We start from the raw sequence: 72,089 nt of genomic DNA, 5'->3' as shown, positions 1-72,089 counted from the left end.
TGTTATCATTTTTCAATATATATCAAATAATTACGTTCTACACCTGAAACCAAAATAACATTATATTCAATATTATCTATGTATAATGATACCTGAAACTGAAATAGCATATTTGTCAATATGACCTATGTATAATGATCATATAATCATTATGTTATATACATAACACATATGCATATCTTCAGTTAAGTTCAGTCACTCAGTCATATCCAACTTTTTGAGACCCCATGGAATGCAGCACATCAGGCTCCTCTGTCATCCACTATCTCCTAGAGCTTGCTCAAACTCATGTCCATCGACTTGGTGATGCCATCCAACCATCTCATCCTCTGCTATCTCCTTCTCCTCCTGCCTTCAATCTTTCCCAGCATCAGGGTATTTTCCAATGAGTTAGTACTTTGCATCAGGTGGAAAACTATTGGAGCTTTAGCTTCAGTATCAGTCCTTTCAATGAATATTCAGGGCTGATTTCCTTTAGTATTGACCAGTTTGATCTCCTTGCAGTCCAAGGGACTCTCAAGAGTCTTCTCCAATACCGCAGTTCAAAAGCATCATTTCTTAGTGCTCAATTTCCTTATGGTCCGGTTCTCACATCCATACATAACTACTGGAAAAACCACACCTTTGACTAGATTGAATTTTATTTATATATATAAACATATATGTACACACATCTATGTAAGGAAAAGTTTTTGAAACGGAATATGATTACATTTTGGAAAAGAAAACAAATTGAATATAACTTTGTTTTCCAAATGTGCATTTTAGCTATCCTGTTTGGTCTAAACCATATCTTCAAATGTTATTTGTGTTTATGCTGATAAAAGAAAGAGAAGCGTGTCTTAGCCTTGTAACATTAACTGAAGAACAGCTAATAGAAACCACAACATTTTGAAACTTATTGGCCTGCCCAGTACTCTGCTATTGGCCATTTAACCAATTGATCATTGACTTAATTCTTCCCTGACTCAGAAATTCTTACAGGTGCTTCAGTTCAGTTCAGTTGCTCAGTTGTGTCCGACTTTTTGCGACCCCATGAATCGCAGCACCCCAGGCCTCCCTGTCCATCACCAACTCCTGGAGTTCACCCAGAATCACGTCCATCGAGTCAGTGATGCCATCCAGCCATCTCATCCTCTGTCATCCCCTTCTCCTCCTGCCCCCAATCCTTCCCAGCATCAGAGTCTTTTCCAATGAGTCAACTCTTCGCATGAGGTGGCCAAAGTACTGGAGTTTCAGCTTTAGCATCATTCCTTCCAAAGAAATCCCAGGGCTGATCTCCTTCAGAATGGACTGGTTGGATTTCCTTGCAGTCCAAGGGACTCTCAAGAGTCTTCTCCAACACTACAGTTCAAAAGCGTCAATTCTTCAGCGCTCAAGCCTTCTTCACAGTCCAACTCTCACATCCATACATGACCACAGGAAAAACCATAGCCTTGACTAGACAAACCTTTGTTGGCAAAGTAATGTCTCTGCTTTCGAATATGCTATCTAGGTTGGTCATAACTTTCCTTCCAATGAGTAAACGTCTTTTAATTTCATGGCTGCAGTCACCATCTTCAGTGATTTTGGAGCCCCCCAAAATAAAGTGTGACACTGTTTCCACTGTTTCCCCATCTACTTCCCATGAAGTTATGGGACCAGATGTCATGATCTTCGTTTTCTGAATGTTGAGCTTGAAGCCAATATTTTTACTCTCCATTTTCACTTTCATCAAGAGGCTTTTTAGTTCCCATTCACTTTCTGCCATGAGGGTAGTGTCATCTGCATATCTGAGGTTATTGATATTTCTCCCTGAAATCTTGATTCCAGCTTGTGTTTCTTCCAACCCAGCATTTCTCATGATGTACTCTGCATATAAGTTAAATGAGCAGGGTGCCAATATACAGCCTTGACGTCCTCCTTTTCCTATTTGGAACCAGTCTGTTGTTCCATGTCCAGTTCTAACTGGTGCTTCCTGATCTGCATATAGGTTTCTCAAGAGGCAGGTCAGGTGGTCTTGTATTCCCATCTCTTTCAGAATTTTCCACAGTTTATTGTGATCCACACAGTCAAAGGCTTTGGATAAGTCAATAAAGCAGAAATAGATGTTTTTCTGGAAGTCTCTTGCTTTTTCGATGATCCAGCAGATGTTGGCAATTTGATCTCTGGTTCCTCTGCCCTTTCTAAAACCAGCTTGAACATCTGGAAGTTCACAGTTCACGTATTGCTGAAGCCTGGCTTGGAGAATTTTGAGCATTACTTCACTAGCATGTGAGATGAGTGCAATTGTGCAGTAGTTTGAGCATTCTTTGGCATTGCCTTTCTTTGGGATTGGAATGAAAACTGACCTTTTCCAGTCCTGTGGCCACTGCTGAGATTTCCAAATTTGCTGGCATATTGAGTGCAGCACTTTCAAAGCATCATCTTTCAGGATTTGAAATAGCTCAACTGGAATTCCATACCTCCACTAGCTTTGTTCATAGTGATGCTTTCTAAGGCCCACTTGACTTCATATTCCAGGATGTCTGGCTCTAGGTCAGTGATCACACCATCGTGATTATCTTGGTCGTGAAGATCTTTTTTGTACAGTTCTACTGTGTATTCTTGCCACCTCTTCTTAATATCTTCTGCTTCTGTTAGGTCCATACCATTTCTGTCCTTTATCGAGCCCATCTTAGCATTAGTTTACATCAATAAACAAAGCAGGCAGACACTTATTCTCATGTGACTGATATTCCAGCTGGGGGAAGACAGATTATCTGCAATAAACATGAATCCAAGTACATTTTATGGTATGTTAACAGGTGATCTGTACTTTGGGAAAAGAAATAATAATCGGAGGATGGCGTTTAGGGAATAAAGGTGAAGAAAGAGAGGTGATTTAGAGAAAAACAACTTAGAATAAACTGAGGGGAGCAAACATGCTGTCCTGCATTCAAGATTCAAGTTTTCCCCTGTCCAGGCAGGTCTCTTGGTCTTCTATCCAACTTCAAAAATGTTTCTGTCTCTGAGGCTCTATGCAAACTCATGCAAACATGGATGTTCTGAACATTCTGCCTCTCTTCAGTTGAAAAGGTTTCATAAAAAATTGTTGGTAAACTACCCCAAAGTAAGCAACATTTATGCAGCAAATTTTGATAATTTTCTGTTTTCTGAAGAACTAATCTCCAACTTATTTTCCCTTTTTCAACACACTGTCAGTGACCTAATTATATTATGTAAAAATATTATATATTCATTGCTATTTTAATATATTATGACATTTAAAAAAATATACACAAAATATACTAAATGACAGTGAGATAATAACAAATAGAAAAGGAAATGCTAACATTTTCTTCCCCGGGTGATGAAGACACTCATTTTTTTGGCCACTGGACTAACGGATTCTGAATGTACACACATAATTATACCAGTTATTTAACTATAATAATAAAGTAATTTCTTTAACATATAGCTTCAATCAAAGTTCTCAGAATATCACAAGGGGCCAAGAATAAATTATATGTGAAAAACTCTCTTCATATGCATATATAAATTTTGTGAGCTCAACTAAGTAATCATCTTTAGTTCTTTTGTTATTCCATCAATTCATCTACTGGTAAATAATCCAAAATCTACAATAGATTTCTTTTTTTTTCAAGGGTTTAAACCTCAAGTTAGAATAAAAGTGGAGCAATGGCCTAGAAGAATAAATAAAATGTCATATGGATATCATTATATATATGCATTTGTAAAGAAAATTAAAGAAATAATACAGAAGACTTACAGTTTGCTGAAACAGAAAGTGTACTCACTCAGAGATGAATATACATATCACCTAGAAAAAATACTTTCTCAGCTTTGATGACTTCTAAAGAAAGGGACCCCATGACTTTCATCTCCAGCCTACTGTGGACTCCCTTCCACTTTCCTCCTCAACTTCCCTCCATGAAATCTCTTCCCTAGGTTATAAAACACACCTTGGGCTTCTGGTTCAGACAAGATGACATTGATCTCTTTGTGCCCACTCCTCTGTGTGTTCTGGAAAAAAGAAGAGACCACTAAAGGAGACCTTGTGTATTTGGCAAGAAGACGGTGAACTAGATTAGGGCCTGAAGAATGGAAGAGCAACACAGCAGCACCTAAGAGAGGACAAGCCAGGCCCGGCATTCCTACCTCCAGCCTAGTGTCAGAAGGCAGCCTGAGTAGGGCTGTTCTTCCAAGGAATAAATGTGAGGGAACAGCAGGTGGTGGTTTAGTTGCTAAGCTGTGCCTGACTCTGTGTGACCCCATGGACAGTAGCCCATCAGGTTGGACTGTCCACTGAATTCTCCAGGCAAGAATACAGATTCCCATGTCCTCCTCCAGGGAATCTTCCCAACCCAAGGATTGAATCCAGGTCTTCACAAGGCAAGTGGATTCCTTACATGCTGAGCCACCAGGAAAGTCCAAGAAACTCAATAATGGCATGGATACTTGGAAAATAAAAGGATAAAAACATATATTAATAATAAAGTGGATTTTAGAGCAAAGAAAATTTTGAAAGACAAAGGAAGACAAGCACATTATTACATAAGGAAAAAACAGTCAATCCAGCAGGAACACATAATAATCCTAAATATGTATACATCAAACAACATAATCTCAAAATACTTGAAGCAAAAATATATACATCATCTAAATACTCCTATAAACTTTAATGAGATTGAAACTGTGACATAAAACTTTTGAAAAAGAAATCATCAATCCAAGATAGCTTGACCAGAGAATTCTAATAAATATTTAAAAAATTAAGATCAATTTGACATAATCTCTTCAAGAAAATGAAAGAGTAGGAAACCATTCCCAACTAATTAGATGGGCCCAGTATTGCTCTATATAAATATCAGACAAAGGCAGTACAAAAGGAAATTTCAGACTAACCTCTCTCACAAATTTGGAATTAAAAATTTTCACTCTCACACATACAAATCAACCAAATGAATTCCACAATGTATAAGAACATCTCTTGATAGTTTCTGGTCCTTCCTAAGTCTAGTCCCATTACCTATCTCTTCAAAGGGTTTAAGTGAATCAAGGATACAGTCTGTTAGGGTCCCAGTAATAATATTTTGATACCAGAAATACAGTGACAAATACTCAAGTCTAGGTCAAATCAGAAACTGACTTCTCCCATTAAAGTTAATCCTACCAGTCATCCTAAATGCCTAGCAAAAATAACTGCAACTAGATTCATAAGATAAAGAAAACATATCTACTACATAGAAATGGTGTGTTTGATATTCTTTATAGAAATGGTGGGTGTGTTTGATATTCTTTATATGCCCCTCAGGAACCCTGTTGATCATTTTCTATTATGTTTTGAACCTTTGGAGGCTGAGAAGAACATACTTTATACCTCCAGCTCTTCTGGCCTCTGACTTCTACTTGAGTTTGGCCAGGTATGGCCAAAAGAGCTTGGTGAGTCAGTGGAGAAAGAGATTATTGGATTGATTATTTCCTCTGGCTCCTTTCTTGCTGGGAAGTAGCCAAGCTTCTCCACTGAAGCCCAGAGCTCTGGTCAGAGGCCCTCACTTTTAGCTGTAGCTATGTACAAGACTCTTTTAGGCTGCAATATCCATTCTCTTCTTTGCCCTGTGGGCCTAAAAGTGCTCATGTACCCCTCCTCTAGCCTGTCTCAAAGAGTTTTGCTTTTCCTTTTAAGCTATCCTTAGCTCTGACACGGCTTCCAAATCCTTAAGTTCATTGTGTGTTAGTCACTCAGGCATGTCTGACTTTTTGTGAATCCCATGGACTGTAGCCTACAAGGCTTCTCTGTTCAAAGAATTCTTCAGACAAAAATACTGGAGTGGGTAACGATTTCCTTCTGCATGGGTCTTCCCTAACCCAAGGGTGCAACCAGGTCTCCCACTTTGCAGGCAAATTCTCTACCATCTGAGCCACAAGGGAAACCACTTTTCTTTATTATCCTTATCTGTGTAAATAATCTTGATTTCTGACAATGATAGGTGGCTATGGAGCTGCTAGATAAAGATGGTCCCTCAAAGATCTAATGCTAAACTCCTTACAACAGGAGGGGGACTTCTTTTTTCCTGACTCCAAAACCATAAATACAAGAACATGTCACAGGTCATGTAAAAATAAGTGCTGAGAAATCAATGATTTAGGAATGAATTTTTAAAGTGCACAAACTTTAAGCTGTAAGATGATGCATAAGGTCTGAGGATCTAATGTGTAACATGGTGACTATGGTTTGTAAAGTGTTACTGACATTTGTGGGGCTTCCCAGGTGGTGTTCGTGGTAAAGACCACTCCTGCCAGTGCAGGAGGCATAAGAGACATGGGTTGAATCCCTGGGTCAGGAAGATCCCCTGGAGGAGGGCGTGGCAACCCACTCTAGTGTTCTTTCCTGGAGAATCCCCATGGACAGAGGAGCCTGGCAGGCTATATAGTCCCTGGGGTCACAAAGAGTTGGACATGACTGACGTCACTTAGCAGATATGTAAGAGAGAAAACTTAAAAGTTCTCACCAAAAAGATCTTGGAAGATACATATGTGAGGTGATATTAATAGATATGTTAATTAAATCAGTGAGGGAATCCATTAATCATGTTTACCTATTTATTTATTTAAAATATAAATTTATTTATTTTAATTGGAGGCTAATTACTTTACAATATTGTATTGGTTTTGCCATACATCAACATGAATCCACCATGGGTGTACACATGTTCCCCATCCTGAACCCCCCTCCCAACTCCCTCCCCATCCCATCCCTCTGGGTCATCCCAGTGCCTCAGCCCCAAGCATCCTGTATCCTGCATCAAACCTGGACTGGTGATTCATTTCATATATGATATTATACATGTTTCAATGACATTCTCCAAAATCATCCCACCCTCACCCTCTCCCACAGAGTCCAAAAGACTGTTCTATACATCTGTGTCTCTTTTTCTGTCTCACATACAGGGTTATCATTATCATCTTTCTAAATTCTGTATATATACGTTAGTATACTGTATTGGTATTTTTCTTTCTGGCTTACTTCACTCTGTATAATAGGCTCCAGTTTCATCCACCTCATTAGAACTGATTCAAATGTATTCTTTTTAATGGCTGAGTAACACTCCATTGTGTATATGTACCACAGCTTTCTTATCCATTTATCTGTTGATGGGCATCTAGGTTGCTTTAAATATGCTTTAAATATGTGTCTGTTTAAATATATTTAATACATATATTAAATGTATAATTTAAATATCTTGCCATTTTATCTGGAAATTATATTTTAAAAAACTGAAAAAAGAAATAAAAGAATTTCAATGCTTTTTATATAATATTGTAGATATTTCAGCCATTTACACTTGGTATGTAAAAGGGTTTTTTTAATTCCAGATAATCATCAGTGGGATTTACTGGGTATTCAGAAAAGGAAGAAACTTTGGAAATTACCTAGGCAATTATATAAGTAATATATAAGTAAATATAATTATTAAGAATATATAAGTAAATCCAAGAATGATTAAGTCACTTATCTAAACTTATAAAACTCATTGCAAAAGTAGCAATAGAAACCAGGTTTCCTAGGTTTAAGTGGTTTAAGTTTTAAGTTTAAGGTTTAAGGTTTAAGTTTAAATTACCCGGCAAATGGAAATATCTCCTATGCTCTGCAAAACTTGATTCTTATCTCTTTCACAGAACTGAACATATTCCACCTTGTATTCATTGTCCAGTTAGCCTAAGTTTTATCAAGTAAATTGAGTTCCTTCAAGGTTCAATCCTGGCATGTCTGTTCTTCTCACTCTATATTCTCACATATGGCTGCTGCTGCTGCTGCTAAGTCACTTCAGTCGTGTCCGACTCTGCACGACCCCATAGACGGCAGCCCACCAGGCTCCCCCATCCCTGGGATTCTCCAGGCAAGAACACTGGAGTGGGTTGCCATTTCCTTCTCCGATGCATGAAAGTGAAAAGTGAAAGAAAGTCACTCAGTCGTGTCTGACTCCTAGCGACCCCACGGACTGCAGCCTACCAGGCTCCTCCATCCATGGGATTTGCCAGGCAAGAGTACTGGACTGGGTTGCCATTGCCTTCTCTGCACATATGGCTAACTTTTTATAAATGCCATTCCTTCTCCCTGGAAGACCCTCTCTCTTTTACCTCCTGACTTCTCCAACGTCTTTCATATCTCAGTAAAAACCAATTCCCCAAAGCAACTGTTCCTGATTCACAGAGCTCAGGTCTCCTTGTTATGTGCACATATGGCATTCTGTGCTTTTCCCTCTCGACACGTTCCCCAATTGTGGTGCAACATTTAACTTTGAAATCCACCTCTTTCTGTTTTTCTATTAAAATTTAAGTCCTAATTCACAAAGTCCACATGTGTGCTCTTCACTGCTGTCCATTCTTTGCATCCAGCAGGCCTTCATTGTGTGTTTGTTCAATCAAACATTTTTATTCGTGCCGAATAAAATTTCAATGAATTTTTGATGCTGCTATCATGGCATACAGTGAACTAAAACCATTGAGGTCTTTTCTTCCCACCCAAAACCTCATACCCTGATCATTTGGACGTAATTACAGAACTAGAAATGTGGGGGTTCCCTTTTGGCTCAGCTGGTGAAATATCTGCCTGAAATGTGGGAGGCCTGGATTTGATCCCTGGGTTGGGAGAGTCCCTGGAGAAGGGAAAATCTGCCCACTCCAGTATTCTGGTCTGGAGAATTCCAAGAACCGTATCGTCCATGGGGTTACAAAGAGTGAGACATGACTGAGTGACTTTCACTTTCACAGAACTGTGGATGCATTTGCTTTTAATTGTTAACCTATTAGATGGAAAACACTGGATGTTCAGTCTTTTATTCTGCATACACTGGCCCATGCAGTTCATGTCCTAAGATAATGTGATAATCCACTCACAGACTAAAAGGCTGAATAGGACATGCTGGGAGAAATATCAATAACCTCAGATATGCAGATGACACCACCCTTATGGCAGAAAGTGAAGAGGAACTAAAAAGCCTCTTGATGAAAGTGAAAGTGGAGAGTGAAAAAGTGGGCTTAAAGCTCAACATTCAGAAAACGAAGATCATGGCATCCGGTCCCATCACTTCATGGGAAACAGATGGGGAAACAGTGGAAACAGTGTCAAACCTTATTTTTTGGGGGGGCTCCCAAATCACTGCAGACGGTGACTGCAGCCATGAAATTAAAAGACGCTTACTCCTTGAAAGGAAAGTTATGACCAACCTAGATAGCATATTCAAAAGCAAATACATTACTTTGCCAAAAAAGGTCCATCTAGTCAAGGCTATGGTTTTTCCTGTGGTCATGTATGGATGTGAGAGTTGGACTGTGAAGAAGGCTGAGTGCTGAAGAATTGATGCTTTTGAACTGTGGTGTTGGAGAAGACTCTTGAGAGTCCTTTGGACTGCAAGGAGATCCAACCAGTCCATTCTGAAGGAGATCAGCCCTGGGATTTCTTTGGAAGGAATGATGCTAAAGCTGAAACTCCAGTACTTTGGCCACCACATGTGAAGAGTTGACACATTGGAAAAGACTCTGATGCTGGAAGGGATTGGGGGCAAGAGGAGAAGGGGACGACAGAGGATGAGATGGCTGGATGGCATCACTGACTCCATGGACGTGAGTCTGGGTGAACTCTGGGAGTTGGTGATGGACAGGGAGGCCTGGCATGCTGCGATTCATGGGGTCTCAAAGGGTAAGACATGACTGAGTGACTGAACTGAACTGAACTGAGAGACAGTGCTCTGAACCTGCCACTTGAGTCTACTTTTTACCATAGGATTCTCAGCTTCACTAGAGGAGTTCAGTTTCTTAGCTGTACTCTCTGATCATGACAGATAAAAATACTTTAAGCAGAGCCTACAAATGAAATATTCTTACATTGTACACAAACACCTAATCTCTCTTTGAAGGTTCAAAAGAAATTCACCTCCTTGATGAATTGTTACCTACTTTTCCTAGATGAAAGTGCCATCTTCCTCCTTATGGCTTCCTAATGTCATTCTCACCATTTATTCTCATTGACCATTTTCTGACTTACAGTAATTATCTGAACAACACCAACTCCCACTTCTTTAATTCAGTTCCATTGGGGCTACAAGGGTACGCCAACTGCCTTGAAGTTGCTATTTATTGAGTATCAAACATGGCAGAAACTGGCCAGCCATTTGTTCTTTCTGAGGTAAATATTGTCAGATCAGATCAGATCAGGCACTCAGTCATGTCCGACTCTTTGCGACCCCATGAATCACAGCGCGCCAGGCCTCCCTGTCCATCATCAACTCCCAGAGTTCACTCAGACTCACGTCCATCGAGTCAGTGATGCCATCCAGCCATCTCATCCTCTGTCGTCCCCTTCTCTTGCCCCCAATCCCTTCTAGCATCAGAGTCTTTTCCAATGAGTCAACTCTTCGCACGAGGTGGCCAAAATACTGGAGTTTCAGCTTTAGCATCTTTCCTTCCAAAGAAATCCCAGGGCTGATCTCCTTCAGAATGGACTGGTTGGATCTCCTTACAGTCCAAGGGACTCACAAGAGTCTTCTCCAACACCACAGTTCAAAAGCATCAATTCTTCAGCACTCAGCCTTCTTCACAGTCCAACTCTCACATCCATACATGACCACAGGAAAAACCATAGCCTTGACTAGACATACCTTTGTTGGCTAAGTAATGTCTCTGCTTTTGAATATGCTATCTAGGTTGGTCATAACTTTCCTTCCAAAGAGTAAGCATCTTTTAATTTCATGGCTGCAGTCACCGTCTGCAGTGATTTGGGAGCCCCCCCAAAAAATAAAGTTTGACACTGTTTCCACTGTTTCCCCATCTGTTTCCCATGAAGTGATGGGACCGGATGCCATGATCTTCGTTTTCTGAATGTTGAGCTTTAAGCCCACTTTTTCACTCTCCACTTTCACTTTCATCAAGAGGCTTTTTAGTTCCTCTTCACTTTCTGCCATAAGGGTGGTGTCATCTGCATATCTGAGGTTATTGATATTTCTCCCGGCAATCTTGATTCCAGCTTTTGTCTTCCAGTCCAGCGTTTCTCATGATGTACTCTGCATATAAGTTAAATAAACAGGGTGACAATATACAACCTTGACGAACTATTGTAATTAAAAGCAAATACCCAGCCTTTGGTATTTTGGATAAACTGACAACTGGACAAAACTTAACTGCTATTCCAGATAAAAGTTCCTTTGGTTTTAACTTTTTTTCTTTTAGAGAGAGCTCATTCTACATAACGTTTAGGTAAATACAAACGGGACTGATAAGTTAATTAGAAAAAAAATACACACTGTTGCAGGATACAAAAGTAGACAAATCATGCATCTTCTGTATACTTCAAGACCCATTTTACTAGGAGTTGGCAGCTCAGACAGTAAAGAGTCTGCCTGCATACAGGAGACCTGGGTTCCATCCCTGGTCGGGAAGATCCCTGGAAGAGGGCATTTCAAACCATTCTAGTATTCTCACCTAGAGAATCCCCATGGACAGAGGAGCCTGGCGGGTTGCAGTTTAAGGGGTAGTCAGTCCTTGGGGTTGTAAAGTGTTGGACACGACTGAGCAATTATGCACAGCAAACTTCTCTAGGTGACAATCTGACATTTAGAAACAGTTTCTCTCACTAGTGTGCTTAACTGCAACTCATGCTTTTCAGTGGAAGATCAAAGATAAAAGTAATATTCCATAACAGTCAAGTAATTATTTCTATCAAGGATTTTTTCTTAAAGCTAAGCTAGAGAAATACATTGTGAGATAGAGTAGATAATGAGAAGTATAAGAGATCCAAACAGGGAAGCTGCACAACCAATTGATAATTGTCTTTAGGGGAAAAAGAATAAAACCTCAGTTTGGAGTCATGTTTTATACAGAGATTTGCATAATGTTTGGAAATGTAAAGGATTTTCTACTCTAATTTTCCTTTTCCAGTTGAGAAAACCAGGCCTAGAGAAGTGAAGATAAGTTTTCCAAGTCAAAGAGCAGTTATGTTAGGATTCTGATGAGAGCCCAGTGACAAGCCTTAGGATCCAATTGCTTCTTTAGGCTGATAGGCTGGAAATTGGGGTACCAGTAATGGTGCTGTCTTCAGGCTGAATTGTTTTGATTTTTGGGAAACCTCTCTCTTTGCTCTTAAGGCCCTCAACTGATAGCATAAAATCCACAGTCTATTGGTTTAAATGTTAATTAGCTCTAAGAAAATATCTTCCTGGGTGGGCATGTCAAAGAACTACAATTAGAAAGAGATGTACAGTTCTATGGAGTATGTTACCATGGGCCTCAGGAATTGAATATCTATGCTACCTGTTCCACATTCATGACGTAGGAAGGGAAAACAAGGGTGACAGTATTTTCCCATTTAATCGTGTCCAGTGTTTTAGTGCACGCAGGCTGCTGTTACACAATGCCAGAGGCTGGGTGGTCTATAAACCACATTATTTCTCACAGTTCTGGAGGCTAGAAGTCTAAGATCAGGGTGCCAGCATGGTTGAGTGAGTGAGGGCCTCTTCCAGGACATATCCCTAAATAGAAGGGATGAGAAAGTATTTCAGGCCTCTTTCACAAGAGCCCTAATCCCATTCATGTGGGCTCTGCCCTCATGACCTAATCATTTTCCAATGGTCCCCTCTCCTAAAATCGTTACTTTGGGAATTAGGTTTTCAACATATGAATATTGGGAGAACACAAGCATTTAGATCATCGCACCCATCGGGGAGACTGACTTTTCTAAGCTAACCCAATGTCTCATCCATACTGAATGCTCTGTGGTGCTGATAGGAAGCCAAGGACTAAGGAAGCTGGATAAGGACCAGCATCCCCTGGTGGAGGGTCTGAGATGGTAAACTCCTTGATGGATTTCACAATAATATATGAGTGTCTCCAGGGTCTTCCTTGGTTACCAGTCATTGAGAAATCCCCTGTAATATACATGTTCCTATTTGAAATATGAGTTAATTACTGATTTCTTAGACAAAGTACCAGTTGACCAATATGGAAACATCACGGCTATGCATATGAAGAAAAGGGCCTTAGACAGACGCAAATTTCATAGTGGAAAGTCCTCAAGACTTTATTCACTTCAGATAGCAATTACAAGTTTGGGGATCTCTCAAGACCTTTCTTGGTTTCCATAATCAGCTAGGACTGCAAGAGCTCACTGAAAGCTGTTATACATGTGGTTATGGTTTATTCCAGATCTTTGATTTATTTTTAATTAATTTTTAATTTTAGTGTAGTGTAATTGATTTACAATGCTATAAATGTCAGTTTTTTTTGAACAGTGAATAAGTTATACACATACATATATCCACTCTTATTTACATTCTTTCCTCATGGAGCAACAGATGGGCTCCAAATAGGAAAAGGAGTATGTCAATGTTGTATATGGTCACCCTGCTTATTTAACTTATATGCAGAATACATCATGAGAAATGATGGGCTGCATGAAGCACAAGCTGTAATCAAGATTGCTGGGAGAAATATCAATAACCTCAGATATGCAGATGAAACCACTATTATGGCAGAAAGTGAAGAAGACCTAAAGAGCCTCTTGATGAAAGTGAAAGAGAAGAGCGAAAAAGTTGGCTTAAAGTTCAACATTCAGAAAACGAAGATCATGGCATCGGTCCCATCACTTCATGGCAAATAGATGGGGAAACTGGAAACAGTGGCTGACTTTATTTTTTTTGAGCTCCAAAATCACTGCAGATGGTGATTGCAGCCATGAAATTAAAAGATGCTTACTCCTTGGAAGGAAAGTTATGACCAACCTAGACAGTATATTAAAAAGCAGTGACATTACTTTGTCAACAAATGTCCGTCTAGTCAAGGCTATGATTTTTCCAGTAGTCATGTATGGATGTGAGACTTGGACTATAAAGAAAGCTGAGGGCCGAAGAATTGATGCTTTTGAACTGTGGTGTTAGAGAAGACTTTTGAGAGTCCCTTGGATTGCAAGGTGATCCAACCAGTCCATCCTAAAGGAGATCAGTTCTGGGTGTTCATTGGAAGGACTGATGTTGAAGCTGAAACTCCAATATTTTGGACACCTGATGTGAAGTGCTGACTCATTTGAAAAGACCCTGATGTTGGGAAAGATTGAGGGCAAGAGAAGAAAGGGACAACAGAGGATGGGATGGTTAGGTGGCATCACTGACTCAATGGACATGTGTTTGTGTAGACTCGGGAGTTGGTGATGAACAGGGAGGCCTGGCATGCTTCGGTTCATGGGGTCACAAAGAGTCGGACATGACTGTGCGACTGAACTGAACTGAACTCACGTAGGTCATTACAGAGAGTTGAGTAGAATTTCCCTTTCTATACAGTAGGTCCTTATTAGTTATCTATCTTATATATATATATTAGTGTGTACATGTCAATCCCAATGTCATAATTCATCCCTCCCTTCTTCCCTGTGGAACCGTAAGATTATATTCTACACTGTGACTTTCTTCCTGTTTGTAAATAAGTTCATTTATACCATTTTTTAATATTTCACATATCACTGATATCATATGAATTTGTCTTTCTCTGACTTACTTCACTTGGTATGACAATATTCAGGTCCATCCATATTGCTTCTGATAGCATTATTTTGTTCCTTCTTATGGCTGAGTAACATTACATTGTATATCTGCATTACATCTTCTTTGTCCCTTTCTCTGTTGATGGACATTTAGGTTGCTTCCATGTTCTGGCTATTGTAAACAGTGCTGCAATGAACACTTCTGTGCTTAGTCGATCAGTCATGTCTGACTCTTTGCGACCCCATGGTTTGTAACCTGCCAGGCACCTCTGTCCATGGGGATTGTCCCTGTGGAAAATAATAGGCAAGAAGATTGGAGTGGGTTGCCATCCCCTCCTCCAGGGGATCTTCCCAACCCAGGGATCAAATCCAAGTTTCCTGCATTGCAGGCAGATGCTTTACCATCTGAGCCACAAGGGAAGCCCTGATGAAGAAGGAACACTGAGGTGCACGTATCTTTACAAAGTATGATTTTCTCCTGGTATATATCTAGGGGATTGCAGCTTTTTAAAAGATACAGATAAAAAACTGCCCAGGAAAAGGCATATACGGCAGACTCAAAGAAAGTGTGAAACATGGAACTTTGCTTTTCTCTTCCCAGGGTGTCATGGGTAGCTTTGTGCTCCCAGCACTGATGTGCTGGCATTGAGCACTTGCAGACATGGGAGCTCACTCCAGGGTCCATGTCCAGAGCTTTTACTGGGGCTCCATCTTGTAAGCATGATTGATGGTCCATACAGCTGATCTCAGGCTCAAACCTCTCTAAAGGTGCAGCTGATACTGCATGATCAAAACCCCTATCCTGAATCACATCATTCTTGTGGCCAAAAGTTTTTGCTCTAAACCACGCTGTTTACATCCCTATCAGTCTGGCCAAAGACCCTCACATAAACAATAGCACTTTTCTCAGTGTCAGCCTTTGACACCTTTAGTCACCCTTCCCCAGAGGAAACAACCTAAGGCTTTAGAAAGGAGCTCCCAGGAAACAAGGGCAAAGTCCAGACTTCCCTTTGGATGAGGCTGCATCCTTCACTACCTAGCCCTGTGGCTGGATTTGCTTGACAAGGCTCCCTCGTTGTAACTTCACACTAAGAAAATGTGAAGGGACAAACATTGGTCAAGCATTTATCTTCTTCTGGTCTTTCTCTGAAATGTTTTTCTTGCATATCTTCATTAATTCTTATGCAACTCCATGAGGTGGACACTAGTTTGAATGGCATTATGGAGAGAAGTAAATTAAGGCTGGCCTTAAGATTCAGAGCTAGTGAGTGGTGGAGTGGGAGAATGTACAAGGGCTACAGGACTCCAAGGTTCACACTTAAAGCCACTATGTGGCGAAGATCCCAACATTTCTTTTTTTAGCATTTTTATTTACTTGGTTGTGTTGTGTTTTAATTGTAGCATATCTGGATCTTCCAACTCTCTTGTGGCATGTGGGATCTAGATCTGCGAGCAGGGATTGAACCCCAGGCCCCCTGCATTAGGAGCATGGATCCTTAAGCACTGGACAATGGGGAAAGTTCCAACACCATTTCCATTTGGAGGAAATGTTCACATGCAAGTGCACATCCAAAGAGGACTGTTGAATCAATATTGTCCAGTCCTGTCATTCTGTTCCACAACATATATGAATTAAGAAGGATACAACACTAACTCTTCTTGCTATCCATTTAACAGAAATAAATAAAAGAAAGACATGAAGACTTACCATAAGCTCATGATGCCATGATCAAAGAAGGCTTAGGCGACAGAAGCATTTCAAATGGTCTTTTTGTTTGGCATCCCAGAAATCAGTACCCCGTGGGGCATAATAGTCCAATAAGATTCCAGATAGTGAAAGGCATGCCTTTCTCTATCAAAGAGGGCCAGGGCAATTCTGAAACGGGGGGTGGGAAAGAAGACCGGTATTTATGCCTTCAGATACAAATGCTTTCTCAGAGAGATAAATTTAGAAAAAAAATTCATATGAGTGTTGAGAGTGTGAAAATTGTTAACCGTAAATCTCTCCCCACGAGCATATGACATGGAAAACTTCATGTACCCCAGAATACCCTGCTTTGGTAACACAGTCTGAATGATCCAATATTCTAATGATTTTCTTAATTTTGGGTGAAGCTTTCATGAACTTCCCATGTGACCAATGGTGTTGATAACTGATAAATCAATTGGAATGGGGTTCCTGAAAATGGAGTGGACAGATGAGAAATGTAATCTGAAGTCTAAGTGAAGGGAGTTCGATACACAGTGGGAGAAAGGATTTTAACTTCTCTGAGGAATGGTTGGTGAGATGTGGTCCTCAAGGTTCTATGTGAAGGAGCCCACTTCCTGCATCAACTGAGGATGGGGAAAGGATGGAGTCTAAGCTCTGGTGGCAAGACAGAAGTGTTTCAGCCCACAGCCCCTCATTATAGACAGAGCGAGCTCTCTGTAGGCAACGGTATCCAAAATAGGATACCAGTAAGAGCGATACAAATGACCAAGCGATGGAGGAGCAACACAGACCTGTTATAAGCAACCCAAGATGTGCCTAGAGGGAAAATATTGATGCCCTCCCTACCCTTTACTTCTTAGTTCTACTTTTGTCTGAGAGAAAAGTTCCTCCAAGAAGGATAGGAATTCACACTCCTTCCAGGAAGCCAACTGGGGACTCTAAGCCGTGGAATTACCATTTGTATCTAGAGTCACTTTTATAACAATACTGTGTCTCCTACCCCTCAAGTGGGTGGCCTTGGAAATAGCTGTTACAATCGTGATTTAAAAAAATATTAAATACAGATGTTCTTCTCTTGTACTGCCTGTAAAGTTTAGAAACAGGTAATTGTGAAATTGTTTTTCAAAGAAGGGACAGCTGCCTGCATTTTAATTACCTTGATTACTCTAGAATATGCTTTGAGGTTAAAATGTCTTTTGCTGAGAAAAGTGACCTTCTCCCTACCACACCCAATCTTCTTCACTAAATTTCTTATAGCAATGTAAGTTTTAATTTTTAATTTCTTAATACCCACCCCACTCCAGTACTCTTGCCTGGAAAATCCCATGGACAGAGGAGCCTGGTGGGCTGCAGTCCATGGGGTTGCTAAGAGTCGGACATGACTGAGCGACTTCACTTTCCCTTTTCACTTTCATGCATTGGAGAAGGAAATGGCAACCCACTCAGTGTTCTTGCCTGGAGAATCCCAGGGATGGGGAAGCCTGGTGGGCTTCCATCTATGGGGGTTGCACAGAGCCGGACATGACTGAAGTGACTTAGCAGTGTCCCCAGTAAGAGTTGCAAAGAGTTGGAGATGACTAAGTGACTAAACTGAACTGAACTGAATACCCACTGTCCCCAGGAAGTAGAGCTTTATGGAAAATTGAGTATCCTCTTTCAATATAAAGTGTCCTCATGTGGCTACTGTTCTTAAAGACCCAAATAGCACTCTTTCCTACCACCCAGAACTTTATTCAGTGCACATTTTTACATTTATTTATGGTTCTTTTCTTTTTCTCCAATGTCAGCATTAACCATCTAGTTTTTTGTTTTACTTTTGTTCCCCTATTATGTCATTAGCCACAGGATTTCTTAGCAAACAAAACATAGTAGATTCAGTGTAAATCTGAGTCATTCTCTATGATAAAGAATACAACTTTGAGATATAAATCAGAATCATTAAAGAAACATTTTAATTGGTTAAAAAAAAGTCAAAATGTGGTTATCCTAAGACTATATAATGCTTTAACCACATTTATCTTGATGAAAAGTTTGAGTTAGGTATTTGATAGGCCTCACATGTTTTATTTTCTTGGGCTCCAGAATCAGTGCAGATGATGACTGCAGCCATGAAATTAACAGTTGCTTTCTCCTTGAAAGAAAAGCTATTAAAAAACTAGACAGCGTACTAAAAAGCAGAGTCATCACTTTGCCAAAGAATGACTGTATATTCAAAGGTATGGTTTTTCCAGTAGTCATGTATGGATATGAGTGTTGTACCATAAAGAAGTCTGAGCATTGAAAAACTAATGTTTTCAAACAGTGGTGCTGGAAGTACTGTTGAGAGTCCCTTGGATTAAAGGAGATGAAGTCAGTCAATTCTAAAAGAAATCAAACTTGAATATTCAAAGGAAGTCTAATGCCGAAGCTCCAGTATTTTGCCCACCCGATTCGAAAAGCTGACTCTTTGTAAAAGACCCTAATGCTGGGTAAGATTGAGGGCAGGAGGAGAAGGGGGCGACAGAGGATGAGATGGTTGGAAGGTATCACTGATCTGATGGATATGAGTTTGAGCAAACTCCAGGAGATAGTGAAGGTCAGGGAAGTCTGGTGTGCTGCAGTCTATGGGGTCACAAATGTCAGATATGACTTAGTGCCTGAACAACAAGAAGAACAAGGCCTCACGTGTGGATATGAAGTTTAATATTTATGAAATATAAGCAGTCTTACATTACACATATAGAGTAACTTCAGTAATCTGAGTTGTAATAAAGGCTAATCATAGCGCAATTAAAAGACATAATGTAATCACAATTCTTTGATTTGTTGTTACTACCAGTTTCTAATTGTTGCTGTTCAGTTGCTAAGTGTGTCTGAAACTTTTGGGACCTCCTGGGCTGTAGCCCACCAGGCTCCTCTGTCCATGGGATTTTCCAGGAAAAAATATTGGGTTAGGTTGCCATTTCCTTCTGCAGGGGATCTTACCTATAGAACCCAGTGCTTTCTCCCAAGGTCATGCAAGGAGGCTTGTCTCCAGGACAGACAGGAGTGGAGGTTTCAATCCTAGGCTCATGAGTCCATGTGTCTGCCTGGAAGTCCACTCATAGGAAGGACACAGCTACAGGGAGCAAGTGAGACATGTGAGTCACAGGCTAGGGATCTTTTGCTGTTTTTGCCTGGCCCTCCCAAAGATAGGGGAGAGTCGATAGAATTCACCATCTTTCCCCAAACCTGAGGTGGTCTTTGGATTTTAAATGTGTTTCTTTTTATAAGCTCTTTTCCAACCTGGAGTCCCATCCCCTTCTACTCCTGGGGAGCTCCTCCAGATCCTATTTCACTTCCTTTTTGAAAATTCTTGTAGCTTTTCCAGACAAATCAGCTCTTCTCTCCTTTGGGTTGCTATGTTAAGTTTTACTTACATTCACCAAAAAGATGAATACAACTGGACTAATTATTTATTCACACATTTATCTCTTTCTCATGAAAAATTTGGGACCAGCAAGATTAAATTAAAACACTAACCCTTTATAATATTTAATAAATATAAGTTGAACAAATGCTCAAAATACATTATTTATTTATAGATTGGTTATTTATGAATTTCTATGGTCATTTCTCATGCCAAAATGCCTTAGGCTATGTTTCAGGGTAGTATTACATTTTTATTAATGTAAAGGAGTAAAGTAGTAAACACAAAATCAGTTAAATATTTTGCAAATGTGAATAATTTAAAAAACTCATCTATAAATACAAATTCTTAACATAAAGAGATCCTTGAAAATATTGAGTTTTTATATTTAAAATTCAAGGTAACTTTTTACTTTTGGTCCCAAGTGTGGCAAAAAGCAGAGGGTTTATCAGGAAAGTCTGGGGAATCAAATGCCTGTTGAATAAGTATTACAAGCTAGACTCTCTTTCTTTCTCCTCCTATGTCAGGTAAATTTCACAAGTCATCAAGTTATTCAGGGCTATATCCTTCTAGATTCTTTTGTCAGTTAATAAAGGTGAAATAGGAATATGAAGGACCATAGAAAAACATATGGTCAAAGTTCTCCTCTACTTTTTTTTTCCAAGATGTAGGTTATCTTTTAATTGACATATAACACCATACACATTTTAGATATGCAACACAATGGTTTGATATTTGTATATATTGCAAAATTATCACCACAGTTATTCTAGTGTTAATTTACTAGTGTGATCCATCATCACACACTGCTTCAAATTTTTTAATTTTCCTGTGGTGAGTACTTCAAGATCTACTCTCTTAGCAACTTTCAGGTATACAATACACTATTATTAACTATAGTTACCACGCTGGGTATTATATCCCCATGACTTATTTGTAATGGGAAATCTGTATCCACTTCTCCCATTCTAGCTCCCCCACCCAAACCCTGACTCTGGAAACCACCTAACTGTTGTCTATTTATATTTTGTTCTTTGTGATTATTGGTTTTTGATTCTTCACTTAAGTGAGCTCATATAGCATTTGTCTTTATCTGACTTATTTTGCATAGCATAATGCCCTCAAGGTTCATTCATGCTATCACAGAGAGCAAGACTTCTTCATGGTAAGTCCATAACTAATACATTAAGAGTACTTGCATAATCCTGAGGATAATGTTGGTTAGCTCCACACCCTACTCACCCCTCATGGTGAACAAACTGTTGATAGTGGTATAATTCGTGTAATTTACTCTTTCATTGTTCCCTGTCTGTTTGCTTGACACCATTTTGCTACCTGCTCTGCTGGACTTGAGTCCCAGTGTCCAGTGCAATAGCAAGCATCATTTGCACCTGGCCTGCGAGGTGGGACACGGAACAGTTGCTATACTTTGGCAAAAACCATTACTATTATATAAAAATAAAACTGGAGTAAAGCAAATACAATTTTTACTAGAGAAACTGTATAATATATCGGTTTTTAAAACATAAAAGCAATGCAGTGACTAAATTTTGTGGATTTTAATGCTTCATAATTGCTTACTATTTCTTTCCTTGGCCATTTCAGTTTATGTGAAAAAAATATTTTAAGAAATGAATATATACACTGTTTATAAAAATACAATGCAAATATATCCAAAATGCTGTCCAACATGGAAAAAAAAAAAGATGAGACACCAATAAAACTTAATTAAATCATACAACATTTAAAATGAATTTCTAACTCTAGCTTATTTAATGGTTCCCTTTTATGTAGTTGAAGCCCTATTATGAAGTCTATACATAAAGAAAATTCAAAAGTAAAATCAATGTGTTTAATTATTCCTCTCCATCAAAAATTCCATTTCCTTTATCCTTCCTAAATTTAAATCACCTCAGAACACGACATCTCTATTTATATTTTGCTCATATCAGAAAACACATAATAAAATAGGGTTACAAATGCATCAATTGTACAGTAGTTGCATCTTTAAATATAACTCATTCATTTCACATGTTTCATTTCATTTCACTAATAATGTATAATAATATTGTCCAATTTAGAATGAATGTCAAATATGTGGTAGATGAGATAATGGATATTTACGCACTGTATTTTAACATCACTCTTGACCAACTATATAGATATATATGTCTACAATGTCCTTCAGAAATTATTTCTTACAGTGAGACATAGGAATTTTACTTTGTATAAAAGACAGAATTAGAACAAAATTATCTTCTTTGGTAAAAATGCAATATATTACCATATTACTACAAGGAATTGTACACATCTATAAGGTAACCACATCTGTTATACCACGTATATTAAAATGCAAAAAAATTGATAAATAACATAAGTAATGAAACACATCACAGAATACACAAGCATATTCCTGGGTTGCTTTACCCTGACTAAAGAAGAGCAGAAAACTGAGCATTTCCTCATTTCTTGGCATATTCCCTTGTGGCTCAGCTGGTAAAGAATCCACCAGCAATAGGGGGGACCTGGGTTAGATCCCTGGCTGCAGAAGATTCCCTGGAGAAGGGAACAGCTACCCACTCTAGTATTCTGGCCTGGAGAACATAGTCCATGGGGCCAAAAGGACTCAGAGATGACTGAGCGGCTTTCACTTTCATTCTTCACCACTGGGACAAAGGGCAGAGGGTTTATCAATAAAACCTGGGGAGTCTTATTTTCTGCTTTCTAAGGTCAAATGCCTGTTGCATGAATATTAAAACTTAGACTCTCTTCCTTTTCTCTCTTCTTGTCAGTAAAATTTCTCAAGTCATCATGTTATTCAGGGTTATGTGGGCATAGATTCTTAGGTCAATTAATATAGGTGAAATAAGACCATAAGAAACATAGAAATACATATGATCAAAGTCTCTCTCTCCATTTTTTTCATGGTGTATTTTTTAGATTGAGATATTAATATAATTGACATATAGCATCATACAAGTTTTAGATGTACAACACAATGATTTGGTATTTGTATATACTGCAAATAGAAGATTCCCTGGTGGCTCAGATGGAAAGTAATCACCAGAGTAAATCTAGTTAACATCCATCATCACATTATGATTTCTTTCTTGTGGTGAGAACTTTTAAGATCTACTCTCTTTGCAACTTTCAAGTGTGCGATACACTATTATTAACTAGAGTCACCACACTCTGTGTTATGTCCCCATGACGTATATGTAACTGTACATTTGTAGCTTTTAACCCACTTCACCCATGTTGGCTGCCCACCCAAACCCCACATCTGGAAACTACCAATCTGTTCTCTGTATTTATGCTTCGTTCCTCGTGGTTGTTGTTTGATTCTACATTTAAGTGTGATCATGCAGCATTTGCCTTTCTCGGATTTATGTCATATAGCATAATGCCCTCAAAATTCATTCATGTTATCGCAAACAGCAAGATTTCTTTATGGTTAGTCCATAACCAATACATTAAAAGTATCTGCATAATCCTGATTTATAAACTTGGGATACCTCCACACCCTACAAACCCTTATAGTGAAAAATAGTTGATAGTGGTATGTGTATCTTATTCGCTCACTCATGTGTGACTCCTTGCAACTCCATGGCTTGTAGCCCATCAGGCTCCTCCATCCATGGAATTCTCCAGGCAAGAATACGGAAGTGGGTTGCCATGCCCTCCTGCAGGAGATCTTCCCAATGCAGGGATTGAACTCAGGTCTCATTCATTGCAAGTGGATTCTTTAATATCTGAGCCACCTGGGAAGACCTTCAGTTCAGTTCAGTTCAGTCACTCATTCCTGTCTGACTCTTTGCGACCCCATGAATCGCAGCATGCCAGGCCTCCCTGTCCATCACCAACTCCCAGAGTTCACTCAGAGTTCACTCACGTCCATCGAGTCAGTGATGCCATCCAGCCATCTCATCCTCTGGTGTCCCCTTCTCATCCTGCCCCCAATCCCTCCCAGCATCAGAGTCTTTTCCAATGAGTCAACTCTTCGCATGAGGTAGCCAAAGTACTGGAGTTTCAGCTTTAGCATCATTCCTTCCAAAGAACACCCAGGGCTGATCTCCTTCAGAATGGACTGGTTGGATCTCCTTACAGTCCAAGGGACTCTCAAGAGTCTTCTCCAACACCACAGTTCAAAAGCATCAATTCTTCGGCGCTCAGCCTTCTTCACAGTCCAACTCTCACATCCATACATGACCACAGGAAAAACCATAGCCTTGACTAGATGGACCTTTTTTGGCAAAGTAATGTCTCTGCTTTTGAATATGCTATCTAGGTTGGTCATAACTTTACTTCCGAGGAGTAAGTGTCTTTTAATTTCATGGCTGCAGTCACCATCTGTAGTGATTTTGGAGCTCAAAAAAATAAAATCAGCCACTGTTTCCAATTTCCCCATCTATTTGCCATGAAGTGATGGGACTGATGCCATGATCTTAGTTTTCTGAATGTTGAGCTTTAAGTCAACTTTTTCACTCTCCACTTTCACTTTCATTAAGAGGTTTTTGAGTTCCTCTTCACTTTCTGCCATAAGGGTGGTGTCATCTGCATATCTGAGGTTAGTGATATTTCTCCTGGCAATCTTGATTCCAGCTTGTGCTTCTTCCAGTCCAGCGTTTCTCATGATGTACTCTGCATAGAAGTTAAATAAGCAGGGTGACAATATACAGCCTTGACGTACTCCTTTTCCTATTTGGAACCAGCCTGTTGTTCCATGTCCAGTTCTAACTAAGGGAAGACCTTAGAAGACGATTAAAAAAAAAAATACTTACTTTAAATTTTAACATAAAATTCAAGATGAAAATTAAAAGTAGTTAATGATAGATATCACAAGAACGTTCTAGATCATATAACTTTCTGAAACATGTAGAAATATCACTAAGCAGGCATCTATAATTTTAAAATACTCTTTTAAAGTATATGTCCTATTATCACAAACATCTTAGAACCATCAATTATATAAAACTGGATCCAAAATACTGTTCCAAGGGCAGAAAGCAGCAAAAGTATAAATGAACTTTTCCAGTCACACCAGCCCTTCCCCAAGGTCACAGTCAAATGGAGGGAAAGCTGGACTCTCTTGATAAACACATGTGGGTTCTAATCCAGGTGTGGCCAGAGGTATAACTTGTATGACTCAGGGCAGGAGATTCAACCTCTCCAGTTTTATGTTTTCTTAAAAATCTTTATGTATTTGACAACTGTTCACTGAATGCCTCCCCAGCACTAGATTCTACATTACAGAAAGAAAATACTTTGATAAATGGGACAGGTGAGGTCACTGATTTCATTAAGATTATATTCTAGTGGAAAAGACAGGTATTTGAACAAGTAATCCAAGCATGAAGAGATGGGGAAACAGGAAGGATCACACTGTGGGAACAGAGAGCAAGGGAACTCGGCTCCTAGTCTAAAGGGTTAGGAGTCACTGTCCAAGGAACTGACACAGAAGCTAAAAGTCTAAAAGATACATGGGAGGAAGCTGAACAAACTGTAGGAAAAAACGTACTCGGCAGAGCAAAACAAGGCAAGGAAGATAGTGCAGGACCATGGTGTGTTCAGGGAACTAGTCAGGTCTGGTGTAGCTGGACTGGAGAGAGGAGAGGACGGGGCAGGAGTGGAGCTGAAGCCCAGGCAAGGGCCAGATCTAGGAGAGACCCAGGAACAGCGGGAAGAAAAGGAGGCTGTCTCTAGGGAAAAGGGTAGCCATCCAAGGGTTTAGGGAGCAGAGATACGATTATACATCTATGTTTAAAACAAAGTCCTGCTGAAGAACGGAGCCAGTATTAGAGAGAGCAGAAGGGGATTTCAGGGATATTAATTCAGGGATTGTGATTACCCTGGAGATTGTTGGAGTAGTTTGTGGTAGAAGGTCTGGAAAGAAAAGAAATTTTTAAAAGATTTAAGTAAAAGAATGTTTAAAACTTACAACAAAGTCTAATATGTAGGAGGGATAAGCAAAGTAAGAGAGAAAGAAGTTCTCTAGCTGTAAAATAACTAGAGAGTCATCCCTGCCATGTATGATCATGTGAATAAAAATATAAATGTGACAATTAAGCATCTCTTATACTGCCTGGTGCATAGCAGAAACTCAAAAGACTGAAAATGTTTATCTTTAGAGTGAAGTAACAATTCACACTTCTTACAAGTGATGTGAAGTTGAATTTATTTCTGGGTCAAATCCCTTATCTTTTCACTCTACCATTGGGTGCAAAGACTGCAGTTCACCAATGCAAATGGAAAGGAATGTGGCAGGACACTGTGTATGTGGAAAGAGTCTACACTGTGACCTCCAGATTATGAATGCTCCAACTTTACATGCTGGCAGCCAATAAAAAATGTTATTTGAAAATATATATCAATCCGTTTGGTGAGATTTTTCTCTTAAATTTATGAAGACGATCAAGATCATGATCTTGATCATTGTTTGTGTTCTTTTCCAGGCAGTCTGTTTTTACTCCTATGGATTATACCTTTCTGATGAAACCTTTTGGGATGGAATAAAATCTTGAGACTCTGCATTGGCACCTCCAGTGGCCAAGACAAAGTTCTTGGCGGGGTGCCATAGAACTGCGGTTTACCCACACACAAGGTACACATAGATGGAGATTGCCATACAGAGACCTCTCTGGTGGGCAGGGCACAGGAGAACCATCCCACAACAGAAGAAGCCTGTTTTACTTCCCTAGCTATAGACACAGACCATCACTATCACCAAGGAGGAAGGTGGTGTTTCTGTATTATAGGTTAATACACATACATTTAGACTTCATATCTACGAGCATGCAGTTCTAACAAAAGAACAGGAGTTGAATGGGCTTTTTTCTAAATTTGTAAGACCTTCATATCTTTATAAAGAATTATTCTCTCTGAATATTCTGAAAGACAGGGGAGTCTGCGTGCTACAGTCTGTAGAGTCGCAAATAGTTGGACATGATTTAGGACTGAACAACAACTCTAAATATTCTATTGTGCCATTACAATGGAGCTCTATGTTACTCAGGAATTAAATAAGTGGGGAAATTTGTATGGAGAAAAACTTACTCTTGAACATTCTTTAAATCACCCACAAAGAATGGTATATGTGGTTTTACATGTACTTTGTGGTCTTGCAATAAGCCTAACATGGTCAGGCTTTCTCAAGCATTTAGACAAATTCCTACCCCTTTAGTGGAGAAACCAGGTGAAACACTAGGCCTCCGTATAGTGGTTAGTTTTTAAAAAATAAATGTTTGTCTGTCTTCTGCTTTTTTAAAACAATATATACAATGTTTAAAGGTTGTTTTCTACTTACATTTACTACAAAACGTTGGCTACATTACCCATGTTTTACAAAACATCCTTCAGCCTTTCTTATATCCAATAGTTTGTATCCCCTACCCACTACTCACCACTACTTCGTTCTGCACATCTGTGAGTCTACTTTTCAGATTTATTTTCAAACACATGTTAGTTGAGTAAGTTAAAGCTATTCAAATCTACTGCATACAAAAGAAACATACTTTTCTAAATCTCTTTTCAAAATCAACATGCAAAATACTGTTCTAATTTTTAAAACCAACTTTGAAGACTAATTTGAATCAATTTATTGTCTAATTTAACTAGTAAATTACCTAACTCTTTTGCCAGGTCATTTGAAACAGTAAAACATCATTGGCCTAATTAGTCATCCTTTTAATGAACTGGAATATTAAATGTGCAGAAAAGAGGGGGGAGTAATGTAAGATTTCCCTCCTCTTTTCTCACTCATACGTGTACATTAATCCAAATGAATCCCAACGTCACGTCCTTCTGACATTTTATTCATTCTCATTTAATTTTAGAACTGAAAAACAAGTCCAAGATTATCTGCCATGCCAGATATCTTCTCTTTGCCCTTCTGGATATACTTTCTTCCTTCTCCACCGTGTTTATGGCCTCTGTGGGATGGCCTAGGGACCACATCAACATGCCCCCTTACTTTCTGTCTTCCTGTTGGGGTCAACAAATGGGAAGCCCTGGCAGGAGATGGATGGAAGGAAACAGAATGAGATCCATGAACTTATTCCCCTGGCTCCCTCCTCTTAAATTTTCCCAGATGCAATCACAGTTTCTTCAAGGTGTCCTCCTCTGCAGGACTCTGCTTAAGTTCCACAGATGCCCCCTTCTCCCATTTCTTTGGATCTAGGCTGAAAACAATGCATTTAATAGCACCCAACTCCCATAACTTGATAACACTCCTGAAATATTTTCATTTCTGTATACTGTTTGTTTGATTTCTAAATGCTACAATTTAATTTTACACATGAAAACACTGAACCTGAGGAAACATGGCTGCCAAGTTCCAGGTAAGACAACCACTAGGCAGCCCATGAATGATGGTGGGAAGAAACCAGAACATTCCATTGCCAGGAACAGAAGCTTCTCTGAAGCAAATTAAACAGACAAAAAGATGGAGACGTTCTTTGGACCACAGAGCAGGGAAGTTCAGAGGGACTGACTTGGAGAATGGGAGGAGGCAGAGTCCAACCTTTATTATCAGGAATGTGTCTCTTTTCTCCATCCCTCTCCTTAGCTCCAGGATGACAAGCAGGCTGTCCCCACAGAACAGAAAATGCAACTACTAGAAGCTGTATCTTTACTCATCCCAAAAGTTCTAGAAAAGTCCCAGAGGAAAGTATTTTAAGTTAGCATTACTCAAAGCCCACCATGAACAAATTAGATGAAACCTGAGTGCTCTAATCAAGACACCTGGCAATTCCTGAAGTAAGGAAACAGGGTCAGCCCCACCCACAAAACATAGACTCAGGTGGGGAATAGATGATTTCTAAGAGAAAGAGACAGGCAGAAAGCAGAGGAAAAAAATATTCCTTAGAGATAGGAGTAGAAGGTGTGTAGAACCAACAGACAACTGGTATACCAAAGCAAGACCGGAATCAGTTATCTGAACCTAATTCAATTTATGTTTCACTATGACACATACAGAAACCAAATAATCTGACAAACCTAAATCTTATTCCATAAAACCTAAAGAAAATAATTGAACTGTACATACCAATGATCAACATTAGTCTTATAGTTACAAGTCACAGAAAATTATCAGATACATTATCTCATTTATTCAGTTATTCCAGATTCGGAATTCCATATACTTTGCCTGTGGCCTTTTTCAAGGTCAGACAAATGTTTGTGAACTTTGAGAATCCAAAGATTATTTATAAATGCTTCAATGGTGTTCACATGTGGTTGAGAAACTACAGTGCACACATTTCATAAGAACTCATGCTTGTCAGTTTTATTGTGCTAAGAATCACTGTGGAAATTCAGCCAGAGACCCATTAGGATATATTTCTGGGTCAAAGGCCAAAGTTCTTGGAATGGTCATGTCTTCTTTTCTGCACACTGCATTTTGCCCAGGCCCCAGGTGTAACTCTAATACTAAAAATGTAGCTTCCTCACTCCCCGTGAAAACCACTGACCAAGGCTTTTGCCATAATATTGCAGAAAAGCATGGATATGTCTACTTACCCAGAAATGCGTGGTTAGTATAAAAATCAAGATGCCAAGGCTGGCAGACTCTCATGATGGTTTTGAGGTAAACTGTGGGTTTGCTCTGGTGAAATTTAGAGGTCAGAAAATACATGAAGTTGACCCCATGATGAAGTATTTAATAAGCTGGGGAAGAAAACAAACTTGGTGTGGATTCCACTCAATTTAGACTGAAAACTAGAACTTGATTCAGAAGACTAGGAATAAAGACAAAACATAATAAGATGAAAGAATGAATTTGTTTTGCCCTTTCTTGATAATACAAATAACCTTTTCAATATATATATATAAATATATATATAAGCATATTTAAGTTTATATACATAAATTATATCTATATATAAAACAGTATATAAAAGTGCATATATACAGTTTCAGACATTTTCTAAATTTCTCATTTATGACAATAGATGGATTGAAGATTTTCAAAATTTGCAACTGAAACTCACATCATGTGATATTTTCAAATGTACTTTTCTAAATGGTGATGGCAACCATGGATCAACCCCAGTTGGCAGACATGAGGTCAGTAATCCCCATGTCAGAGTTTATTTGGTGCTGCTAGTTAGAAAAACTGAAGTTGATATGTCTGTCAAAGCTCAAAACTATTTTCAGTGCATTTCACATCAGAGGCAGGTGGAAATGCCCACTCTCTGGAGGAACCGTCTGTGAAAACTGGTGACGGAAGTGATATGAGGACAGGAAGGGAGAAGTCAGTAAGCAAAAGGTGACTGTAAAATCTTGAGCCTCTAGCTGTGTGTTCACTCAACTATGCTTACAGAGCCCTTTGCTTTTCTACTGACTACAAAACAGTAGGAAAGAAAACAGCCGAAGTCAGCTGCTTTCTTGCACCAATCAGTCACTGAGCAATACAAGAAGTAAGGATTTTAGGGGATGCAATTTCATTCTGCAAAGCGTTGGGAGGTTCCCCTTAGTCTATAAACTGTGTCTAAGGGGATTAACCAAAAGTAAATTCAAAAGAACCTGATTAAAATCTCCTAAGTACTTTCAGAATTTAAGTAGAAATGAAATGCAGGTCTGGTAACCAAGATTCAGTCACAGATGAGTCAGATCCAGAACCAGTTTAGACAAATATCAGTGCATCGTACTGCTCAATCTGGAGTCTTCCCATTTTCCAAAAAAAATGACTCTGTGATATCATTTAAGATTCACACTCAGTCTACATATGAACTTTGACATGTTAGCACTGTGTTGGAAAGAGGATGCATACAAATAGATTTGTCAGAGGTTGAGAAGCAAAATAAGAGCTACTGTTGTGGGAGGAAAAATATTGCCTTGCCTAACTGCTGACATAATGTCTAATGGGTTAAGGCAAATTTAAGGAACAGATCAGACCTCAACATTCAATCTCTGAGCCTCGTGTTTTGAGCTTTACATTCTGAACATAGACTCCCACAATATTATAGTTCACCATCATCATTTCAGGAAAGAATATGGGGAAAGAAAGAGTTGTCAGGAGAGTTAATTTTCGTCACAATATGGTTAATATTTATTTTCTAGCAAGTCAGATAATGTATGCAAGATACATATGTCAAGTAAGCACCGATATAATACGTTAAAACATTTGCATGCGTAGATGCACAGACAAGACTTTTCTATTGTTATCATAAAGCATGTTGAACATGCAAAGAAAAAATAAAGAACCCTATCCCTAAAATATTGTGTAATCTGAAGATACAATTATACTCTACCTAGGAGAATGACAGACACCCATAAAATGGGTTATCCACAAATACTATAACAACAACAGTAAAAAATCCTATGAATACAACTAATTTTCTGGGACTAAAGGTATCTAAAGGTGAATCCACATTATCTTTGTTTCACATTTTATATTCTTCCCTAAAATGCTATTCCTTTAATAAAGACTAACTAATTTGCATTCCAAAAGTGTGAGGTGGATCAAAGTTCGTCACCCTTGTAATCTAAGTGTAAAAGATTATCACAAGTACAGGCAATTTATAAGCAGATTGCCTTACACCCAGAGTCCTTGGGGACCTGTCACTAGCAGTAAGGGATAGTTGAGATTTCAGGTCAGTTACAAATAGAATTAGGCAGAGAATATTTATACACCTGTTCCCATTTTCTCCATTTTCTTTTGAAATTGAGAACATACTTGAGTCACTTTGAAGTGATATTATTGACTTGCATAACATTTTTTTTTTTTTGCTCTGCAATGTGAATGTGCGTTTTTCAAATATCAAGCCTTTGATCTGAGTTGCTCCACCAGAACACTCTATAGAGGCTGGAAACCATTTCTATATAAGGGTTTGCTATGCTGAGGGGAAGACTACTCTAGCTTGGAAGAGGTTGGAAATATCCCATTAGAAAGCTCTTTTCAGTCCTCTTCAGCCTAAACACTTTACTGAGAGGGGTCAAACAGCTAGAACAAAACCCAAATTATGCAATGCTTCCACATGGAAGCTAAGCTAAGTGGAAACTCAGAAGTCACCAACTGGACTCCTTAATGCAACAAGGGTCAAACAGTAAAAATGCCCTTAAAAAGCAACAGGTACATTCTCCTAAATCCTACTGATTTTCACAAGTTGTCCAATAAGTTTAAAAGACTAGACTCTTAGGTATCATTATAGAAACTAAATTGAACTATTCAAGAAGGAGGGAGTGGTAAAACAGTGGTGTGGTCAGTCCAAACTTTGAACTCTCAAGCAACCAGCCTGCAAACTACAAAGCACCAGATGGTTTTATAAACTTGAAGGTCTATAAATCTTTCCTTAAATTTTCCAAAAAAAAAAGTTGTTTTCTTTGTGGGATTGAGGAAAATGTTTGCCATTGACTATCTGAGCCCCCCAAACCCTAATAGCTTTTTAAGTGTTCTTGCTCTACATGCAGGAGACAAGCAGAACAGAGGCCAAGAGAGCAAGCTCAGAGCAAGCTACAGCGTCATCTGGCAGCTGTCTTGCTGGGGAGAGAAGGCTGAGCTTCTCTTTCTCAACCTTGACTGTCTCACTGTAGTCATCACAACTTAATGAAGTTCTAAGATTTTAAACATTCATGGACTGAGTTTACAGATTCCTCCTTCAAATGGAAAAGTAGTATATGTTTCTGATTTTCAATTACAACTCCAAATCTCCAGTTTTTAAATCATGTTCAGCAGTGGCCAGAAAGAGGGAATGATGGGGGAAAGACTTCCCTGATTTTGCTATTTAGTCACTAATTTGTGTCTGATTCTTTTGCAACCCCTTGGACCGTAACCAACCAGGCTCCTCTGTCCATGGGATTTCCCTGGCATGAATACGGAATGGGTTGCCATTTCCTTGTCCAGGGGATCTTCACCACTCAGGAAATCGAACCCAGGTCTCCTGCATCGGCAGGTGGGTTCTTTACTGCTGAACCAGCAGTGTAACTGTAATTTGTAATGGAGTCAACTTTATCCCTACAACTTTTAATGTGTGTGTTTGAACTACCCATTTCCCACATCCTACCCGGTAGAACATGCAGGAAGAGTATAGAAAATTGAAGGGAAATAGGGGCAGACCAAAGAGCGATTGGTAGGCACAATGCAAATTGGCTCATTTCACTTGTCAAGGTCTGTGTACACACCTGTGTGTGGAGCATCTGTGTGCCAACTTTGTCAGGATGGGATTCAATCAGGCAAGAGTCTGCAAAAAATATGAGGCTTTGATTTTGCTACAAAAATTAGTGAATTAGAAAAGGGCAACTGTTCTTGGCTGACCCATCTATCTTACATAGTTTGGCCACTGAAATATGTAAGCATCCCATTATTTCATGTTCTTACATCCATTTCCTGCTCTATTCAACCCTTCATTACACATCACCTTAACTTCCTCCCTTCCTTGCTTCCCAGATTTCTTTCTTCCTTATGTGCGTGAAACCCTTGTCTCCTTGTATATCACAATGAGACTAAGATCAGCATGGATATAAAAATTGCTTTGTAAATTATGAAGCTTTGAAACAATTTCAATCTTGATTATTTATTCATATGCCAAAATATACAAAATATAGAGTGTAAAGGAAGACATGAGAAATGCTAAATCCTGATGGCTTACCCTTAGAAAAGTATGCTCAAGATCATTTAATAATCACATCAAAGTATATTAGGAATTATTAGACTAGAGAGGTTTCAAATTCCATGGAAAATGGAAAAGAAAACATGGAATGACTTCAAGCTTCAAGGTACATATAACAGGAACTTTCAATAATCTGGGTTGTTGAGTCCTGAGGTGGGTCATTAAAGGAGACTGTGGACTGACTTCCCAGGAATTGTATAAGGAGCAGAATGGTCACCATCTGATGTGGTTCCCACTCTGGAACCAAGCAAAAGGGCAGAGAGAAATCAGGTCACCCCAATCCTATTTTCCAGTTCCAAAATTTGATCAAAGCATTAATTTTTAAAAACTCTTATGCAAAGTCCCTATAACTTTAATACAAACACCCACATTTTAAAATGTAAAACTACCTACAGAATGGAAACGTAGTTGAAAATTCCAGCTATTATGGTAAAAAATAATAAAAATATATTTTCAAATAAAACATGCAGTATACAACACATGTTTATTTTAACAGCAGCCATTTCAGATGAGACTTCTGTTTATAAGACACCCCCAGAGGTTCAAAAATCAGAGGTGGTGAGCAAAACAAGAGCAAGTTTCTCAGTTTTTGCATGTAGCTCTACAAAGGCTTTATGATCTGAAGTGTCCAGAAGAGAAAATATATTTCAGCCCCATGAAAAATGTCAAACCTTTTAGTGGCTGGTCATCATAACACACTCAGAGACCTTCCACAGTAAAGTTAATGACATCTTTTTTAAAAGATCGTTCAGCTAACCTTTATGTATATCTGTATGAATATATTGATGTCTTTGTATTTATATTTGTTGAATATTTTTATTTAAAGAAAATGAAGGAGGAAAATTAAAATTCTCTTCGATTTGAAGGTTTGTGCAGGATTTTCATGTTTTTCATTCACATTTTACCCTGAAAAGAAGAGAATTAGGGTAACAAGATAAGTCTAATTTTTTTATCTTCAGTCACTGGAAAATGGAAACCTGACTTTGGTTTCATGCTGGTCATTTATTTTGTGGGGGGTGTTTTGTGTGTGTGTGTGTGTGTGTGTGTGTGTGTGATGGGCATATGTATGCAAGCATAAGACAGCCACTGCTGCTCAAGCAGCCTGAAAAATTTCACACACCCCCGATCTAGTCCTGACAAGAGGATCCAGCTTGGAAAACAGAACCTCCCCCTCAGTGCTTCCCTCAGCCTCGTGGATCTCCTTCAAAACACAAATGATATGGGGGAGGCTTTATTTCACACAGGTAGGTTCAAGTGATTAGGTTCTTTGTCACCTCTGGGGACTAAGCACCCAGTTATAACATTTGTATGGAAGCTGACTTGTTAAATTTGCCCTCAAAGATAAGGAACCCATCAAAGCACTAGAAAGAGGAGAAGCAGGGTCCTCACTTAATAAAAGTGAGGCCAGAGGCTGAGGGGCTATTCATCCACTGAGAACTACTTAATTATTAATCCTTTTGCTTAAGTGATATTTAAGTATCAAAAAAATCTCCATTTTGCCTTTCTCAGTAGATACTGCAAAGTTTTTCTTTTTCCTATGTAGACACCAACATGTATAAATCAAATGTCATGAATAGTGACTAGCAAGCAGAGTATTTTTTGAGACAGAATGGGCAAATAAAACTGTAAGATATTTAAAGTATATAACATGATAATTTGATATATGTATGTATTTTTTAAAATTTATTTTTAATTGGAGTATAATTTCTTCGCAATGTGTTGGTTTCTGCTGTACAACGATGTGAATCAGCCATAAGTATACATGTATCCCCTCCCTCTTGAATCCCCCCACCTGCACCCCATCCCACTTCTCCAGGTTGTCACAGAGCACTGGGTAAGCTTCCTGTGTCACACAGCCACTTCCCACTGGCATCTATTAACATTTTACATATGGTAATGTACTATGTGTCAATGCTACTCTCTCAATTCAACTTGCCCTCTCCTTCCCCCATTGTATCCACAAATCTGTTCTCTGTGTCTCTCTTCCTACCCTGAAAATAGGTTAACTGGTGCCATTCTTCTAGATTCCATGTACACACATTAATATACAGTATCTGGTTTTCTCTTTCTGACTTACTTCATTCTACATAACAGGCTGTAGGGTCATCCACCTCAGCTCAAGTGACCCAAATTCGCTTCTTTTTAAGGTTAATTAAAATTCCCTTGTATAGATGTACCACACCTTCTTTATCCATTCCTCTCTCAATGCATATCTAGATTGCTTCCATGTCCTGGCTATTGTAAACACTGTTGCAATGAATTTTGGGTACACATGTCTTTTTGAACCATTGTTTTCTCAGGGTATATGCCCTATAGTAGAATTTTTAGGATATATGGCAATTTTGTTAGGACTTCCCTGATGGCTCAGCAGCTAAAGAATATGCCTGCAATGCAGGTGACATAGGAGATGGTTCAATCCCTCAGTCAGGAAGCTCCTCTGGAGGAGGAAATGGCAGCCCACTCCAGTACATTGCCATTTCGACCTACCCTTCTGAAATAGTGCTGACCCTCATTTACATATGTATTAGAAAAGATTTTCCCTGTGTATTAATAAGTCACATACTGTCATCTGACATGTTTACCTTTTATTTTTTGAAGAGAACACAGGTAAGTTCCAGTCTCTTCAGTTCAGTTCAGTTCAGTCACTCAGTTGTGTCCGACTCTTTATGACCCTATGGATTGCAGCATGCCAGGCCTCCCTGTCCATCACTATCTCCCAGAGTTCACTCAAACTCACGTCCATCGAGTCGGTGATGCCATCCAGCCATCTCATCCTCTGTCATCCCTGTTTGCTCCTGCCCCCAATCCTTCCCAGCATCAGAGTCTTTTCCAATCAGTCAACTCTTCGCATGAGGTGGCCAAAGCACTGGAGTTTCAGCTTTAGCATCATTCCTTCCAAGGAACACCCAGGGCTGATCTCCTTCAGAATGGACTGGTTGGATCTCCTTGCAGTCCAAGGGACTCTCAGGAGTCTTCTCCAACACCACAGTTCAAAAGCATCAATTCTTTGGCACTCAGCTTTCTTCACAGTCCAACTCTCACATCCATACGTGACCACTCTCTTAGCACCAATTATACAACACAATTTTATCAGTTAGTCATCATGCTATTCATTAGATCCTCAGACCTTATAATTTTCATATGTTAAAATGTATAACCTTTTACAAACCCGTCCCTATTTCCCCCACTCTCCAAGCCCTGGCAATCACTACCTACGCTGTTTCTGAGTTCCACTTTTTTTTTCTTTTTAGATTCCTTACAATTGAGATCACACAGTAACTTGTTTCACTTGGCATTAGGCCCTCCAATTTCATCCATGCTGCCACAAATGGAGGATATTTTTTTAATGGGTAAATACAATACACACACACACACACTTACACACACACATATATATATAACACATCACATTGTTGTAATCACTTTACCTGCTGACAGATATTTAGACTGTTCCCATAATAGGTTGTCTAGGCTACTGTGAATATTGATGCAATGAACATGGGAGTGCAGATTTCTCTTTGAGATAATTATTTCATTTCCTTTGAATATATATGCAGAAATGAATATATATCCAGAAGTGGGATTAATGGGTGCATGACAGTTGTTTATGGAATTTTGTGAGAAACTTCCAGAAGGTATTCCATGGGAGTTGCACCAATATATATTCCTACCAATAATCCATTAAGACCTCCATTTTCTACACATCCTCAACCACACTTATTTCTTATTTTTTGGTAAAAGCCATTTAAACAGGAACGAGGTGGTGTATGTTGTACTTTTGATTTCACTTCCCTGATAGTGATGTTGAGCATCTTGTCATATACTTCCCGGGCATTCTGTATGTCTTATTTGGGGGGAAAATTGCTTATTCTGTAAAAAATAGCATGCATTTTGTATACTGTATTTGAATATATAAAACTCAGTTACTTATCCATACATCAAAACAAATTACAGAAATACAAATAATCCATTACAATTGCATCGAAAAATAAAATACTTAGAAATATATTTAAGCAGGGTGTTGAAAGATCTATGTATGAAAACATTCAAGACACTCATGAAATAAATGTTTAAAAGACACAAAAGGAAACATATTTCATATTTATGGACTGGAAGAATTAACATTTTTAATACATCCATACTACCCACAGCTATCTACATATTCACTGCAGTCTCTTTCAAAATTCCAAGGCATTTTTCACAAAACAGAAAAAAAAAAATCTACAACTTGTATAAAACTGTTGTTGTTGTTGTTCAGTTGCCGGGTCCTGTCTGTCTCTTTGTGACTCCACAGCCTGCAACACATCAGACTTCCCTGTCCCTTACCATCTCCTAGAATTTGCCCAAGTTCATGCTCATTGAATTGGTGATGGCATCCAACCATCTCATCCTCTGCCAGCCTCTTTTTCTTCTGTCTTCAATCTTTCCCAGCATCAGAGTCTTTTCCAATGAGTCAGCTATTCACATTAGTTGGCCAAAATATGGGAGCTTCAGCTTCAGCATCAGTCCTTCTGAAGAGTAAATGGGGTTGATTTCCTTTAAGATTGACTGGTTTGATCTCCTTGGTGCTCAGGGACTCTCAAGAGTCTTCCATAGCACCACAGTTCGAAAACATCACTTCTTCAGCACTCTGCCTTCTTTACTGTCTGTCCAGCTCTTACATGTGTACATGACTACTGGAAAGAACACAGCCTTGACTATACAGACCTCTATCGGTAAAGTGATGTCTTTGCTTTTAACACACTGTCTAGGTTTGTCAGAGCTTTCCTGCCAAGAAGCAATCGTCTTCTAATTTCAACAGAGCAGAACAGAGAAGCTAGAAAGAAACGCACACCCATATATTGTCGGTTAGCTTATGAAAAAGGAGCCAAGAATATCCAGTGGGGAAAGGACAAGCTTTTCAAAATGGCGCTGGGAAAACTGGATAGTCCTTTGAAAAAATGAATCTGTGCCCCTGTCTTTTACCATACACAAAAATCAACTAAAAAGGGATTAAAAAGTTGAACAAAAGACTTTAAGCGATTAAACCCCTAGAAGAAAACATCGAGGTAATCTTCTTGCCATCAGTCTTTGCAATGAGTTTTTGGGTTTCACACCAAAAGCAAAGGCAACAATGGCAAAACCTACAAGTGGGACCACATCAAACTCCAAATAAAGGAACATCAACAAAATCAAATGGCAATTTACAGATTGACAGCAGATATTTTCAAATCATATATTTGATAAGGGCTTAATATCCAAAAATCTCAAGGCAAAAAACCACAAATAATCCAAATTTTTAATGGAGCATAAGAAAAGGAACAGTTTCACTAAATCTGAAGATTAGACTGTAGATGAGAGACACAGCAAGGTTTTCCTTCGAGAACAACAAAAGCCTGTGCCTTCCTGGCATTACTTTCTTCATTTCCACTCAATGTTTGACAATTACAGTTCACTGAGTACATTCTTCAGTCAATAACAATCATCCCACAGTGAGCTATAATATATACTAAGAACAGCCCCAATGTGGGGAGGGGAACTAATATTTGCATCCTTACTAATGAAGCATATCAAAAGGAAGGTAATTTCCCAAGTTTACCACTCCATTGTTTTCTATGTTTCATTTCAAAATTGAGCCACCTAGTAAGGAAAATTAGCTAAGAGACCTCAATAATATATAGATACAGGGTGAAGTAAGCCAGAAAGAAAAACACCAATACAGTATACTAACACATATATATGGAATTTAGAAAGATGGTAACGATAACCCTGTATGCAAGACAGCAAAAGAGATACAGATGTATAGAACAGTGTTTTGGACTTTGTGGGAGAGGGAGACTGTGGGATGATTTGGAAGAATGGCATTGTAACATGTATAATATCATATAAGAAAGGAATCACCAGTCCAGGTTCGATGCAGGGTACAGTATGCTTGGGGCTGGTGCACTGGGATGACCCAGAGGGATGGTATGGGGAGGGAGGTGGGAGGGGGGTTCAGGATTGGGAACACGTGTACACCCATGGTGGATTCATGTTTACGTATGGCAAAACCAATACAATATTGTAAAGTAATTAGCCTCCAATTAAAATAAATAAATTTAAAAAAGGGAAAAAAATAAAATCAGTTTTAAATGGGAGCATTAATGGTTTATAATTTGGGGGCAATTTATTACTACTGTTGTAACTGTAGTCCTTTTGGTTCTCTACTGCATCAGGATAATAATTAATTATAAATATTAATAGCAACATAGGGACACATACTACTAAATTTATAGTGAATAGAGAAAGACATAGAATATATTAGTCAAGAAGTCAAAGTATCGGAAGCCAGCAATGGTAGTAAAGGAAAGGGCAGTATTGCCTTGAGAGGAAGGAAGGTTGTCAAAGTTTCTTGAAACAGCAAGAATGAGCCAGCTGTGAGGAATTAGCTTAATTTGGAAACCAGAAACTCTACCAGAAGAAATTTAAGTTCATAAAAATATTACGATGCTAAAACCCAAAATTTAGACAAAGAATAGGGTAGAGTCGGGTATGTAGACATTCAAAGTTCTCCATTGCTTAGTGCATCAGGCACTCAAGGACCACCCTCATTGAAGTCTTTATTGCTCAACCTGCAGGTACCAGCATGGAGAAAGAGATAGCTCTACTCCACAGGCAGTTGAACCCTACTTTTATGGCCTCATGGCTTTCCTTAAGAAGCATTCCACGAAACAGATTTCTTCCATCCCATCTCATCCCATCTGGCTGACTCCCCACGGTCAACAGGAGTCCTCACCCTGGGATCATTCCGCAATCCCCATGGCTCCAGCTCCCAGCTTCCGTGGACACCAGTGGACTTACAACCCTGTCCGAGGTATGAGAGGCTGCAGCATGGCTTGTCTATGTGGTTCTCACTCCGTTCAGACTGTCACATTAGTGAGTTCACTCCCCAACTGCTTCAAATGACTCCCCAGTCCCAGTGGATGGCCATGGATGCGGGGATCTCTCCCCTGTGCTTCAGCTCCCTCTCCCCCAGGTGCAGGCTGGTTCCACTTGCTCTGCTCCTTCTTTCCCCTTCCTCCTTGTCCCTTCTTTCCTTTGTCCTACCAAGTTCTGTGTGGATCCGGATGTTCCTTCTCAGTAGTCAGGGAGTCCTGCCAGGATTCACCTGGTCTTCTGTGAGAACTGCTGCGTCTTTGGACGTTCTTGATGCATCAGTGGAGAGAGGTGTACCCCACTTCCACCTACCCCTCCGTCATCCTGTCCACCCCTATTTGGGCATGTATTAGAAACGAGTTTCCCTTTCTATTAAGTAACATTGCTACCATCACACATGTTTAACTTTTGCTTTTTGAGGAGAACACAGGTAAGTTCCACTCTCTTCAGTTCAGTCAGTCATTCAGTGGTGTCCCACTCTTTGTGACCCCAGGGACTGTGGCAGCACAGGCTTCCCTGTCCATAACCAACTCCCAGAGCTTGTTCAATCTCATGATTAGATCTCATGATTAGATCATGAAGCTCAAACTTAGATCCTCAGACCTTATTAATTTTTTATACATGAAAATATGTAACCTTTAAAAATCTCTCCCTATTTGTCCTACCCTCCAGTCTTTGGCAAACATTTTTCTACTCTGAGTTCCATCTTTTTTTTTTTTTTTTTTAACTGCTTATAATTGAGATCATATGGTATTTGTCTTTCTCTGACTTAGTTCACTTAGCGTAATGCCCTCCAGTTTCATCCATGTTGTCACAAATGGAAGGATTTCTTTCTTTTTCTAATGGCTAAATAATATTTACCTATATATGTCACATCAGATAGTTTTAATCCATTCACCTGTTGAAAGATTGTTGTTTCTATACCAAGGCTACTGTGAATAATGCTGCAAGGAACATGGGAATACAGATCTCTCTTTGAGACAATGATTTCATTTCCTTTGACTATATATCCAGAAGTGGGATAAGGGATCACATAACTATTCTCTTTTAAATTTCTTGAGGAACCTCCACAGTATGTTTCCATGGGAGTTGCACCGGTATCCATCCTTACCAACAGTGCATAAGCACTCCTTTTTCTCCACATCCTCAATAACATCTGTCATTTCTTACATTTTTGGTACTAGACTTTCAAAGGGGTATGAGGTGATATCTCTTGTGCTTTTGAGCCGCATTTCATTTGATTATTACTGATGCTGAGCAGCTTGTCATATACCTCTAAATCATCTGTATGTCTTATTTATGGGAAAGTGTCTATTCTTTAAAGATGTAGCATACATTATGTTTACTATATTCCAATATATGAAACTCAGTTGCCTACCTATATATCAACAACAAGCTATCAGAAAATGGAATAAATAAAATAATCCTATTTACTATTGCATCAAAAAAAGATAAAACACTTAGAAATAACCTTAAGCAAGGTGTTGAACAATTTTATAGAAATTCTTTAAGACATTGATAAGAGAAATTTTAAAAGAGTTAAAGATATGCAAAGTTAGGTTATCTATTTATGTGTTTCTTGAGGGAGGATTTCTATTACTATAAACTTCCGTCTTAGAATTGCTTTTGTTGCATCCTATAGGTTTTAGATCATCATATTTTCATTGTTCTTTGTTTCTAGGAATGTTTTGATTTCCCTTATTTCTTCAGTAACCTGTTCATTATTTAGAAACTTTTTGTTTAATCACCATGTGTTTGTGTTCTTTAATTTTATTTTTTTCTATTATCGATATCTAGTTCACAGTGTTGCAGTCAGAGAAAATGCTTGAAATAATTTCAATTTCCTTAAATTTACTGAGATTTGATTTGTGACCCAAGATTTGGAAAATGTTCTGTGTGCACTTGAGAAGAAAGTCTATTCTTCTGCGTTTGGATGGAATGTGCTGAAGATATCAATTAGGTCTGTTTGCTCTAACATTGACTTTTAGGCTTATGTTTCCTTACTACTTTTCTATTTTGTTGACCTGTCCACTGGTATAGGTGTGGTGTTAACATGCCTACTACTATTGTGTTACTGTCAAATTCCCTTTTAATGTCAGTTAGTGTTTACCTTATGTATTGAGGTGCTCTTATGTAGGGTACATAAATAGTTAAAATTGTTATGTCTTTTTCTTGGACTGGTCCCTTGATCATTTGGTAGTGTCCTGCTTTATCTCTTATAATTGTTTTGATTTTAAGGTCTATTTTTTCTGATATGAGAATTCCCAATCTGGCTTTCTTTTTTTCTCCATTTGCATGGAATATCTTTTTCCATCCTCTCACTTTCAGTCTGTATGTGTCTCTAGGACTGAAGTGGGTCTCTTGTAGACAGCATATATATGGGTCTTGTTTTTGTATCCACTCAGCCAGTCTGTGTGTTTTGGTAAGAATGGAAGAAGATAATAGCAAATAAAGCAACTGATAGAAGATTGCTTTCCAAAATACAAGCAGCTCAAACAACTCAGTCATCAAAAGCAAAGGCAAGAACTGCAAAAATAAACTAGTGAGGCCACATCAAACTCAAAACCTTCTGCATAGTAAAAGAAGCCATCAGTAAAATGAAATGACAACCTATGGAATGAAAAAAAAAATTGCAAATCACATATTTGGTAAGGGCTTCATATCCAAGTATATATAAGAGACTCATGCAACTCAGTAGGAAAAGAAATCAAAACACTCCAAATTATTAAATGAGCAAAGGAAGAGTAAATGTTTTGAAAAATCTGAAGAGTAGACTGTAGATGACAGACCCTGTAAGGTTTTCCTTCCAGAACAAAAGCCTGTTTCTTCCTGGCATTGCATTCTTTATCTCCAACCACTTGTTGGGTGGTTGCAGTTCACAGTATACATCCTTTACTCAATAGCAATTACCCGACACTGAGTTATATGTGCTAAGAATACCCTACTAATTATAAAAACTAATAATTATATACTTAATCTTGAGGCATCTAAAATCCAAGGTGATTTTCAGAATTTTCCACTCCATTGTTTTCTACATTCTTTTTCAAAATTGAAACACCTAGTATGGAAAAATGAGTACGGGACCTCAACAATACACGCATAGAAAGTCATTTAAAACTGGGAGCATTACTGGATTATAATTTGGGGGAATGTATTATTACTAATACTACTGTAATTTTCTTCCCTTTAATTCTGTGCTATACTAGGTTGATATTTATTTAAAATAGTAATACCAACATAGAGGCACATGGTACTCTAGTTACAGTAGATTGAGAAAGACAAAGCTTATATGGCAGGAAGTGATATCATGGAAAATTAGCAATGGTAGCAAAAGAAGGGGCAGTACTGCCTAGAAAGAAAGCAGAGTTCTCTAATTTTTTGGAGAAAACAGGAACAAGCCAGATGGGAGCCAACCAGCTTAAGCTGTGTACCAGAAACTGCACCAGAAGGAAAATGAAGTTCATAAAAATATGCTGATGCTAAACGCCAACATTCAGACGGTAAGAGAATAGGGTAGGGTTTATGTAGATGCTGAAAACTACTCAGAGAGATAGACATGGAAGCAAATACACTAATGAGTATCAGAAAGATCAAAGCACAAAAGGGTCTGAAAATAAATCGTAAAGGGACTTGGTAGTCTGATCAAAAGAATAAGAGAATGAAATTAGAAAACCAAAATATAAAGACTTGTGCACGTCGTAGACCCAGAGAATGCTCAGCAGAGAAAATTTCGGCCTTAGTGACCAGCGAACGGAAGCCTCCAGCATCAGGAACAAAAACCCTGGGCAGGACTCACGACTGTGCGCTTCTGGGAACAGCCTCAGTTTCAAAGTTTGGGCGCTATACCACCTAAAAGCGAACGCAGACAAGTATTATAGCTTGCTATGACACTGAATCACAGACAGTAGTGTTTGTGAGTTTACTTTTCTCATTCAATTATAAAGTTAATGAATCACTAACCAATGATAATTGACACCATCAGTTTCCAGTCAGATAGTCTTTAGTCATACAATGGATATATGAACCTGTTATATGATCGCCAATAACAGTTTTAATAATTAAGTTTATTGATGTTTAATTGAAGGGGAATTGCTTTACAATACTGTACTGCTTTCCGGCAAACATCAACATGAATCAGCCATAGGTATACCTATGTCTCCTCGCTCTTTAACCTCCTTCCTGCCGTCCTTCCCATCCCATCCCTCAAAGTTGTTACAGAAAAATATGGAAGGCTTCACAAATTTGTGTGTCATCCTTGGGTAGGGACCATGCTAATCTTTTCAGTATTATTCCAATTTTTTAATATATGTGCTACCAAAGCAAACACATGAATAACATTTTAATAGAATAAAATATATAGTCATCTACCAATAAATGATCAATTACATTAGGAATGTGGGTATTCTGTTATATTTACCAGCTCTTATAAAATTGAATTTTTTAAGGTTCAAAGTTCCATGAATGAATTAAACATATTTTTATGCATAACACATGTATACATGCTCATAAATATATGCACACAAATACATCTATGTTATACAAGCTATTATTCTCCTAGCCTGTCACAATAAGATCTTTAGTTGATGACAGATATAGTTCCAAATTTCTCCAACTTATATGTCTTCCTTTGAGAATCTCCTCTTTTATTTTCATTACCTAATTTTAACTAACCATTTTGTCTTAGATACTATGCCCCTTTAAACTAACTAAGAGCAGAGAAAACCTAATAAATGCTGATATGTTATCCTTAATTAAATTACCACTGTTCTGGTAAATTGGAAAAAGAATCATTTTCAGATCTCATTCAGGAGGATAAAATCTCTATTTTATTAGTTCTCTTGTCCAATCTCAATTCTTGCTCATTTCAGTCTTAAATTCTGTTTGCATACAAAGGACACACAGGAAAAGTAATATTAAAATCGCACTTGCAAGAGTCTATGATTTTATGCTTCTGTTGGCCAAAGGTAGGGCCAGGAATAATTTCTGAAATATTACATACATCATGGAAGCATGAAGTCTAGTTCTATTATCAAAGAGGACATGCTTGGAGATGGTTCAAAAACTAAGCCCCTTGGGTTGTCAGGATGTACCCCCGACCAGACAGATAAATTTTGTCCCTAAAGAGTCAAAGTCAGGAAACGGCAGGCCTTGTTCGCAGAGTCGATGATGTTGTCCTGGATGCTGACCAGGTAATATTGTTGTATTACCATTTGGAGATTTATTTGCTACTTTCTCGAAGAAACAAATGTAACGAGAGGATTAAAGATGAATAAAAGTAGAAGAGCTGTCAAGGTGCCTAGAAGAAAGGCTAGCCAGGAGAACCAGGCCCCCACACTGATAATTGTCAAAGACTGTAACAGTGAGTGTTTTATAGACAGAGCAGAAGAAGTGGATAAAACCAGTGTTCTAGGGTCACTGCTGTTTTGCAGTCAAAGACAAAATATTTTTCTCTTTAAGCAGAGTCATCACAGCTCCTGATGTGGTCCTGGTTACACACATGCAGACCGAGGGCCACAGGCATGTGTGATGTGACATCAGGAAGTGAACAGATGAGTGTACTGGTGCCCAGTGACCTGCATCTGCTAATAATGGGACCTGGGGAAAATTACTTGCCCTCTCCAAGTCATCACATCTTCATTAACATAACTTGATGATCATAGTGAAGATTAAGTCTATCTCACAGGGTTCCTGTGAAACACAAATTTTAAGATGTTTTAAAGCTTTTGGGAAATTATCAAAGACATGCATGGGGTTACTAAGGTGAGTGAGCAGATTCAAGGTACAGTATCCTTTTTCTCTTGGTATTCTCTTTGTACTCAAAAGTAGCGATCAGTCAGTCATGTGTTTACTCTTACCCCAGTGTGATGGTAAACCACACAGATCAACTGGACTTTTCTTGTCATTTCAGTGTCTAAAATGCAAGCATTAGTCAATGTAGAGTGAAAAATTACAAACTCCTAGAGGGCCTTGTTGCCAGAGTCTGCAGAGTCCCAACACTAAACAGTCTTAAAAAAATGGCCTAAACACTCTGGCTCAGAATTAAGTTCCAAATGTTTGCAGAGCACAGAAGTACTTCTGGGAGAAATACAAAATTACAGGGAGTAACCTACTTCTCCAACTCTCTATCTGTGCAAATATTATCATCCATTTAAAGTGACACAGAATGCGATCCTTCTTCCCCATCCCGGCTACTATAGCACCAACTCCTGCTCAGAGCAACAGGGAAAGAGAAGCCTTCCCTTCACCGGATGGATTTGATAAACTCAGGTGACTAGATCATCTCAGAACGGTTCATGTTTTTATTTAAACAGGTTCCTGCCTGCTCCTGCTGATGGTCATGTCAAATCTGCTCCTGTGCCAAGGCAACTCATGCCCGTCCTGCTGTCCTGACGTGTTTGACATCCCCCTGGAATCCCTTACACACCTGTTTCTCAATGCCTCCAGGCTGTCACATGATATCGTTAACCATACCACCATAATGTTCCATGAGTTTGTAAGTACTGTGTGGTGGTGGTTTAGTTGCTAAGTCATGTCCGACTCTTGCGACCCCACGGTGTGTAGCCCTCCAGCCTCCCAGATGGACCCTTTGCATAAGTGTTGGGCTATAGTGTCCTTTCAACAAGAAGGCTGCATCAGCCAAAATTCAAATAACACAGTGTCTAGGTCAAAGAAGCCATCAGCTCATAAGATGTGGAAATCGAAAAAAGGACTAGTTTTGTGAAATCCCTATGATTCCTTAGAAATGCAATAACTTTTTCATTTTCCTTTCATTCATTTTCTTTTGTAAATTTTTAAAATAAATGATTTTTGTATTTGTCAGCCAAGAATGCCATAAAAGAATACAATAGACTCAGTGGAATAAACAACAGAATTTTATTTGCTCACAATTCTGGGGGCTAGAAGTCCCAGATCAGGGGGCCAGCAAGGTGAGGTTCTGGTAAGAACTCTTTCCTCCCATGCTGGATTCTCTGTTCGTCCTCACACAGGGTGGGGGGTGGGGAAGAGAGATAGAGGAAAAGACACAGAGACACAGAGGTAATTCTCTGGTGTTTCGCTTCATGAAGACACTAAACCTATTGGATCAGTGTTTCACCCTAAGAGCTCAGTTAACATTAATGGGCTTCCCTGGTGGCTCAGATGGTAAAGAATCTGCCCTCAATGTAAGAGACCTGGGTTCTATCCCTGGGTCTGGAAGATTCCCTGGAGAAGGGAACTGCAAGCCACTCTAGTAATCTTGCCTGAGAAATCCCATGGACAGAGGAGTCTGGTGGGCTACAGTCCATGGGATCCCAAAAAGTTGGAACCCTTTTCAAAACACAACACTTTGGCAGTTAGGTGTCTAACATATGAACTTGAAGAACATACATTCAGCCCACAATACTACCTGACACAAAGCACTTTTAGGTGGGACTGGGGGAAAGGAAGCGTGTTGATTTTCTGGTCCTTCAGTGTCTCTCTGGGCTTTCTTCTCCAGGCTCAGAGTAAATAGCCAATAACTGAGAAGTGCTCTGCAGTGAACTGGAAAGATGGAACATGTTAAACAAAGCTGAATCCCGGTCACAGAATCAAATAATGGTAGTTTTATTAAGGCTACAAATTATTATTTTAAGATTTGCAGTGAATAGCTTTAGAGCTGCAATAGAAAGGGAATTTACAATTGGAAACAATTATTCTCTTTCTGAGGAAAGTATTTGAAAGTTGTATGTTAATTCTTTTAGGTCAATCAAGGAGCACACAGTTGAGCAGACAGCTAATAAAAGGCGGTGTTAAAGGTTTCTATTAAATTCATGTAGTTCTTTTTACTCACTAGTTTTTTTCATCCTCCATTTTTGACTGTCCATTTTTTAAAAAACTCTTCCAAGTAATCTCTTGAAATGTTCATAACTTTCGCTAAAGATTACTTTTTCTCTATCAATGTGTTAGCTAGATTTCTCTAGTCTTATTATTCTCAGTCCATTGCTTAGTATTTCCTATAACTTTATGCCATGTTTTTCCGCTGTACCATTTTGTCACCATAAACAGCATTGTATTCTGCACCTGGGATGAACACTAAGCTTTTTGTGTGCGGATCAGAGATAAGTCAGAGTCATAATTTATAACTCCTTGCAAGGAAATATATTGGCTCTAACCCACAGTAAACAAGAGATTAAATGGTTAAATATAGGTGCATGCGTGCATTCTAAGTCACATCAGTTGTGTCCAACTCTTTGCAACCCTACTGACTGTAGCCCAACAGGCTCCTCTGTTCATGGGATTTGCCAGGCAAGAATACTGGAGTAGGCTGCTGTGCCCTCTTGCAAGGGATGCTCCTCACCTAGGGATCAAACTTGAGTCTTCTTATATCTTCTGCATTGGCAGGAATGTTCTTTACCACTACTGTCATCTGGGAAGCACCAAGTATTGGTACAAAAGTACTATATTTGGTTCAAATACTAAAAAGTAAAAAAAAAAGAAGATAATAAAATTGAAGAAGGCAATAGAAGGGAAAAGGTTGAACTTAGAAAAGTTAGATGTAAAATCATTTTTATAGAGACAATGTATAGAAACAGTATGAAAAGAATGATTTTCAAATTTTGTGATTCCCCTCATAAAAAAAAAAAAAAAATTGCAAGGCTGTTAAACATGTTAATGTTCTGGTAATGGTTTCATCTACCGAATGCCCAACAGCCCTAACTAATTGCCTGATCACTTTCAGGATGAAAAATATGCCCAGAACCAACCATACACTATCAATGCCACGAAAAGCTGCCACACCAATTCCCTCCATACTCCCCAAGAAAGAGAAAAAGCCCTAAGGATGAACGTGAGTCTTTCACCTGGGTTTTTCACCAGATCAAATGAGAAAGTATATAGCTTACCAGGCTTCGTAATATTAGAGGGAATGGTAACTGTACATGCAGAAAAAGGTGGAGGAACTGTAAGCAATTGAAGAGAAATTATATTATGCAGTTGATGAAGCATGAGCAAAATCAAGGGATGACTAAAAATCGGTAGTAGCAACATAAATAACAGATCCATAAATTGTCCATGTAGACAACTTTAGCTCAACCAATGCATCAGACACAGGATTGCAGCTATTATACTGTACAAAAACAGGAAATGAATGGGAATTTCCATGTGTAAAATATAAGATTGCAAAATTCATGAATATGTAAGAAACACACCCAGTTTTGAGTACTCCCTGTTACTAGTGACTCCTACTTGGAAGTCCTATACTGCACCACCCAAGCCACCACATCTGCCTTTCAAGGCTCTCCTGATTCTGCTTCTACTTCTCTGATACCTCCTTCATTCGTCATTCTCAATGACTCTTCTGTCACGTTTTATTTTTAATTTGTAAGTCTCCCCCACAATGGCCTATAAAACATTGCTTTCCTTCTCATGGCCACAACAATTGCCTCTGTTCTGAGGACAACACAATTTACATATCAAGCCTCAATCATTTATGGCAGCTCCAAATTTTCACCATTATAATCTCTCCTTTCTGATTTCCTGCATTATCTTTTGTCCTAACATTATTTAAAATATTTTCACATGCATCCCCCCTTAAAATACTATCTTCTGTCTTTACAACTTTCTTAATGATACCAGCATTCTTTTCCTCTGTTAAACTCATTAATAATGAGGGTGATCAAGTAAAGGAAAAAGGTCCAAGAGGAGGAAGAGGAGGGATTGTTCAATAAGCTTAAATTTAAAGATTATCGAGAGTTACTACATGGCCATACATTTTACTCAGCACTTTATGTGCATTACTATATTTAATCCTACTCAGTTCTCTGTTCTTTACCAGTAAAACAGTTCATGGCTGTAAAGAAATCAAGCATATTAACTAGAGATCTTCAGCCCCCGGGATTTTCAGGCTCAATTCTGCTAGTAGTGGTGAACTAGTGAGAGAGTCAGTTCCTAGGCAGGTTGATAGGGAGTCTAGGGGTCCCCAAAGAGAGAGGGGTCTGGAATTCTCAAGGAGGAAAAAAGGACAAACTTTTTTTCTTTCTCCACATTCCTTAGGATTATATACCAATAATGTATCCTGCCTAAGGACAGTCTTTGGATTCAACCTTCTGTTATTTTAAAATGTTAATTATGGGAGTATACCTGGTCTTTACAAGGATGTATCTTGTCTGAGGACAGTGTTATCTTAAAATGTAAATTATGGGAGTAGGTCGGAGGAGGTCTTTACAACCTCCAGACATTCTTTGGATTATATAACCTCATTATTAACACTAACAAGCGGGTACTCTTTCTGCCCCCTTCTGATGCCTATGTCAGAAGCTTTCTCTATCTCCTTTATACTTTAATAAAACTTTACTACACAAAAGCTCTGAGCGATCAAGCCTCGTCTCTGGCCCCGGATTGAATTCTTCTCCTCCGGGGGCCAAGAATCCTGGTGTATTTGCGTGATTCAACAACAACCTTTCACTAGGGGGGACCCTCCACTGTGAATCCCACTGATGCTGTTACTAAAGACAATGCTGTGCCATTTTCTCCCCGGACACATGTCCACAAAACAGACTCTTCTGATGTCAGCAGGCGGGTGGTGTGGGATCAGCTGAGGAGAGAAGCCTGTTTAGGAATGTCATGTCTTCTTCCTTGTCTCTTTGTTTTAATATCATGAAACAAATTATCAATCAAAAATCAATACGAAGGACTCATCTGATTCATTAATACGAATGAATCGCTGGGTGACAATGATGTGGGCACAGGTGGAATCCCTCTTTCCTGGGTCAGGCACTGCAGGCATATACTGACTTGCGTAAATGCTTAGATTCTCTCACGCAAATATACAAACATAAAAGAACTCACTGAGTGGTGGTAGAATTTCAGAAGAAAAAAGAAAATTCTTCATAAATTAGAATGCATTAGAAGAATTAGTTCCTAAAATAACCTAGATTTTTAATAATTCAGCATAGTGTGAACTAATAGCTTACATTTTATACTTTTGCAACTTTTACTACCTTCAAAAATCTCTGCATGCACATAGGAATAACCAAGAGTTTTCTAGGTCAGCTGCTCTGAGCAAAGATCACATGTTACCAAAACCACTGAATTATGTTTATTTTAATCAGATTGTTTCTTCTGGTTGCTTAGAATGAAGACCTTAGTAAGTGGATACTCATGTTACTGTACTCCTGGCATAGACCTCTGTATCTTCTAGTCAAGGACCTGCAGAGTATGAAAGAAGTCTCAGATACTATCCTATCAAGTGCCAAAGAGAACATGAGAAAAATAGAAGAACTTCAAGCATTCATAGAGAGGCAATTCAGCCAGGTGAGCATCCTGCAGAGGGCTTTCTTGCTTTGTTCATGAATGAAAGAGGTCACCTCTGTAATGCGCATGGTGTTTTGAAATATATCTTTTTGTAAGAAAAAGGTTCATGACTTGTATATTCTAGACTGCTACTACATAAAGCAGGAGCCTAGTCATTCATAGTGATAGATTCTACTGTAAAGGAATCAGAATTTCACTGCAGTTTTTGACATGTGCAACCTACCCTGCATTGCACACAATTCCACCAAAAGCTTGCCTCTTCCTTGGCACAGGTGGTTGAAATATTTTCAAGAGTAAGAGAACTAGAGAACAGAATTTCCAAGATCAGCATTTTCTTCAAAGTAACCCAGGACATATGCTATTGAAGTTCCACTTGTCTTCTTTTTCTGTTCTCCTCAAATCAAAAGATGAGAGTCGGAAGGAAGAAAAGGGAAAGTTAAAACTAATCTTGAGTTATGTTTCTACATTTTAGATTCCTAAGAGTTTTCTCATAGGCTGGCTTCAAAATCCATATCTAGAGTGTTTTATATTCATATGTCTTCTCCAAATCTTAATTTGATAATTATAAGGAAAAAGATATGCAAATACTAATAAAACACATAAGAACTCATTATTTTTTGGGTATTCAGGTTATTTATCCAGTAATACGGACAATATTCAAGGCTCGCATTTACTGGTCAGGACTCGCATCCCTGGTGTCCAACGATGAAGATGTGCGTCATTCTGCATTTTACAAGCTGTTCATGTGCCTGTATAGGGATTCACGTAAACTTGACATGTACACCAAGATCCTGGCGTGCCGAATCACCAACACGTGCTAAATCCACATCCATCCCATCCAGCTCTGAGGTGGTCACGATGATATATTCCACCCAGCAAGCTTCTTGGAAATTTATAGCTTTTTAATGCATGCTCTGTGAAATGGGTCTCCTCTTAAAAAAATAAACACAGACTCTGTAGAGGTGTCAAAATCTAAGAGGGCAATTCCTTAACATTTCTTATCTTCATTTAATAGAAAATCAAAAGGAAATCGACCCCGACAATTGAGAGAATGAAGCTCCTATTAAAATTAGTTACAAAAAGCAGAAGCTGGCATTACAAAGAAGACCATTAAGAGATTGTGTAAGAATCACAGCCAATTATTCTGGGTCAAGTTATTAGAATCAAGGTATTAGACAATTGTTCGTGGTTCTGGTCATGCTACCAAGAAGACTGAATTCTCAGGATTCTTTATGAAAGGAGCCACAAACTGTCAGCCAACTATCACAGTGTTACACCAGACAAGATAAGTGCTTTGCACTTTTGTGTAAATAGCATGAGGTTTACTGAACTGTGTTAAGATTGTTAGGATGCTGTCTTAGTCCTTCTGGGTTGCTATAACAAAAAGCAGAGGCTTAAAAACAATGGAAATGGATTTCCACAGCGTGGTCATGCAGGGTCCATTATGGTCACACACTTCTTACTGTGTCCTCACACGGAGGGAAGGCTTGGGAGTTCTGTGAATTTTTTATATGTAAAAGCACTCATCTCATTGAAGAGGCTCCATCCTTATAACTCCATCACCTCACAAAGGCCCCACCTAGGGTTACCAAAATAATGGGGATCAGGCTTTCATCATATGAAATTTCTGGGGGATGCAAGGCTGAGACCATAGCAGATACAAAGGTGAACCGGCTCATCCTCCTCCAGTGGCTGTCGTCACCCATACTCCACTGCATCCTCATTTCCTGCATCACCTTGCAGCCATTCCATACATTCTATCACTCTGGGTTTCACAAGTCCAGGTCAGTCAAGTGTCAGCTCCATCTCATATTCAGCCTATTCAATGTCTCCCTCTCCCCTGCTGAGGCCCAGGGAACCTACTAGGAAGTGCAGATGTGCCCATTTCTGCAAGGTCCCTTCTCTCTCCCTCTCTGGATCTTAATTCCTTGGGCCATGTTGGAACAAGGTAGATGGTAACGAGATGGGAAAATTCTGACATCACTGACTTACATGGTGCTGTTGTAGCCTTCTCTTGGTCCAAATGGACTGATCTGAAATTCCCCCTGACTGACAAGCGTTTCCCTTGTGGGGTATCCTTGTGATTTTCCAGGACATTCACAATTTGGGGATCCTCAATGTCATAGTTTCCTTTTAATCAGGAGAAATATTCTGGAACAACAGCTCCCCACCTGCAGTAGTCACCAAAGCTTCCCTGTTTCCCTCACTCTGTAAGCACCATCTGGAGAAAATTAAGCAGCCCACAGTCAGCTGCCTACTAGCTGACCCACAGGAACCCCATGTATGATAAACACTCCAAACAATTGAATGGCAGAAATACTGGTGTGCATCTGTCCACCACTGTGGATTCTGGACAATTGTCCAACTGGTCACATAGACACTCAGTAGATCAGAACACTGGATTCAAAAACACATTTATCTGAGAAGTGAGAATCCATTCTCTCTTCCTTTTAGTGTACTATCCTTCTCAGTAATTATTTGGATTACAAACATGCCCTAGTAGGTCCCTGAATTATGAAATCCTCCAAATAGACTGAGTTTCTACTGAGACTGGAGCAATGTGACTGGATTAGGGATGCTCAGCTTGTTCAACAGCCGCCAAACAACCTGGGATGAGGGCCAATCTCTTGACTGGCTCTGCTAAGAAGTCAGTGATGTTGTTGGGCTGGTTTTGCAGCATCTTTAGGTGTTTAGCAGTAATTCTTGGAAAACCAAAAATGGGAAATCAGAAGGTAGAAGGGAAAGGGGGATGAATAACAGAGAAGGAAGAGAAAGACAGAAGGAAGGAAAAGCAGCAAAGGGAAAGTGTGTCTAGGACTTGGGTAGTGAAGGATGAAAAGATGTTAGAATACTTTATTTTCAAGCACCCAAATATATATGCTTTTTAAAATATCCTAAGAGCAAATATCTCATATTCCCTTTTATTTCCATTTTCTCTTTGCTCCTCTTTTTTCTGAAATTGTCCTTTATATTAGGAGTATTCTTTTGTTGTTACTATAGGCCATAGTTCTAGAGATGAACAAAGACTGGCAACTCTTTAGGACAGAATCCAGCCCAATTATCTTCTTTTAGGCAAAGATACCTTTCCAGGAAAGGTGTCGAGCAAAACAGGAACAGTGTCCAGCAAAACCAGGAACACTGTCCTCAAAACAAACATCTTCCATCATAGACAGGGTTATTCTTGTCTGAGCCCTGCCCCTGCCTCTACCTGGGATGACCCAAACCTTTCAGAACATGACAGAATACTCTGACCCAAAGCAATCTATCAATCCCTCCTTTGGCTCCTTCATGCATGTAAAGTGTCAGTTTTCTTGTATTTTCACTTTCTTCTTCCAAAAGATAAAAGACCATGAAAAAACCCTGTAAGCATTTTCTAAGTCATTTACTGCCAAAAACATCTAATTGTATTGTGTTACTTGCTTAACTTTCTTTCCTTCGATGTCTAGATATTTCCAGCAGAGAGGATGGTGTTTATTAGAGTGAAAATTTGGCAATAAGGGGGACAATGCAATTGGGGAAATATACACTCCCCAACTGGAGAAGGCAATGGCATCCCACTCCAGTACTCTTGCTTAGAAAATCCCATGGATGGAGGAGCCTGTTAGGCTGCAATCCATGGGGTCACTAAGAGTCGAACACGACTGAGCGACTTCACTTTCACTTTTCACTTTCATGCATTGGATAAGAAAATGGCAGCCCACTCCAGTGTTCTTGCCTGGAGAATCCCAGGGATGGGGGAGCCTGGTGGGCTGCCGTCTATGGGGTCGCACAGAGTCGGACATGACTGAAGTGACTTAGCATAGCATACACTCCTCAATAGACCACACACATCTTTATGTATTTGTCTCTTATAAAATTTATTTCAAGTATGAATTTTGGACTTTACATCAAGAACAGAGGTGGTGCCATTGAGAGCACTGTACTTGCTTGACTGTGACATATAAAGTGAATATTGTAGATTTCAGACAATATTGAACAGAACCATAGATATTCTATAGAGTCAGTCAGGAAAAGCCAAAGCAGGTATATATGGACAGGATTTAACAATCACTCCCTTGCCTTCCAGAAAGCGTTGATTTTCCCCTCTTTTACAGATTTCCATGTAAGATTACATTTGAAGAAATGACCCTGGTATATCAAAAATAGTAGCAGTGGTTACAGAATGGAAACAAACAAATGAAGAACCTTTAAGTTCACTGACCTTATAGATTAGTAAGTCACATGTCATGGATACAGTGAGGACTTAAACTGAGGTTTAAAAAAGTCTCTATTTTCCAGAAGCAGATCCTCAATTTGTGGAGAAGGAGAGGGTGATAAACACACAAACTGCTATATGGCATGGTAGCATGAAGAAGAATAAGATGTGAAGCCACCACGGGGCTACAGTGGATTGAAGTACAGCTAGGAACCATCTGAATGTGTCACAGGAGTGACATAAATGGGATTGCTTTATGATGGAGTTTTGAAAGGTTGATGGGATATTGATGTGGAAAAATAGGAAAACAGCATATCTGTCAATTCATTTAGGATCATCTTATGAAGTAAGGATCTCTGACATCCTAGATCAAGGCAACTGAGATATTAATACATATAGCCTTAAAAGGTATCAGTGAATAATCAACTCTGACAAAAACACAAGAAATGTTCATTTTTTACCATACATGTTGTATCTCTCATGATTAAGCTCCCATGATATACTGAATATATTATTGTAGGGTTAGAATGGAGAAATACTTGTATGCATTTTTATGCATTAGGGAGAATCATATATGCCAATTTGGAGAGTTTGTCTTTATTCTACAATGCAACAGGAAACCAAGAACATGAAGTCAAAGAGACCAAATGTTCAGAATTAGAAAAGAGAAACTTTAATGTGGATAGAGGAGTTGTGGCTGCTGGGGCTGGTAGAGAAAGAGAAAGAGACCAGAAAGAGCTGGGAATATTATGACACTAAAAATCAAAGAGGGCTCTGCCAAGTGAAAAGACACAAAGGATGTGAGAGATACAGGAAATGAAATAGACCTTGACCACATGCAAGGAATGAGGCAGACAGAAGAGCCAAAAAAGGCATCCAGCAATATGGGGCTAGTTGGGTAAATAAATGACTGAAAAGTCAGAGTGAAAGGAGGAAATAAATTAAGGTTTTATCCAAAAGCATCTGAGCTCTATTTTCCTGTATTTCATCAACTTAGTACCAGAAATCAAAAAATTGAGGTTCTGCAGCAAATTATAGAACTAAATATTCTACGGAGCCTCTGCTAGACCCTATGGAATACCAGAACCAAAGCACAACTACCCAGTGATAAGAAGCAGTAAGTCTCCAGTCACTTGCAACACTTAAATAAGACATAAATTGTAAAGCATAGAGGATGAATAGAAATCAAATGGAAACAACCCATACCTTTACAGAGCCAGCCTAAACAAAACCTAAAACCCAAACAAACTAGAGGTAATGGTCTCCTTAATCATGTGTCCACTTTCTCCAAGAGTTTCTCATTCCTTTTGCCTGGATCCTCCCTTGTTTACTAACCCTTCATTGCCTTACTCTCAGCAGATGGTCAGCTAATCACTAATCAAATAAATAATTAAACAGTGTTCACTCCTGAGATATATTTGTATTGATGGGCTCTTCAAACTGAAAAGCTTTCTAATCCCCTGAACGTAAAACTCTAAAACTGGAAGGACTCCTTCCCAGCCTCTTTCCAAAATGCCCAGTGGGCAGCAATTGCGAGTCTAGCTACTTAGACATGTTTTGCCATAATTATAACCTGTTTGAATAGTGAATACAGGAGACGGATGAAACACTGAAAGATGTCGAGAAAGAAATGCATGGACAAGTGGAAAATATACCATAAGCCTTAAACACCGATCTATGCCTGCACACCATAACATGTGTGATGGGAGCCATGTGGGCCTAATCAGGATGGATTTTTCAAGAAAGTTCTATATGAGTTGGCACTGAGAAGTTTGATTCAACTCAACTGTTTCCACATGATTCTTTGATTCTAAGACTCAGAGCCACTTATCTCATTTAACTGCACTAAGTCAAAAAGGGAATATACTTATTGCCTATTTGAACACTGCTAAGAGATTATAAAAGTTCTCATCACAAGAAGAAAATTGTAACTATTTCTAGTGATGGATGTTCACCAGACTTATTGCGGTGATCATTTTGCAATATATATCAAATACTTGTATTGTACACCTGAAACCAAAATAACATTATATGTCAATATTATCTATTTATAATGATATCCGAAACTGAAATAGCATATTTGTCAATGTGACCTATGTATAATGATCATATATTCATTATGTTATATACATAACACATACGCATATCTTCAGTTAAGTTCAGTCTCTCAGTCATATACAACTCTTTGAGACCCCATGGACATCAATGCTCCCCTATCCTCCACCATCTCCTGGAGCTTGCTCAAACTCATGTCCATCGAGTCGATGATGCCATCCAACCATCTCATCCTCTGTCATCTCCTTCTCCTCCTGCCATCTGTCTTTCCCAGCATGAGGGTCTTTTCCAATGAGTCAGTTCTTTGCATCAGGTAGAAAAATTTTTGGAGCTTCAGCTTCAGTATCAGTCCTTTCAATGAATATTCAGGACTGATTTCCTTTAATATCGACCAGTTTGATCTCCTTACAGTCCAGGGGACTCTCAATAGTATTTTCCAACACTGCAGTTCAAAAGCATCAATTCCTTGGTGCTCAGTTTCCTTATGGTCCAGCTTTCACATCCACACATGACTACTAGAAAAACCATAGATTTGACTAGATGAAATTTTATTTATATATATAAACATATATGTACACACAGCTATGTAAGGAAAAGTTTTGAAAAGGAATATAATTCTATTTTGGATGAAGAAAACAAATCAACTAGTATATATTTTTTTCAAATGTGCATTTTAACTATCATGTTGAGTCTAAAACTTTATCTTCAAAGGTAGGTTATGTTTATGCTGATGAAACAGAAACGCGACTTAACCTTGTAACATTAGCTGCAGATCAGCTTATTTACAAAGCTAATCGAAACCACAAAATTTTTAAACCTATAGGCCTGCCCAGTACTCTGCTATTTGTCATTTAACCAATTTATTATTGACTTAATTCCTCCTTGACTCAGAAACTCTTATAGGCGCTTTGTTTACGTCAATAAATAAAGCAAGCAGACACTTATCCTCATGGAACTGATATTCCAGCTGGGGAAAGACAGATAATCTGCAATAAACATGAATCCAAGTACATTATATGATATGTTAACAGGTGATCTGTACCCTGGGAAAAGAAATAGTAAAGCAGAGGACGGGGCTTAGGGAATAAAGGTGAAGCAAGGAAGGTGATTTAAAGAAAAACAACTTAGACCACACTAAGGGGAGCAAACATTCTCTCTTGCATTCAAGATTCAAGCTTTCCCCTGTCCAGGCAGGTCTCTTGGTCTTCTACCCAACTGCAAAATTGTTTCCGTCTCTGAGGCTCTATGCAAACTCATGCAAACATGGATGTTCTGAACATTCTGCCTCTCTTCAGTTGAAATGGTTTCATAAAAATATTTTTGGTAAACTTCCCCAAATTAAGCAACATCTTATGCAGCAAATTTTGATAATTTTCTGTTTCCTGAAGAACTAATCTCCAACTTATTTTCCATTTTTCAACACACTGTCAGTGACCTAATTATATTATGTAAAAATAATATATATGCATTGCTATTCTAATATATTATGACATTTAAAAAATATACACAAAATTAAACTAAATGACAGTGAGATAAAAATAAATAGAAATGGAAATGGTAACATTTTCTTCCCCAGGGGATGAGGACACTCATTTCTATGGCCACTGGACTAATGGATTCTGAATGTTCACACATAATTATATCAGTTGTTTAACTATAATAATAATGTAATTTCTTTTATGTATAGCTTCAATCAAAGTTCTCAGAAAACCACAAGGGCCCAAGAATAAAAGTATATGTGAATAACTCTCTTCAGATGCATATATAAATTTTGAGCTCAATTAAGTAATCATCTTAAGTTCTTTTGTTTCCATCAATTCATCTACTGGTAAATAATCTAAACTCTACAATAGATTTTTTTTCAGGGTTTAAATCTCAAATCATAATAAAAGGAGAGTAATGGCCTTGAAAAAATTGCCTAGTGAAAAAGTTGGCTTAAAGCTCAACATTCAGAAAACTAAAATCACGGCATCTGGTCCCATCACTTCATGGTAAATAGATGGAGAAACAGTGGAAACAGTGGCTGACTTTATTTTTCTGGGCTCCAAAATCACTGCAGATGGTGATTGAGCCAAAAAAAAAAAAGACACTAACTGCTTGAAAGGAAAGTTATGACCAACATAGACTGCATATTAAAAAGCAGAAAGATTACTTTGTCTAGAAGGTCCATCTAGTCAAAGCTATGGTTTTTCCAGTGGTCATGTATGGATGTGAGAGTTGGACTATAAAGAAAGCTGAGCACTGAAGAATTGATGCTTTTGAACTCTGCTGTTGGAGCAGACTCTTGAGAGTCCCTTGGACTTCAAGGAGATCCAACCAGTCCATCCTAAAGGAGATTAGTCCTCAGTGTTCATTGGAAGGACTGATGTTGAAGCTGAACTCCAATACTTTGGCCACCTGATGCGAAGACCTGACTAATTTGAAAAGACTGTGATGCTGGGAGAAATTGAGGGCAGGAGGAGAAGGGGACAATAGAGGATGAGATGGTTGAATGACATCACTGACTCAATGGACGTGGGTTTGGGGGACTCCAAGATTTGATGATGGACAGGGAGGCCTAGTGTGGTGCAATTCATGGGGCTGCAAAGAGTCGGACATGATTGAGCGACTGAATCGAATGGAACAGAAATGGCCTAGAAAAATAAATAAAATGTAGTATGGATATCGTTATATCTATAAATGCATTGTAAAGAAAATTAATGGAAAAATACATAAGATTTACCATTTGCTGAACTAGAAAGTGTACTCACTCAGAGGTGAATATATGTATAATCTAGAAAAAATACTTCTTCTGCTTCTGATGACTTCTAAAGAAAGGGACTCATAACTTTCATCTCCAGCCTTCTGTGGACTCCTTTCCAATTTCCTGCTCACCTTCCCCTCATGAAATCTCTTCTCTAGGTTATAAAACACACTTTGGGCTTCTGGTTCAGACAAGATGACCTTGATCTTTTTGTGCTCACTCCTCTGTCTGTTCTGGTAAGAAGAGACCACCAAAGGAGACCTTGTGTATTTGGCAAGAAGACGGTGAACTAGATAAGTGCCTGAAGAATGGAAGAGCAACACAGCAGCACCTAAGAGAGGACAAGCCAGGCCCAGCATTCCTACCTCCAGCCTAGCCTCAGAAGGCAGCCTGAGTAGGGCTGTTCCTCACAAGGGATACATGTGAAGGAACATCAGGTGGTGCTTTAGTAGACAGGCTGTGCCTGACTCTTTAGGACCCTATGGACTGTAGCCCACCAGGTTCCTCTGTCCATGAAATTCTCCAGGCAAGAATATGGATTCACATATCCTCCTCCAAGAGATCTTCCCAACCTAGGGATTGAATCCAGGTCTTCACAAGGCAAGTGGATTCCTTATTGTCTGAGCTACCAGGAAAGCCCGAGAAATTTAATAATGGCATGGATATTTGGAAATTAAAAGGATAAAAACTTTTGTTAATATTTGATAAAGTAGACTTTAGAGCAAAGAAAATATCTAAGGACAAAGGAATACAAGAACATTACATAAGGAAAAAAGAGTCAATCCAGCAGGAATACATAATAATCCTAAATATGTATATATCAAACAACATAATCACAAAATACAGGAGCAAAAATAGATACATCATATGAATAATGAGATTGAAACTGTGACATAAAACTTTTGAAAAAGAAATCATCAATCCAAGATAGATTGACCAGAGAATTCCAACAAATATTTAAAAAATTAAGATCAATTTGACATAATCTCTTCAAGAAAATGAAAGAGTAGGAAACCATTACCAACTAATTAGATGGGGCCAGTATTGCTCTCGGAGAAGGCAATGGCACCCCACTCCAGCACTCTTGCCTGGAAAATCCCATGGACGGAGGAGCCTGGTGGGCTGCAGTCCATGGGGTCGCTAAGAGTTGGACACGACTGAGTGACTTCACTTTCACTTTTCACTTTCATGCATTGGAAAAGAAAATGGCAATGCACTCCAGTGTTCTTGCCTGGAGAATCCCAGGGACGGGGGAGACTGGTGGGCTGCCATCTATGGGGTTGCACAGAGTCTTGAAGTGACTTAGCATAGCATAGTATTGCTCTATATCAAAATCAGACAAAGGCAGTACAAAAGGAAATTTCAGACTAACGTCTCTCACAAATTTGGAATTAAAAGTTTTCACTCTCACACATACGAATCAAACAAATGAATTCAACAATGTATAAAAACATCTCTTGATAATTTCTGGTCCCTTCCTAAGTCTGGTCCCATTACCTATCTCTTCAAAGGGTTTAAGTGAATCAAGGATACAGTCAGTTAAGGTCCCAGTAATAATATCATACCAGAAATACAGTGACAAATACTCAAGTAGGTCAAATCAGAAACTGACTTCTCCCATTAAAGTTAATCATACCAGTCATCCTAAATGCCTAGCAAAATTAACTGCAACAAGATTCATAAGATAAACAAAACATATCTACTACATAGACATGGTGGGTGTATTTGATATTCTTTATATGCCCCTCGGGAACCCTGTTGATCATTTTCTATTATGTTATGAACCTTTGGAGGCTGAGAAGACCAGACTTTATACCTCCAGCTCTTCTGGCCTCTTACTTCGACTTGAGTTTGGCCAGTGGTAGAAAAAAGAGATTGGTGAGTCAGTGGAGAAAGAGATTATTGGATTGATTATTTCCTCTGGCTCCTTTCTTGCTGGAAAGTGGCCAAGTTTCTCCACTGAGCCCAGAGCTCTGGTCAGAGGCCCTCTCTTTTAGCTGCAGCTATGTACAAGACTCTTTAAAGACTGCAATATCCATTCTCTTCCTTTGCCCTGTTGCCCTATAAGTGTTCGTGCATCCATGATCTTACCTGTCTCAAACAGCTTTCCTTTTCCTTTTAAGCTATCCTTAGCTCTGATACAGGTTCCAAACCCTTAAAGTTCATTGTGTGTTAGTCTCTCAGGCATGTCTGATTTTTTGTGATCCCCATGGACTTTAGCCTATGAGGATTCTCTGTCCAAAGGATTCTTCAGACAAGAATACTGGAGTGGGTAACCATTCCCTTCTGCATGGGTCTTCCCTGACCCAGGGGTGCAACCCAGGTTGCATTACAGCAGATTCTCTACCATCTGAACCACCAGGGAAGCCAGTTTTCTTTATTTTCCTTACCTGTGTAAATCATCTTGATTTCTGACAATGATAGGGGTGGCAATGGAGCTGCTAGATAAAGATGGTCCCTCAAAGATCTAATGCTAAACTGCTTACAACAGGAGGGAGACATCTTTTTTCTTGACTCCAAAATCATAAATACAAGAACATGTCACAGGTCATGTAAAAATAAGTGCTGAGAAATCAATGATTTAAGAATGAATTTGAAAAAAAAAAAAAAGAATGAATTTGGTAAAAGGGCACAAACTTTAAGCTGTAAGATGACGCATAAGGTCTGAGGATCTAATGTGGAACATGGTGACTATGGTTTGTAAAGTGTTATTGACATTTGTGGGGCTTCCCAGGTGGTGTTCGTGGTAAAGACCCCTCCTGCCAGTGCTGGAGGCATAAGAGACGTGGGTTGAATCCCTGGGTCAGGAAGATCCCCTGGAGGAGGGCGTGGCAACCCACTCTAGTATTCTTTCCTGGAGAATCCCCATGGACAGAGAAGCCTGGCAGGCTATATAGTCCCTGGGGTCACAAAGAGTTGGACATGACTGAAGTCAGTTAGCACACATGTAAGAGAGTTAAACTTAAAAGTTCTCACCAAAAAGATCTTGAAAGGTAAATATGTGAGGTGATATTAATAGGTATGTTAATTAAATTAATGAGGAAATCCATTAATCATGTATACCTATTTAAATTGTCATGTATACTTTAAATATCTTGCCATTTTATATGGAAATTATATTTTAAAAAACTGAAAAAAGAAAAAAACAAGAATTTCAATGCATTTTATATAATATTGTAGATATTTCAGCCATTGCTCTGGTATGTAAAAAGATTTTTTTTATTCCAGATAATAACCAGTGGGATTCACTGGATATTCAGAAAAGGAAGAAATCTTGGAAATTTTCTAGACAATCCTCCCATATTAAGGATATATAGGTAAATCCAAGAATGATTAAGTCACTTGTCTAAACTTATAAAACTCGATGCAAAAGTAGCAATAGAAACTAGGTTTCCTACGTTTAAATGAATCTTCACTGAATTACCCGGCAAATGGAAATATCTGCTATGCTCTGCAAAACTTGATTCTTATCTCTTTCACAGACGTGATGATATTCCACCTTGTATTCATTGTCCAGTTTGCATAAGTTTTACCAAGTAAATTAAATTCCTTGAACGTTCAATCCTGGCATGTCTGTTCTTCTCACTCTATATTCTCACATATGCCTAAAGCTCTTCATCAGTGCCATTTCTTCTTCCTGGAAGACACTCTCTCTTTTACCTCATGACTTCCCTACCATCTTTCAGATCTCAGTAAAACCACTTCCACAAAGCAGCCTTTCATGACTCTGACACAGCTCAGTTCTCCTTGATATGTGGACATAAGGCATTCTGTGCTTTTCCCTTTTGACATGTGTCCTAATTGTGGTGCAACATTTAAGTTTGAAATTTACCTCATTTCTGTTTTTCTATTAAAATTTAAGTCCTAATTCACAAAGTCCACATGTGTGCTCTTCACTGCTGTCCATTCTTTGCATCCAGCAGGCCTTCGTTGTGTGTTTGTTCAATGAAACACTTTCATTCGTGCCGAGTAAAATTCCAATGAATTATTGATGCTGCTCTCACAGCATACAGTGAGCTAAAACCATTGAGGTCTTCTCTCCCCACCCAAACCCTCATACCCTGATTATTTGGACATAATTACAGAACTAGAACTGTGGGATCTTCCCTTGTGGCTCAGGTGAAAAATATTTGCCTGCAATGTGGGAGGCCTGGGTTTGATCCCTGGGTTGGGAAGATTCCCTGGAGAAGGGAAAGGATACCCACTCCAGTTTTCTGGCCTGGAGAATTCCATGGACTATATAGTCGATGGGGTAACAAGTCAGACACAACTGAGAGACTTTCTTTCATAGAACTGTGGATGCATTTGCTTTTAATTGCTACCCTATTAGATGGAAAGCACTGGATATTCGGTCTTTTATTCCATATACACTAGCCCTTGCAGTTCATGTCCTAAGATACTGTGATAATCGAGTCACTGACTAAAAGGCTGAATAGGACAGAACTAGAGACAGTGCTCTGAACCTGCCGCTTGAGTCTACTTTTTACCATAGGATTCTCAGCTTCACTAGAGGAGTTCAGTTTCTTAGCTGTACTTTCTGATTATGACAGATGAAAATACTTTAAGGAGAGTCTACAAATCAAATGTTCTTACATTGTACACAAACACCTACTCTCTCTTAGAAGGTACAAAAAAATTCACCTCCTGATGAATTGTTATCTACTTTTTCCTAGATGATCATACCATCTTCCTCCCTAAGTTCACTTGAGTTCAGTTCTGTCGCTCAGTTGTGTCTGACTCTTGGCGGCCCCATGAATTGCAGCACGCCAGGCCTCCCTGTCGGAGAAGGCAATGGCACCCCACTCGAGTACTCTTCCCTGGAAAATCCCATGGATAGAAGAGCCTGGTAGGCTGCAGTCCATGGGGTGGCTAAAAGTCGGACACGACTGAGCGACTTCACTTTCACATTTCACTTTCATGCATTGGAGAAGGAAATGGAAACCCACTCCAGTGTTCTTGCCTGGAGAATCCCAGGGACGGCGGATCCTGGTGGGCTGCCGCCTATGGGCTCGCACAGACTCGGACACGACTGAAGCAACTTAGCAGCAGCAGCAGCAGGCCTCCCTGTCCATCACCAACTCCCGAAGTTCACTAAAACTCACGTCCACCGAGTTGGTGATGCCATCCAGCCATCTCATCCTCTGTTATCCCTTTCTCCTCCTGCCCCCAATCCCTCCCAGCATCAGAGTCTTTTCCAATGAGTCAGCTCTTCGCAAGACATGGCCAAAGTACTGGAGTTTCAGCTTTAGCATCATTCCTTCCAAAGAACACCCAGGGCTGATCTCCTTTAGAATGGACTGCTTGGGAATCTTCTCCAACACCACAGTTCAAAAGCATCAATTCTTCGGTGCTCAACTTTCTTCACAGTCCAACTCTCACATCCATACATGACCAAAAGAAAAACCATAGTCTTGACTAGACGGACCTTTGTTGGCAAAGTAATGTCTCTGCTTTTGAATATGCTATCTAGGTTGGTCATAACTTTTCTTCCAAGAGTAAGCTTCTTTTAATTTCATGGCTGCAGTCACCATCTGCAGTGATTTGGGAGCCCAGAAAAATAAAGTCTGACACTGTTTCCACTGTTTCCCCATCTATTTCCCATGAAGTGATGGGACCAGATGCCATGATCTTCGTTTTCTGAATATTGAGCTTTAAGCCAACTTTTTCACTCTCCTCTTTAACTTTCATTAAGAGGCTTTTGAGTTCCTCTTCACTTTCTGCCATAAGGGTGGTGTCATCTGCAAATCTGAGGTTATTGAGATTTCTCCTGGCAATCTTGATTCCAGCTTGTGCTTCTTCCAGCCCAGAGTTTCTCATGATGTACTCTGCATATAAGTTAGATAAGCAGAGTGATAATATACAGCCTTTACGTACTACTTTTCCTATTTGGAACCAGTCTGTTTTTCCATGTCCAGTTCTAACTCTTGATTCATGACCTGTATATAGGTTTCTTAAGAGGCAGGTCAGGTGGTCTGGTATTACCCATCTCTTTCAGAATTTTCCACAGTTTATTGTGATCCACACAGTCAAAGTCTTTGGCATAGTCAATAAAGCAGAAATAGATGTTTTTCTGGAACTCTCTTGCTTTTTCAATGATCCAGCAGATGTTGGAAATTTGATCTCTGGTTCCTCTGCCTTTTCTAAAACCATCTGGAAGTTCACGGTTCACGTATTGCTGAAGCTTGGCTTGGAGAATTTTGAGCATTACTTTAGTAGCGTGTGAGATGAGTGCAATTGTTGGTAGTTTGAGCATTCTTTGGCATTGCCTTTCTTTGGGATTGGAATGAAAACTGACCTTTTCCAGTCCCGTGTCCACTTCTGAGTTTTCCAAATTTGCTGGCATATTGAGTCTGACCAAATTCTGACTTATATTATAGTTAATTATCTGAACAACATCAATTCCAACTCCTTTAATTCAGTTCCAATGGGGCTACAAGGGTATGCCAACTGCCCTGAAGTTTCTATTTATTGAGTATCAAACATGGCAGAAACTGGCTAGCCATTTGTTCTTTCTGAGGTAAATATTATAATTAAAAGCAAATACCCAGCCTCTGGTATTTTGGATAAACTGACAACTGGACAAAATCTTAACTGCTATTCCAGATAAAAGTTCCTTTTGTGTTAATGTCTATCTTTTAGGGAGAACTTGCATTCTAGATAGCATTCAGGTAAATAGAAATGGGACTGATATGTTAGCTGGGAAAAAAACCACTGTTGCAGGAAACAAAAGGAGGCATCATGCATCTTCTGTATAGTCAAGACCCATTTATTAGGAGCTGGCAGTTCAGACAGTAAAGAGTCCCCCTGCATACAAGAGACCTGGGTTCCATACCTAGTCAGGAAGATCCTGGAAGAGGTCATGTCAAACCACTCCAGTATTCTTGCTTAGAGATATCCCATGGAAAGAGGAGCCTGGCAGGCTGCAGTCCAAGGGGTCATCAGTTCATGGGGTCATAAAGTGTTGGACATGACTGAGCAACTAAATAGCAAACTTCTCATGTTGACATCCTGACTTTTAGAAACAATTTCTCTCACTAGTGTGCTCAACTATAACTCCTGCTTTTCCATGTAAGATTAAAGATAAAAGTAATATTCCATAACAGTCAAGTAATTATTTCTATCAAGGTATTTTCTGAAAGATACACTAGAGAAACACACTGTGGGATAGAGAAGATAATGAGAAGTATAAGAGATCCAAACACGGAAGCTGCACAACCAATCGATAATTTTCTTTTCGGGAAAAAGAAAAAACCTCAGTTTGGAATCATGTTTTATACAGAGATTTGCATAATTTTTGGAAATGTAAAGGATTTTCTACTCTAATTTTCCTTTTCCAGTTGAGAAAACTAAGCCCTAGAGAAGTGAAGACAGATTTTCCAAGTCAAAGAGTAGTTATGTTAGGATTCTGACGAGAGCCCAGTGACTGGCCTTAGGGTCCAGTTGCTTCATCTTTTGCTGACAGGCTGGAGATTGTGGTACCAGTAATGGTGCTGTCTTCAGGCTGAATTGCTTTTATTTTGAGAAACTTCTATCTTTGCTCTTAAGGCCCTCAACTGATCACATAAAATCCACAATCTATAGGTTTAAATGTTAATTACCTCTAAGAAAATATGTTCCCATGTAAGCATGTCAAAGAACTACAATTAGAAGGACATGTACAGTTCTATGGAGGATGTTACCATGTGCCACAGGGATTGAAAACCTATGCTACCTCTTTCACATCCATGACCTTGGAAGGGAAAACAAGATTGACAATTTTTTCCCCCATTTAATCATGTCCAGTGTTTTAGTGCATGCAGGCTGCTGTTACAAAATGCCAGAGGCTGGGTGTTTTATAAACCACATTATTTATCACAGTTCTGGAGGCTAGAAGTCCAAGATCAGGGTGCCAGCATGGTTGAGTCAGAGAGGGCCTCTTCCAGGACATATCCCTAAATAGAAGGGATGAGAAAGTATTTCTTCCTCTTTCATAAGAGTCCTAATCTCATTCATGTGGGCTCAGTCCTCATGACCTAATCATTTTCCAATGGTTCCACCTCCTAAAATCATCAATTTGGGCATTAGGTTTTCAACATATGAATTTTGGGAGAACACAAGGATTTAGACCAAGGCATCCAACGAGGAGAATGATTTGTTTAAGATAACCCAGTGACTCATCCATACTGAATACTCTGTGGTGCTGATAGGAAGCCAGGGACTAAGGAAGCTAAATCAGGACCAGCAGCTCCAGGTGGAGGGTCTGAGATGGCAAACTCCTTGATGTATTTCACAGCAATATATGTGTATTTCCAGCATCTTCCTTGGTTATCAGTCATTGAGCAATCCCCTCCTCCTATTGATGTTCCTATTTGAAATATGAGTTAATTACTGAGTTCTTAGACAAAGTACAATTTGACCAACATGATAATATCAGGACTATGCATAAGAAGAAAGGGGCCTTTGACAGATACAAATTTCAGAGTGGAAAGTCCTCAGGACTTTATTCACTTCAGATAGCAATTACAAGTTTGGGGATCTCCCAAGACCATTCTTGGGTTCTATAATCAGCTCGTACTCCAAGAGCTCACTGAAAGCTGTTATACATGTGGTTACAGTTTATTCCATAATTTTGATTTATTTTTAATTCATTTTTTATTTTTAGTGCAGTATAATTGATTTACAATGCTATAAATGTCAGTTTTTGTTGAACAGTGTATAAGTTATAAATATATGTATCAGATCAGTTGCTCAGTCATGTCCGACTCTTTGCGACCCCATGAATCACAGCATGCCAGGCCTCCCTGTCCATCACCAAATCCTGGAGTTCACTCAGACTCACTCAGTCCATCGAGTCAGTGATGCCATCCAGCCATCTCATCCTCTGTCGTCCCCTTCTCCTCTTGCCCCCAATCCCTCCCAGCATCAGAGTCTTTTCCAATGAGTCAACGCTTCACATGAGGTGGCCAAAGTACTGGAGTTTCAGTTTTAGCATCATTCCTTCCAAAGAAATCCCAGGGCTCATCTCTTTCAGAATGGACTGGTTGGATCTCCTTGCAGTCCAAGGGATTCTCAAGAGTCTTCTCCAACACCACAGTTTAAAAGCATCAATTCTTCAGTGCTCAGCCTTCTTCACAGTCCAACTCTCACATCCATACATGACCACAGGAAAAACCATAGCCTTGACTAGACGTACCTTTGATGGCAAAGTAATGTCTCTGCTTTTGAATATGCTATCTAGGTTGGTTGTAACTTTCCTTCCAAGGAGTAAGCGTCTTTTAATTTCATGGCTGCAGTCACCATCTGCAGTGATTTGGGAGCCCAGAAAAATAAAGTCTGACACTGTTTCCTCTGTTTCCCCATGTATTTCCCATGAAGGGATGGGACCAGATGCCATGATCTTCATTTTCTGAATGTTGAGCTTTAAGCCCACTTTTTCACTCTCCACTTTCACTTTCATCAAGAGGCTTTTTAGTTCCTCTTCACTTTCTGCCATAAGGGTGGTGTCCTCTGTATATCTGAGGTTATTGATATTTCTCCACTCTTAATTAGATTCTTTTCTCATGGAGCAACAGACAGATTCAAAAAAGGAAAAGGAGTATGTCAAGGTTGTATACTGTCACCCTGCTTATTTAACTTATATGCAGAGTACATCATGAGAAACGCTGGGCTGGATGAAGCACAAGCTGGAGTCAAGATTGCTTAGAGAAATATCATTAACCTCAGATATGCAGATGACACCACCCTTATGGCAGAAAGTGAAGAAGAACTAAAGAGCCTCTTGATGAAAGTGAAAGAGGAGAGCAAAAATCTTGGCTTAAAGCTCAACATTCAGAAAACTAAGATCATGGCATCCGGTCCCATCACTTCATGGTAAGTAGATGGGGAAACTGGACAGTGGCTGACTTTATTGTTTTGGGCTCCAAATTCACTGCAGAAGGTGATTGCAGCCATGAAATTAAAAGATGCTTACTCCTGGAAGGAAAGTTATGACCAACCTAGAGAGCATATTAAAAAGCAGAGACATTACTTTGTCCACAAAGGTCCATCTAGTCAAGGCTATGTTTTTTCCAGTAGTCATGTGTGGATGTGTGAGTTGGACTATAAAGAAAGCTGAGTGCCAAAGTATTGATGCTTTTAAACTGTGGCATTGGTGAAGACTCTTGAGATTCCCTTGGACTGCAGGAGATCCAACCAGTGCATCCTAAAGGAGATCACTCCTGGGTGTTCATTAGAAAGACTGATGTTGAAGCTGAAACTCCAATATTTTGGCCACCAGACGGGAAGAGCTGACTCACTTGAAAAGACCCTGATGTTGGGAAAGATTGAAGGCAGGAGAACAAGGGGATGACAGAGGATGAGATGGTTAGTTTGCATCACTGACTCAATGGAGATGAGTTTGGGTAGAGTCTCAGAGTTAGTTGGTGATGAACAGGGAGGCCTGGCATGCTGCCCTTCATGGGGTCCCAAAGAGTTGGACAGAACTGAGCGACTGAACTGAACTGAACGCAAGTAACTCATTACAGAGAGTTGAGTAGAGTTTCCTGTTCTATAGAGCAGGTCCTTGTTAATTATTTATCTTATATATATTAGTGTGTACACGTCAATCCCAATGTCACCATGCATCCCTCCGTTCTTCCCCCTGGAACCATAGATTATTTTCTACATTGTGACTCTCTTCCTGTTTGTAAATAAGTTCATTTACACCATTTTTTAATATTCCAGATATTAGTGATATCATATGCATTTGTCTTTCTTTGTCTGACTTACTTCACTTGGTATGACAATATCCACATCCATCCATATTGCTTCTGATAGCATTATTTTGTTCCTTCTTATGGCCTAGTAGCATTACATTGTATACCTACATTTTTTTGTCCCTTTCTCTGTTGATGGACATTTAGGTTGCTTCCATGTTCTGGCTATTGTAAACAGTGCTGAAATGAACACTGCTGTGCTTATTCGCTCAGCCCTGTCCAACTGCCCAGGAAAAGGCATATAGGGCAAAGTCAAAGAAAGTGTGAAATATGGAACTTTGCTTTTCTCATCCCAGGGTGTCATGGGCAGCTTTGTGTTCCTAGCACCGATGAGCTGGCATTGAGCACTGGCAGACATGGGAGCTCACTCCAGGCTCCATGTCCAGAGATTTTTCTGGGACTCCATCACCAAGGCATGACTGATGGTCCATACAGCTGATCTCAGTCTCAAACTTCTTTAAAGGTGCAGCTGATACTACATGACCAAAACCCCCATCCTGAATCACATCATTCTTGTGGCCCAAACTTTTTACCCTAAATCAAGCTGTTTACATCCCTATCAGGCTCAAGACCTTCACAGAAACAATATCATTTTTCTCAGTGTCAACCTTAGACACCTTTAGTCACCCTTCCCCAGAGGAAACAACCTAAGGGTTTAGAGAGGAGCTCCCAGGAAACAAGGGCAAAGTCCAGACTTCCCTTTGGATGAGGCTGAGCCCTTCACTACACAGCCCTGTGGCTGGATTTGCTTGACAAGTCTCCCTCTTTGTAACTTCACACTAAGAAAATGTGAAGGGACAAACATTGGTCAAGCATTTGTCTTCCTCTGGTCTTTCTCTGAAATGTTTTTCTTGCATATCTTCATTAATTCTTATGCAACTCCATGAGGTGGACACTAGTTTGAATGGCATTATGGAGAGAAGTAAATTAAGGCTGGCCTAAAGATTCAGAGCTAGTGAGTGGTGGAGTGGAAGTATGTACAA

The 72,089-nt window shown here is 39.2% G+C and overlaps 1 protein-coding gene and 1 non-coding gene across 2 annotated transcripts; one reads left to right on the top strand and one right to left on the bottom strand.

Moving 5' to 3' along the window:
• Positions 1 to 39,610: 39,610 nt before the first annotated feature.
• LOC147347644 (placental prolactin-related protein 3) lies at positions 39,611 to 52,201 on the top strand. Its single transcript, XM_086370550.1, has 5 exons — positions 39,611 to 40,050; positions 46,424 to 46,605; positions 48,808 to 48,915; positions 51,201 to 51,380; positions 52,010 to 52,201. The coding sequence occupies exons 1-5, from the start codon at positions 39,879 to 39,881 to the stop codon at positions 52,199 to 52,201; spliced, it is 834 nt and encodes a 277-aa protein (XP_086226676.1). The 5' UTR covers positions 39,611 to 39,878.
• LOC147347645 (U6 spliceosomal RNA) lies at positions 44,331 to 44,439 on the bottom strand. Its single transcript, XR_015153318.1, has one exon. It is a non-coding gene; the product is annotated as a U6 spliceosomal RNA (small nuclear RNA).
• Positions 52,202 to 72,089: the final 19,888 nt, after the last annotated feature.

Source organism: Bos grunniens, chromosome 23 (genome assembly GCF_055505025.1).
Source record: "Bos grunniens cultivar Pamir isolate PY7600 chromosome 23, Bosgru_T2T1.0, whole genome shotgun sequence".
In the NCBI taxonomy this organism is placed as follows: Eukaryota; Metazoa; Chordata; class Mammalia; order Artiodactyla; family Bovidae; genus Bos; species Bos grunniens.
The sequence above is the reverse complement of the archived record's forward strand: the minus strand, read 5'-3'. Positions and strand labels throughout refer to the sequence as shown.

Bases quoted from the DNA above. Each gene is read 5' to 3' on its own strand.
- LOC147347644 (XM_086370550.1), top strand. From the start codon at position 39,879: ATGGCTTTCCTTAAGAAGCATTCCACGAAACAGATTTCTTCCATCCCA. The intron at 48,916-51,200 runs GTGAGTCTTTCA...CTGGTTGCTTAG, and splicing joins AAAAAGCCCTAAGGATGAAC to AATGAAGACCTTAGTAAGTG. The intron at 51,381-52,009 runs GTGAGCATCCTG...TTGGGTATTCAG, and splicing joins TAGAGAGGCAATTCAGCCAG to GTTATTTATCCAGTAATACG.